Source organism: Wasmannia auropunctata, unplaced genomic scaffold (assembly GCF_000956235.1).
Source record: "Wasmannia auropunctata unplaced genomic scaffold, wasmannia.A_1.0 LD335986.1, whole genome shotgun sequence".
Classification (NCBI taxonomy): domain Eukaryota; kingdom Metazoa; phylum Arthropoda; class Insecta; order Hymenoptera; family Formicidae; genus Wasmannia; species Wasmannia auropunctata.
Genome location: NW_012026904.1, coordinates 361,180 through 415,383, shown reverse-complemented (window position 1 = coordinate 415,383; position 54,204 = coordinate 361,180). Strand labels below are relative to the sequence as shown.

At 39.3% G+C, this 54,204-nt stretch overlaps 4 protein-coding genes across 9 annotated transcripts; 2 read left to right on the top strand and 2 right to left on the bottom strand.

The window, feature by feature from the left end:
* Nucleotides 1-9,716: 9,716 nt before the first annotated feature.
* LOC105454333 (actin-related protein 5) lies at nt 9,717-12,701 on the top strand. Its single transcript, XM_011696896.1, has 7 exons — nt 9,717-10,219; nt 10,289-10,603; nt 10,678-10,958; nt 11,062-11,280; nt 11,364-11,662; nt 11,749-11,929; nt 12,012-12,701. Exons 1-7 carry the CDS (start codon nt 10,111-10,113, stop codon nt 12,633-12,635), a joined length of 2,028 nt encoding a protein of 675 aa, XP_011695198.1. The 5' UTR covers nt 9,717-10,110; the 3' UTR covers nt 12,636-12,701.
* Nucleotides 12,702-12,961: 260 nt separating this feature from the next.
* LOC105454332 (zinc finger protein 2 homolog) lies at nt 12,962-27,598 on the bottom strand. 2 transcript variants are annotated; one of them, XR_974981.1, is made up of 3 exons: nt 27,424-27,598; nt 25,694-26,950; nt 12,962-18,270 (listed from the first exon to the last, which is right to left on the bottom strand). XR_974981.1 is itself a non-coding variant. In XM_011696895.1 (2 exons), the coding sequence occupies exon 2, from the start codon at nt 26,822-26,824 to the stop codon at nt 25,754-25,756; it is 1,071 nt and encodes a 356-aa protein (XP_011695197.1). In that variant the 5' UTR covers nt 26,825-26,950; nt 27,424-27,598; the 3' UTR covers nt 23,520-25,753. The 2 variants fall into 2 exon arrangements, 1 of the variants encoding a protein (XP_011695197.1); XM_011696895.1 differs by lacking the exon at nt 12,962-18,270 and having other exon boundaries at nt 23,520-26,950.
* Nucleotides 27,599-28,229: 631 nt separating this feature from the next.
* Nucleotides 28,230-31,633, top strand: LOC105454330 (zinc finger protein 346-like). 3 transcript variants are annotated; one of them, XM_011696888.1, is made up of 6 exons: nt 28,230-28,465; nt 28,882-29,079; nt 29,174-29,312; nt 29,417-29,446; nt 30,509-30,657; nt 30,851-31,633. In XM_011696888.1, the coding sequence occupies exons 2-6, from the start codon at nt 28,891-28,893 to the stop codon at nt 31,010-31,012; spliced, it is 669 nt and encodes a 222-aa protein (XP_011695190.1). In that variant the 5' UTR covers nt 28,230-28,465; nt 28,882-28,890; the 3' UTR covers nt 31,013-31,633. The 3 variants fall into 3 exon arrangements, with proteins under 3 accessions (XP_011695190.1, XP_011695191.1, XP_011695192.1); XM_011696889.1 differs by lacking the exon at nt 28,230-28,465 and adding an exon at nt 28,523-28,682; XM_011696890.1 differs by lacking the exon at nt 28,230-28,465 and adding an exon at nt 28,689-28,811.
* Nucleotides 31,391-36,413, bottom strand: LOC105454331 (dynein regulatory complex protein 1-like). 3 transcript variants are annotated; one of them, XM_011696892.1, is made up of 11 exons: nt 34,922-36,413; nt 34,532-34,640; nt 34,025-34,375; nt 33,538-33,935; nt 33,207-33,423; nt 33,018-33,144; nt 32,724-32,938; nt 32,526-32,668; nt 32,093-32,322; nt 31,594-31,982; nt 31,391-31,515 (listed from the first exon to the last, which is right to left on the bottom strand). In XM_011696892.1, the coding sequence occupies exons 1-11, from the start codon at nt 35,044-35,046 to the stop codon at nt 31,486-31,488; spliced, it is 2,334 nt and encodes a 777-aa protein (XP_011695194.1). In that variant the 5' UTR covers nt 35,047-36,413; the 3' UTR covers nt 31,391-31,485. The 3 variants fall into 3 exon arrangements, with proteins under 3 accessions (XP_011695194.1, XP_011695193.1, XP_011695196.1); XM_011696891.1 differs by lacking the exon at nt 31,391-31,515 and having other exon boundaries at nt 31,536-31,982; XM_011696894.1 differs by lacking the exon at nt 31,391-31,515 and having other exon boundaries at nt 31,536-31,982; nt 35,415-35,499.
* Between the last annotated feature and the right edge of the window lie 17,791 nt (nt 36,414-54,204).

Below are 54,204 nucleotides of genomic sequence, written 5' to 3'. Positions count from 1 at the left end.
CTCCCTTCTCCCCTCCATCTCCCTGTTTTTCCTCGGCGATGCGTCGCACCGTCTGATTCCCAGTTTTATTTTCTCTTTCGCCAGCCCCAGAGGTACCCTCGCCCGTTTCCACGAAAGGCCGTCCAGGATTTCCCGGATACAGAGTTCGCGGTGCACTTTATTATCACGTTAGACGGGAATAAATTAAGCAAACGATGCGCGCGCGCCTGCGATCCTGGCGTCCGTACAAGATATTTTGCTTGTTTTTGCGACGCCGTACATAAATCGTGCGAATATGCTAAATCGAGGCTTTCTCGAGGCGAAAGTAATGATAAAATAGTCGGCGGGCTAAAAATATAGATAGCGCAATATTGTAAAATAGGAACTACAAAAGGAACTATTAGATTGCAAACACAGTAGTGGAAGTATCGAATTATCCTCATATCTCCTATTTTCGCAGGGATTACACTCGATCTTCGTCCACCTTAATCCACGCTTTCCTTTACGTTTCCAATTGCCACACGCTATTCGCGTCTGCGACGGCGAAACAACGAAAACAAAATGTGTCCTGACGTGACAAAGCTTAAAGAGATAGACGGACAATCAATTCTCAATATCTACGGTATTTTCAACGTAACGTGATGTAACGTTGAAAATTAACGTCGATATGTTACGCTCGTTAGGAATTCGGAATGGGGAGATCTTAAGAAGATGAGTTTCATTAAAGAAATGCTGCATTAAGAAATTGCTCTAACCGCAGAATTCTAAACCCAGTGTTGGAAGACGTAGGGTGAGTATCTCATTTAGGATAATTAATACTTCTTACACAATGAGGCGGAACGACCTTCCATTATCACGTAATGATAAAGCATCACAATTTTTCAAACAAAATAGTATCTTTGTTTTATATATATATATATACATATGTGTCATTTACGAAGCATTTAATACTATTGATAATAATCATAATCAAACAACAGTCGAGGATAAAAACAGTGATTTTTTTTTTTAAGTAGACTTTTAATAATAATTTAACAAATTAGAGATAACATACTAAATTACATATACAACTTTAAACTTGTATATGATACATAATAATTTTAATAATAATTTTTTATCTCTAATGTATGTTAAATAAGTAATTTATTAAATAACGATTGATATTTTTTAAATAAGAAAGTCCATTGTTTTAATATACTTAATTATTAATTGATAAGATTCGATATATCTATAAAGTTATTATTATTGTTGTTATATATGTAGGTATATGTCTGTAAGATAAAACATACCACGTGATACATTATACCTTTATCTAGGTAAACAAAGGAGCATCAATATTGATCTACGGAAAATAACTTTAGACCGTGTCTTTTACTATATTCGATATTCTAGACATATGACAAATTGAGGGCGGCAAAGCGGCGAGTATGTGTAATGGAGATGAGACAAGGCGAGACATTCTGATATTACGATGACAGCGTAACGCTTCAACACTTTGAGTTGTATGAGCGATGAGTGATGTTCACAAGCTTTGCATTAAAGTGCCTTCGATCGCACCATGCATGGTTTGATAAATGATGTACCACGCTTTCTTAATCAGTATGCTTAGAAAACTGACTCCCCTAATATTTTAGAAAATATATCAATCGTCACCCAACACAATAGAAATAAAATGGAAAATATAAATCACTATGTATCGATTGTAAAATAACAATTGATATGATTTAAAATTTTATTAGCTTAAGTATTTTTTATTCGTCAATTTAAAATATATTATGTTTTCCAAGATTACTAAGAGAAGTCTATAAAATAAATTTAATTAATTATGTTCTATTAATATCAAATCAATGCTATGCATGCCTTTGATTGTTATCTCTTATTTTTTCAATCCTTTATCTCTATTTTATTTCTATTCACAAAATACCTATTCGCAAACAGAGTGCTCAAACTGTCATTATGGCATGAAATTGCGTCAAAAATGCACGACCACTTGTCTTGAAAAAGTCGGTACTCTTTCCCAGGTGATGCTTTTTATTTATCGTAGCTAAAATGCACTGCGACAAATTGCATTCAGTCTGCGACTTCAGAATGCAACGAGAGAAACGGTACTTTATCCTAATGCCGGGGCTACTTCGTTATTTCCGTTTACGGTCGCGCTCTTCCAGGTGGTCAACCAAATTCGATTTTCTCGTTGCCTTCGACATTTTAGCCGGCCGTACTATTCGTTCCCATTTCTCGCGCTTTACCACCGACCTACCGCCATTGTACAATTACGAACACCGCGTTGAAAAAGGGGGGAAAAAAAAGAGAGGAAATACAATACCGAGCCGCATTTAAAAGGGGCGACAAAGAGCATTTCAATTAAATTTTATTTCAATTGTTTGACGTTGCACGTTACGTCATGCGCGTTCACGAGGACATTTGCTCATACGTCATTTTTCTCGAAATCGTACAACTTGATGTGCGCGAATACATTCTGGTATGCATTTAATCTATTATCTCTCGCTCGTTCATACATAATTGAAAAAAACGCAGCGACGCTTGCGTGTTCTCTCTACGCCGTACAGGTTCGCTATTTCAATGCGAGCATTATTGTTTATTTATATACCTCATGCACAATAGCTGGCAGCTCGAACCACAATGGCATAATTATTTCCTATTATGGAAATCATATTTGTATTATTATTAGACATTACTAATTCAAGGCATAAAAATAGCGACCAATATGTATATTAATAATTATACACGGAAGATATATTAATAATACATAATGTATTCCCGTCGAACAGAATGAAACGCTAAAAGAACATTACGGAATAATCGCAATAGCAATAATATACCTCCAAATAAAGAAAGGAGCCGTTAGCAAGTTAAGCCTTTCCGACTACACGCAAAAGTCATAAAACTTTTCGATATTAACTCTTCCTCTTATTAACTCGGTCCTGTTATTATCAAATTGCACAGTGTACGATTGTAACACGTACAGATGTGAACAACCGATAGATTGCCACCGGCGTGACCGGAGGAAAAACAACGAAGGAAATACGCGACGGGGGGGAAACAAAGAGCAACGCCGTTGAGAATACACCGAGGCACGTGTTACATCTCGCCCGCGACCACATGATCGTTTCCCGATTCTCCTTGAACATCGCGGTAACCCGGGTCGGGGCGCAACGCCGACAACTTCCGCGAGCAGAAAGGCATTTTCCCGGGAAGCCATTTTATTATTTAATGGAAGCACTCTAAAGTCGAGAGCTTTTATATAATCGACAACTTGGGCGGTAGCAGATCGAATCTTCTCTCGATCGAAAATTGCATACGCGACTTGCGAGGAAACGAGCGCGAATTAATAAATTCCACGTGAGATTTGCTTGAACTCCACTTTTCTATGCGATATTCAACATAGATCTTCGAATTTTAGAACATAACGAGTTACGCGGGCAGCACAAATATACTATATACATTTTATAAATTCTGAACGTATAACTGCGTTCTACCGAAATCAAAGCTCTATTATCGTTATTTAAGTCCTATGTAGCGCGCGAGTTGGAATGGCATTATATTCTAGGCAAAACGATTAAAAACGTGACATCGTAACTGTATGCATTCCACCGAAATCAAAGCTTTATTATCGTTATTTCTTCGTAGTGTGCGCGCGAGTTAAAATAGCATTTTATTCTAAGCATAATGAAACGACGCTCACGCCGGAAACAAATGATACCGCGCGCGCTACGGCATTTCACTTCAAAGGATTTAAATGGGAACAACGAAAACGGTGAATTCTTAATGTTGCTTACAACAGAAATTAATACCTCGGCGTAATTCCGCTTGCACTTAATGAATCATGTTGAAAAGCCACGAGCAGGTACGCGCTTTGTAGAATCGCGGCGCAGTATGGAGAACGCGGCACAAAAGACGAATAAGTCAAGGAGGATAGTCGCGGTAAAATATTTATTACTCGCGCGCATAGGCGGTTCATGCTGCAAGAAGTTGTTCAAAGTTCCTCTCGCGAGCGAGCTACTCATGCAAGATACAATCCCGCATGATAATACCGAAAGAAAATAGGAAGGGAACAGCGGTGGGGTGACGCGTCGCATTCGACCGTGGATGATGTGCGTCCCTTTCCTATCGCGCACCGCTTTCGTTGTTGTTTCAGCTTCGTAACTTTGGAATTACTTATACATACAATCTGCAATCTTCGCGACAGATCTGTCGCTGCATTCGGAACGGAAGTCCATTTCGCGCGGCCGAGAGAGAGAGAAAGAGAGAGAGAACCCAGTGAAACGGGACTTACGAGATAAAACGTGAGTTACAACTTTTTAACGCGTAGGCGTCTCCCGTAAAATTCAGTTACGACACCGTGGCTCCGTGTCTAAGTTTCGCGAACACGACGAGTGCGACGACCGTTCCTTTTTTTACATCTTTCTTTATAATTGTTGTATATTTCAATGTCGTTTTATATTACTTCTTTGCAATTTTTAGAAACAATTGCTCTAAATATTTGAAATAATATTTTATTATATATTTCTTGTCGTACGGCCAATATATGTACAAGTTTTCAGTGTTTCACAATCAATGTAAGATATTTCGATAGCGTATCAACTTCAATCCACTTATGCTAACTGTTAAATAGCAACACTTATATGCAATCAATGTTTTTTTTTTTCATATTTCGGCTCAAATTAATTTTCAAAATATATTTTTAAAAAAATGTTACGAAAAGGTTTGTTTTTTCTGAACTCGGGAAAAGTAAAATAGACAATTTTTTATAGTTATTATAATTTTTAAAATGAAAAATTCAATAGTGTTAGTAAAAATTATATCACATAACTGGAATATATAAACAATTAAATTTAAATAGAGAAAACGCGTGACGTGTCGCAATCATTCGCGAGACGTTATCGTAATGGTACGTTACATACATCAATAGTACACAGCGTGATACATCATGTTTTGACATTAAAAAATAAAATATTTCATAAAAGTACTATATTAACGAAAATATTAATGGAAAGTTTTTTTTGCGCTTGAATAAACCCGCGGTGGTCCGTTGGGTGGGAAAAGCTCACTCGGAACGTGTTCGTGCACGAAAACTTTCCGTTGCGGCTGATATTTTCGTTATTAAATATTGCATTTTTATAATAAAATATTCTGTATTTTTAATATAAAAACATATATCGTACTGTGTACCATCGACACATGTAGCGACCTGTCTCGCGGATAACCGCGATCCCTCACTCGTTTTTCCGATTTAAACTTAATTTTTTATGTATCAAAAATTATGTGACATAATTTTAACAGCACTATTAGATTTTTTCGCCTCAAAAATTATAAGAAATGTATTTTATTTTATCCGAGCACAGCAAAAACAGATCTCGCAATGCCCTTTTTTTTCAGAATATATATTTCGCAGCTATTCATGGGATACCCTGTATACATATGACGACGCGCAATGCAAAATGCGCTCTCCCCTCCGTTATTGTTTAATTGCCACCGTCATTTATCACCGCGCATTTAACCGAATAAAAAGTTGAAAGGGCTCGCGCGAAATCCCGAATTTGGCGCAATTTTCGGATCGTTAGCCAAGCGAGAGGTCGAAATAAAATACTGTTCTCGCTGTTCAGCCGGCGGAAATGCGTCGGGAATAATTAAGCGTCCATCAAAACCGCGGTCGCGTGCGCCGAATGCCGGCGTGGTGCGGCGCGACGCGGCGAATCCTTACAAATAAATACATAATTACGCGGGCAAGCGTGATAAATGGATTTACTCACCGGTCCGTGTCGACGCATCGACGATCCGGCTGCAGCGCCGGCCCGGCCGCTCTCTCGCTCCATCGGTGTCAAACGCCGCGGCCTCCGAGGTTGCGTATACCCAGTATCAATTTCATCCAGACCGTTCGCCCGCGTACTGCTGCAATGCACGAATGTCCGGAAAAACGCGCGGGTTAATCACGGGTCACCCGACACTCTACTCGACACCCTACGCGCGCCACTCGCGCGTAAACTCGCGCGCTTCGAACCGACGCGACGCCGCGCCGAGGGCGCGCGGCAGCGACAAATGACGTCCGTCCGGCGAATCGAGACCGAGCCGAACCGAACCGTGGCGCGAATCGACGCGAAACGTACGTTTCGCGACGCACTCGAGTGCCCGTAACGCCGCAAGCGCTCGAATTACTTCACGCGCACTTCGCTGCGATGGCCACCCTTCCATTGCCGAATCGAACATTGACACGCGCTATCGGTCACGCGCGCGATGCATCTCGAACGACGCGAAGCGCGCGCGCCGTGAGAAGCCGAGCCGACGTATACGGCGCGGCGAGGCGAGCCGCGCGTACGCGTTCCGCGAGCACGAAATTCACCCTCGGCGATCAACGGACGGGATCGTTCAGCGGCACGCGCTCGTTCGAGCAAGTCCGACACTTTTCCCCCCTCGTTTACTTTAATTCACGCGCTCATTCTCTCGATCACTCTCGCCTTTCGCCGGATGTATACAGCACGAGAGACACGGACCCGGACGCGACGCGCCGCGCCGCGGCGCGTTACTGGGTTACTTACGGCGGCGCGACGGTCGCATCTGCGCATGCGCGTCGGTACATTCAAAATCAAGTTTGCTGTATGACCGACTTATGTTACAATGACTGTACTATTATATATTTGCGCGGTAATGAAATCAATTATAAAAGAGAATATCTCTCGCTCGCGAGAGTCGCGAGAGATATTCGTGCGAGAGTTATAAGCGTTCAAGAGAGAGATATTCAATCTCGATCCCAATCCTCGCGGGAACTGTTCCGAATATGATCCACTTCGATGGGGGGATAACTCTCGGACAAGAGGGCTCGTTAAAACGAGATTATACCCGATGCATATACGTACCACTTATATCGTTATTTATCCATTATGTATATATAAGGGATTTCGCTTCTTTCGACATTCCCATATCCGCCGCGACTCCTTTCCTCTCCTCTCTCACCCTTTCGCTACACTGCAGCCTCCGCGGACGACCCCCTTTATTTTGTCGTTCTCTTTCAGCTCCCCGCCGCCACGCAGTCGCGAAGTTAGACGAAACTCGTTATCGGATAGAACGGGCGATTACCGCCTCGTCTCGAGTTGGCGCTCGACTTTTAACGCGATTATACGTCGCTGAAAGGCTAAATTGCACGGCGCAACGAGAGTTAACGCCCGCGAAAACTGCAAGTTCGAGCGAGATGCGCCCCGGGGAGGAGCGGCGAAAAATAACCGACGGAGCGACGCGAATCGCGAAAGGAATGGGGGTTGTCGCGGCGGGTTTCCTTATATAGCGCATATGATATATATACCGCAAAGAATTTTGCGGCAAACGAAAATTACAGCAGAGCGGATCGGAGCTGTGCGCGTTAAAATAAAAAGATCTTTTCACGGTCCAAAAGATTGTTTCTCAGACACATAGCATTTCGTATATATAACACTCTTCATATCAATGGCGGGGGTCACAGATATTCTCTTTGAGTCTTAAGACATTCATAAAGACAAAGTGGGAGAGAAGCCGGCGGCGGTAAATAAGGAACATACATAGTGAGGCCAATACGAAGCAAACGTTCCGAAAAATCCTTCGTGTTTCATAAAATAACTGTTCTCGCGCGGCGATCCGCGCGCGCTTTGCACGCTTGCTCCGCAAATAGACCGAAGAAAAGCTAAAGGCAGAAACGAGGGTGGTAAACGGAAGCCGCGGTAGGTATAGAGCCAATCGCTCACCTGCTCAACCAATCGCACACCTGTACTCGCCTTCCACGAAGCTAAACCAATCGCCCCTCCTCTCCTCCGCCGTTCTGTACGTCTCGTTGTTTGGTCAGTTTACGAGCTCCCGCGCTTCCACGGATATCGATTACCGATCGCCTCGGCCGGCTATCACTTCCTCCTAATACTGAAAAATGGACCAAAGCCTTTGCGCGCGAGAGATCGCCTCTCGCGAAGGAGAGCGGCGAGCGCGAAGCGTGTGCGGCTATATCGCCGTGGAATTCTCTCGTACGCGCGCTCGACGAGATCCGATGGAGGACTCCGGCGAAGAATGCTCAAAGTTTCCGCCCGCTTCCGGTCCACCGGCTTTCGCTGATGGCTGCAATTAGACCTCTGGCCATCCTTTTGTGTAGCACACGCACGCTTGCGCGCACATACACACGCACACACACAACGTGCCGCACCGAGAGAAGATCGACCGCCGTTGGAAGAGAGTAGACCATGAGCGAGAATATCCTCTCTAATTGAAAGCGACCTTAAATTTTGGAAAAGTTAATGAATTAGAAGAACGACTGTGCGGAACGGACGCGCGTACGCTCCTCTCCGTTTTTCTCGCCGTTGAAAGCTTTCAGCTTAACATCGCGTCCCTGAGTAATGTAACGGATGGAATTTCTATATTAATTACGCTCGAATGTGTTACCGGCGGTAATCGATCATTGTTAAAATTTTAATTGCTCCGTATTAAAATTTCTCGAGAAATTTATTCGATCCATACGATACGGAAATAATTATTTTTAATTAGAATGTAAATTATAAATTAATTTTAATAAAGCTCTGATAACGAAATCAAATTCATGCCTCGAAGATTATGGCTATTATTATTCAATTCTATATATATGATATCTAAGGCAATATAATTATATATAGTCATAATATAATTATATATAGTCATATATTATACATACATTTATTTATTTCTCGAGAATTTAATAAATTCTTATCTTTTTACTTGTTAATTTATTAAATTTCTGGATTTCTCGCTAAGCTCGGATAAATTAAAGTGTACACATGCCATCAGAATATATAGAGAGAAATTATACTAAGAGACAATGTAAATTACAATAATTTCAAGATTATAGCGTTTGTAATTACACATGTATTTCACTGACGAAGCCTTTATATCACGGCGCCTACAAATTCCCTCTCTTTACGTTTCGTCCTCCCCTTCCGAATCGTTAGAACAGATACCCTATTCCTATGCAGGCGGTTCATTGTGAGGAACATATTGTCTTATCGAGCACAGAGCAGTTACAAAGTCCTATGCCTCATGGTAGAGCTATTCCGCTGGAAGCAATTCCGCTTAAGATACCACGTAACAAAGGTCTGTTTATACTCGAAATATCGCGACAAATTTTCGTCGAACGATTCCCGGATCGCTTTGTATCGGGCGTAAGGCCGAGGAAAGCGAGAAAATTCTCGCGATAGAACAGCGGCCGCGTGTATAGAATTCTGTTGTAAATCCATTGTAAAAGTTACATGACGGCTTTTTGCGTGCACGTATCGCGCAATACCGCGGACGATTTCCTGCCGTGATTTCCTGTTATAATATTGACTACGGGCAAAACGCGATCTCAATATCACTCTATTCCCCCCGCGATCCAGTCGCTCTCTCGGAAATCTCGGAATTATATATATATTATTCCGTGATAAATAATGCGTCTTCCTGCACGCCGCATATGACTGTCCCCACTTCCGACGTAATAATACCGCACGAGGTCACGCACATATATTATAGAAATCATTGTTGCCTTCGACAAACAACGATATTCGAACAATATGCCCGTATCGGAATTACGCAAAAGAATTACAATATTTACATTACATAATTATAATATAATAAATTTTTCTATTTTTTTTTCTTAAAATTAATAATTCTTTTCAAATTTATCTTCTATTTTCGATTCAAATACTTCGATTGATCGTATTTAATCGATCATAAAATTGACCAATCAAACAAAGATAGTTTTGTTAGTTCTTTCCTAGACTTCTAAATTGGCGACTGTGCGAATCGAAAACGCGTTGCTTGAAAACCCCAAAAAATTTTTGCACTTAAAACGAGACAAATATAGATATTCGTGTGTTGAGGAGAGAGTAAGCAAAAACTCTCAGTGCAAAAGGTGCATGACGAGAACAGGTGTATAGATAGGTTAGGTTATCCTGTCGCAACTGTTTATGTTTACCGGGAGGTTAACTTCTACTCCGTTCTACTCCGTATTTTAGAGGCAACGAAAGTTCACGAATTCTCAGATTCCGAAGCACAGCATCATCGCTATTGACTTCGAATTTCTTTCGCATATTATTTCTTTTATATTGCTAACAGTAATTTAACTGTTTACAAGGTGTATCTTAAGTCGATAGAATGGAAATAGAACTGATCGAATTAAAAGATATAAAGGCCATACCGGACATAATACACGTTTATCCGGAACGAGTAAAGTCCGAGTGTACTCCACTCGTCATTGACAACGGTAATTTGTAATATATTCTAATTATATCGCATGTTCCACAGTGTATCTAACGGTGTTGCCCGACAACAGGGTCCTACAATTGCAGAGTTGGTTGGGCTACCGAAAAGGAACCGCAATTGATATTCAAGAATCTCATAGCGAAACCAAGGAAGGAACGCGGCAAGAAAGATGGGGAGCCTCAAGTGGGAAACGACATAGCAAACATCGAGGCTGTCCGATTTCAACTGAAGACCCAATTCGACCGGAATGTAGTGACGCACTTTGAGGCTCAAGAGCAGATATTTGATTATACATTCACACACATGGGTATAGACACAGAGGGCAGCGTGAATCATCCAATTATATTGACAGAGGCATTCCTCAATCCCAACTATTCTCGTAACTGTAAGTAAATAATAACTTTTATTGCTGTTGCCTTTTCAATTCTCTTGATTAACTTCTCAATCCGTATATTTCAGTGATGGCAGAATTACTATTTGAATGTTATAACGTACCGTCAATAGCGTATGGAATCGATTGCTTATTTTCGTATCAGCACAATAACTGCCCACCTGACGGTCTGATAGTTAGCATAGGCTATCACACGACTCACATAATACCAATATTGGATGGGAATGCGGATGCCACGAACGCAAGAAGGATCAATGTTGGTGGATATCACATCACATCGTACATGCATAAACTCCTTCAATTAAAATATCCAGTGCACGTCAACGCAATAACGCTTAGTCGGGCGGAGGTAAAATATCATATATTATAGAATAAAATTATAAAGTGAAATCTATATATTTCATACTTTGTATTTTTTAACAATCACTAAATGTCTGCCTCGTACTTTCCAGGAATTGATACATGAGCATTCGACGATTGCTTTAAGCTATCAAGAAGACTTATCCAAATGGGCAGATGTAGATTATTATGACACACATGTTTTACGAGTGCAGTTACCATATGTTGCGCCTGCCACTACTCCCGGTCTAACGCTCGAGCAACAGAAAGAAAGAAAGCGGGAATTAGCACGGCGACTGATGGAAATCAATGCAAGAAAGAGAGAAGAAAGAGTAGGTATTTTCTAGTTTTATTCAGTTATTACTGATCGTGATATCATTACTTGATGTTTAATTATGCGTCTCTGTATTTGCAGTTAGCAGAAGATGAAGAGCAACTTAATCAATTGTTAGCAGTCCAAGATCTTCTAGAAGAAGGTGAAATCGACGAATTCGATCAGGCATTGAAATCTTATTCTCTTGCAAACGAGGCTGATTTAATAAAAATGATTAATAATCTACAAGCAAAAGTAGAAAGAACCAGACAGAAAATCGTTGCTGCTAACTCTCAAGAGGAAAATATTGTGATGGAGGAAAAACCTAAAATTAAATCAAACCTCCAACCTAAAGATCAGCAAGATTTTGATGAATGGATTGCTGGAGTTAGGAAAAAAAGGTAGTTTTTCAATATAATATATTGATAATATCCATTGCGTATGTGTATTTATCTATAATAGATTATTCAATCTTTATTTCTTGTAGGCAAGAAATATTAGACAAACGCATGGCAAAGAGACAACGAAGGCAAGACATGGCGAAACGAAGAACAGCCGCCGCACAGGAGAGGATGCGTATAATTAGTCAGTTAGCGAAAAAAGAAAAGCGCGATGACGATTTTGGTATGCGAGACGAAGACTGGGACGTGTACAAAGTCATAAATAGGGTATATATTTTCCTTTTTATGCCGAATTATATAAAGTAATATAATCTTTTGTTACAAAATGTTTTTTTTTTTTTAATTATAGGAAGGTGGCGATTCAGATTCAGAATTAGAACAGGAGAAATTATTGGAATTAGAAGATGTTTTACGTCATCACGATCCAGAATTTGATAGTGCAGGATCTAGCGTTCCTATGGTTCCTGGGGAAACCCATCAGCTTCATGTAGGCGTGGAACGTTTACGGGCACCAGAATTGGTGTTTCAACCATCTATGATTGGTTCTGTAGAAGCCGGGATTGCCGAGGCAATCGAATTTGTTTTAAAACAATATGCTCCCGAAGAACAAACGCGTCTCGTGAGTAATGTATTTCTTACCGGTGGATCAACAACTTTCCCGGGATTATTGGAAAGATTAAAACGCGAACTACGCGAAATCAGACCTTTCGGATCGAACTTTCAAGTGAATATCGCAAAGAATACCAGCTTGGATGCCTGGTACGGTGCAAGAGATTTCGGTTTAAATGGTAATCTCCCTGAATACTTAGTCAGTCGCAAGGAATACGAGGAGAAAGGTGGAGAGTATTTCAAAGAACACTTGACAAGTAATACCTACACCCGATCACCCGATCCCTTGCCGATGATACAAGTGCCTGTAACATCTGAGCAAGTAATCGTGGAGGATGCCATAGTTGATGTCGAAATTGAATAAAAGTATTTAATTCGTATATTTATTTAATAATACAAATTTTTAATTAAATATAATTAAATAAAGAAGTATGTATGTATATACATGAAAAATTCTAAATTAATTTACCTTGAATTAAATAAAAATATTTAATCCAAGGTAATTCGAATATTAATAATATAAATTTTTTATTAAATATAGTTAAATAAAAAAGCATGTATACATGAAAAATTTTTAAGTTCACTTACCTTGTGTCGAGCAGATTTTGCAAATAAAGCTTGTATATTATGGAATGCAGTTTGGATTTTTATTATTAAATGGATATTGATAAAAGATATGACCAACACTTGTTCATGGATACCTACTTTATTACACAAGTATTTCTGTTTGTTCATTTTATTACGAACAAACTACATTGTAGTCTGTTGGCTGATCACAATATACAGTTCCCAAACATCGCATTTCGCCATTCAAACACAATTACGCGGGATACGTTTTATACGTGTTTTACTTTTCTTATTTTTTTTCGAGGACAATCGACATCGGCTTCTGGGCGTATTTCGTGTAGCCTAAAAAATTATGAAAGTGATCCCTCACCTTAGCGATAAGATTGATTTTACAGCAACCTCAGATTACAAATCTCCGATCTCGGTTCGCGAGAGCTTAAGCTAACATCACAATATAATAATACACTGAAATCATCGAGGCCCCATAGGCAGTTACAACTAACACTACTAATTCTTGCGCAACGTATATCAATCAAGGAACCCATACCGCGATGTAACGCTTCAATTTTCGCGATTGCTCGAGAACCTAAACTGACGTAGAATAAAGAAAGAAAAAATTCACATCGTGCGCGATGACATCACAAACTCGTAGATCACAAAGAGCACAGCATTTGTTCATAGTACATATTTGATCAAGCTTAAAAAAAAAGTTCTGTGTTTTATTGCGTATAATATTGCGTACTCACAGTCTGCATGAAATACAATTGCAAACGTGAGATACACATTGTTATAAAGTATAATGTATAGAGCATGTTCTTTTTATAGATTCTTCTGCATAAAATACATATTTCACTTTTACATAGACAACATGCTGAAATAAATTGGGATACATATAAATACTTTCTATTAAAACAACACAACGTAAATCTAGTATTAAAAGCGTACAGTGTTCCGAATATTTGCAAACGAAAATTAAATAAAGCTCATTACAAAATTAACATAATCCTTAAAATGACCTCGCTGTAAGATAATAAAGTTAGAAATTAAATTCGTGTATTCACATAACATTTGATGATCTATTTTGCTTTATGCCACGTTTATCACACGTAATCATGTAATGAGCTTACGTCAAATTTCACAGACGTGTATTTCGTTCGCAAGATTCACCAATGAGTTATATGTACCTCGATACAGCGCAAAAAAAAAACAACTTAATTTAAATATCCTTTATATCTATCACAGTTTGAGGTCGCTGCAAATCAATGTCTCTCGCCTGTAACGACGTACTATAATATCTTATGAAAATTTTCATTCAGAGAATGGAAGGATAGGTGTGGAGGACACTTGGGTAGTTTTGTTTACAATAAGATTGAGGTAGAATCCAATCTGCAAATAAATACAACTTTTGATCCGCATATGCTATAAGTGAGGGGCTACTTCCGTCAACAATAATTGTAACATTAATTAAAAGTATACGTAGCATTAAAATCGACGCCGCGACAACGATGATAGTGACGATGATAATTATGACGATGATGACCATGATAACAGTAATCATAATGATGATAATAGTAATAATAATAATGATAATAATATAAGGATGAAAAGTAATAATTCACAATAACTAGTACAACAACGGTTAATGTTTGTTCTGCAATATAATGGCTGTATGCATTTATATATATATATACATATATATTTATGTATATGTATTCATATGGTGGGGCAAAGATTGACAGCTATGTACAATACATGCTTGCCTTAGTTGTACCATTTTTATATTATACGCACCTATACCCTCCGCATTAATTATGTGACAATAATAATTAATATTTCGATAATGATAATAATCAAAATAATTACAATAATAATAATCGTAATTATATTAGTATCGTTTGCTCGTAAAATATCCTATATATAACATGTACCTGTAATAATAACTAGGTATATGCAGTATGTACGTAAGGAGGATGTGTTCGGATAGGATATGTCGATAAAAACTATAGTATACCAAGCGTCAACTTTTTATTATCTCTGCTATCGTTTGTCTTGTTTCTTCGGTTGTTTTTTTTTTTAATCGTTTTTCGCAAAATGACTATTACAAAAGTGCACGTTACTCGCGATTCTTACATTTTATTTTACGTACATACATAAATCGGCGTAGATCTATCTACTTCTTCATTGTCGTTTATTATATTAGTTCGGTAGCGTTTATTATTTCTTTCAGTTTATATATATATATATATACTTTATTCTCCCTTAACGGAGCGCTACGATAATCCCCTTGTTTTATATCATACATACATACGTACGTACATACATACACACTTTGCGGGTGTACATAATACGTGACATGATACTTTCTACGCATCGCCGGTACATATAGGTATATCTTATCGTCGTATATCGTATCATAATTTTGTTCCTCCTGTGATTTTTAAAACGCGATATTGCTGACACGGGTACCGTCAAATACCCGCGGCTAACAGCAATCCTTTCGCTTCCCTTTGCCCACCCGTTACTCGCCAAGGATTCGACGACACGCAATTCCGGACTTGCTTTCGTTCGTCTTTTAATATCAAGGCTTTTAGGCACCGTTCAAAAACTCGAGTTGAGAGAATTATTATAGCGACAGAGAAGAACTTACGCTTGTACTTACGGCCTGGTGACTCTTAGCACCCCCGATAGACCAGATTTAACATGTATTAACCCTTCACAGCTCGTAAGAAAGAAACAGCATGACCGGTACAATGAGATATATTTAGCGAGAAAACAATTGTTCGATGAAAGTGATTACGATAAATGACATTAATATTATCGTGTATAAAAATTCGAAAACTATCCCCGAATTTACAAATTAATCATATCTCGGTCGTTTCCAAACTTAAAACATACGCAACAAGACTAGTATCATATGTAAATTATATGATCAACGAAATCTTACTTTAAAACGTGATCGTAGAACGTCTTGAACTACATATAATAGAACTTTCCATAAATATCGTGGACTTCCTTACATCGTGATTCACCTCTGTGCATTATTGTTGCAAAAGTGTGACGGTTAAAAGCTGTAAAGAGTGAATGCAAAGCGCACTCCCGCCGTCGTTGCAAAAAAATATCGTTGGACGAGGAAGACCGTTGTCATATGTATATACATGTGCAGATTTCGTGCATGTGAAATGTGTGTTCTCAAATCTCTCGTCGGGTTGCTACAAAAATATATCTCAAATAAAGAAAAAGCGACGGACACCGTTTAACAGCGAGTGTATGTCCCTTTCGCCGTTTGTCCCGTCTATATCTCCTACGAATCGATTATTTCTACACGGTTCAGAAACGCTACGTGACATTTATCTCTCAACGTGGTTGTTCAATCCCGACGTGTGCCCCCGTATTACATCCTTTCCCCCTCAAGTGATCCGCTTGACGCACACGCCGGTACTCTTTTGTACATCTCTTTTACATCGTATTAAATCTAGCTTGGGAAGCGTGGCTCAAGCGAACCGCTCAAGTTCAAAACGATCGTCGCCTCGAATGCCGGAAAGAGCAACGCGCGCATATCGCTCCGGCAATAATTTCTACCTTCGGGAATAAAAAGAAAACGGAGCGCCCATTTTGTCGCGACCGCCGCCGCCGCCGCCGTCGCCGCCGAGGAATATCTCTTATTGCTGTAATTCAAAGTGCGTTAATATTCTTCCCTTCACGCAGAAATATCCCTGCCAGATCCTCCTCTTCCGATCCTCCCTTCCCACCCCTCACTCGCTCGCGGAAAGATTGCTTTGAGAATCATTGCCCTGATAATAAAGTTGTTCTGCTACGTATATTCATGTATATGTGTGTATATGTGTGTGTCGCGCGTCTCCGTTCCAAACTAAAGCCAGTACTAGAAGTGCGTGTCCCTTTTTCTTTTTTTTTTTTAATATATATATATGTATATATATTCCACTGTGGACTCTGTGACACCTACAAAAATTCCTACACTACTTTATTACGCAGGCCTCTATAAGACTTACGGTAGCACAGTAAACCCCTATAAAAATAAGAGCTATCCTACGTAAACGTATTACAAAAATAAATGGCATTGTACTCTGCTAAAGAAGCAAAATGGTACAGGCGCAATGTCGAGCGACGCGAGCATTGTCAATTTAACTTCTCCCCCCTTTCTTCACTTCATCAAGTTCCCCGTCTTCGGTTTTAGGTGTCTTTCTCCTTCGTTTTCGTCGGACCCCGAGACCGATCGCTGAATTCGAAAGCTCGAATTCTTTCCTTCTTTTTTTTTTTTTGCTTTTATCATCTACCGCCCTCTCCTCCACGAGACCTTCCTCGGATCGAAACCCCCTACTGAAAGTCAGGTTTAATTACATCACGTGCTGCTCGTGCCAGGCGACGCGAGGGTATAAAACGTTACGAGCCAGGGCTGTGCTTACCGGGGCTATCACAAGTACGGAGTCGATCGCACGGCACGATAGAGCACTTGGTGAAGGTAGTCGGGCCAGGAACCGGCTTTAAAGTATCGGGAATGAAACGTGGTGCCCTCCGATAAAACATTGCCATTTCTCTTATTGTTCATTGGAACGTTAGGAGAAAAGCGCGCTCTCCTATCTGATCTGATCCCTTTCACGCGTAAACTGAAACGATCAAATTGGTCCTTTCTCTGACATTTTCTCCGATTTAATAAGAGATGAAACGCGAAAAAAGAATGTCGCGAAGGAGACCCGTTTCTCTCATTTTCCAACGAATAATACATTTCAGAAAGTGACAATATTTTCAAGGACAACTCTGTATGTACGTTTAAGGGGAGGTTTGGTAAGGGTGCCACCACCAATAGTTCCACATTTCGGTTTAAAGAATACATCAGGAAGATACGTGCAACTACCCGCTAAACTGTGTATACGAGTATTAGGATATTAGAGTACATGATACATCCGAGATGATAGCTAATCAACGTAACGAAGACAAATGATCTAACACTGACAAATATAGAGCGTTCCAAGATTTTTCGTATATAATAATCGATCGATTATATATATAGTTGATATATTGTCGTATGCGTCGCTGCAAAAGAAGTCAAACAGTTTCAAAATAAATGTAATAATTCTTCTAAAATTCATTTCTTTATAATTACATGCTTTCTATATTTCATTTCTTTCTTCCTTCTCCTGCATGCCTAAACATACATATTGTTTTATTTCAAATACGGAAAAAAACGTACATATCTTTAATGAAGTAAAGAACTTTTATAATAATGATCGACAAAGTATATAATATAAATATACAAATATTCGATTATTATACAAGTATTCGAATATAATTGTACAATCACGATATTCATAGAAATCATTCGTAGAATCATTTCTTCTTTTAGATTGATTTATTCGTGATTTTATGCATATTTCCTTTTTTTATTACAATACTGCCGATTTTTTGTTCTCCATCTAGAAAAATACGATTAAAATAATTCATTTCTCGACATAAAAAAATTTTTTATACTTTTTATTATATTATAGAGTATTATAGTAATAATACCTTAAAAAGTCCAACAAAATTCAATTTTATGTGAAATATAATAAAAAAAAAAACATCTCAACTTTATATATAAAGTTATACAGAAAAATAATACATTAAAAAATATCCAACGAACGTAAATCTTTACATGTAAAAAGTCTTTGTTCACATACACATATACATACATATATGTATATGTGTGTATGTACATACATTCCATTCTTCATTTCATGATTAAAAATGTAGATTATTTAAAATTATTTAAAATATAGAAACATATCGTTGTGTAAGTTACGTATACAGCATATATTTTCTAATGGCATATACTATTAGAAAATATACGACTTGAGAAAAGCAGCAACGTTTAAAATTGTTTTCTGTTATTCTAAATACGAATTGTATAAGCTTTTGCAAATTTCATAAATAACTTAACGTCAGAAAGCGTCTTTTTATCTCCATGACTGTATGGCATCCTAGAATCCACAAACTGATATTTATTTAATTTAATGCAGAATCATTTTTGTTGCTTAACATATTGCGATCACTGTACTAACTACATTAGTTATTAATATCGCCGATCTATCACTATCGTATTCAAGCGCAAGAGAGCAGCGTCACTGAGAAATGAGCGTGAATTTATCTATCTACAGGAAGAGCTTAATAAAGTTTTCAACTAATTTTTCACGATAGCGAGAAGTTAAAATAAAATAGATAACTATGTCGATGCTTGCCCTACATTATCTTTAATACCTGGCAGGATCCTCGAAACTTCATCACATGAATTTATCTAGCGATCAAATTAAAATAAATTATCTTTTATATATATTTGATTAAAATAATTTTTCTCTTAGTATTTTCTTCAATAAGAATTAAACATGATAACAATGGAAGAATTTAATGAGAGTAAAGTCGTTAAAGATAACTCATTTATATCTCTTCCAATATAAAACACAGCTATCGACTTTATAAAATGGCAAGGATAATATAAAAATGATTAATTAATCATCATTAATAGTATAATTTGAGAAGAGTGCGGAAGAATTTCATGAATCTATGCTTTTATGCTTTGCTTAAAACAAATCCGATAGGATTATAGGATATATTTTATATGCACAAGCTTATAAATTAATACATGATTCGACAAATACAAATGTTTTATATAAATTATTATATAGTTTATAAAACATAGTAATATTAATAGATCTTTCTGAGAGTTAATTTTTCTACAAGTTGCTCAAATAATAAAAATATGGAAAACTATCTAATACTGTGATTGATTGCAAATAAACACATTTATATTTCGAAAAGATAAACTATACGTAACAATCTCAAAACATTGGTTTATTTATAAATCTAGATAATCATTCATTTCTTTATCGCCCGTTTAATATTATCTGTAACAACCGTATTTCTTCCGCACTGCAAGGTGATAAAAGAGATATAAACAGATAGTATAACAATTATATTGCAGAATATTCTGGAAGTTAAGCAGCACTAAATTTAACTGTAAAATCACAGGATATGGTTACCTAATGTTAGATAAAGATTTATGAGTACAAATTTTTATTGTTCGTATTTTTCGGAGGTAAATTAAATATCAACTTTGCGTTCCCAATTCCAAACAAATTTCTTTAATGGAGTAATGCAACATAAATTAATATCATATATAATAATCACAGACATAAATCTGAACAACCAATTTTTAATGGTAAGTTTATTGTATATGATTTTTTTTACGGAAACTCATAAAATGAATCATCATAAAAACACATTGTAAAATAACTTATTAATTGACGCATTTTGCATACAATGTTAAGAATATGCAATAAATAAAATTTTCGTAAATATTCATAAATGAGTAGATACTATCTATACAATGTTTTACAAATTTATATTACATTTCTTCATGTATTACAATTTCTCAAGACGAATATTGTTGTTATTCAGATCAAACTTGTTTGAGAAATATTTTTCATGCAACTATTTACTAATGTTTTACCAAGAATCGAAAACTCAGAATATAATCGCTGCCTCTCATTGCATCGCTCTTGCAATTACATTCCATAAAGAACAAAAAAAATAGTAATTTTGTAATCAATTATCGATTTTTGCGTAAAATTTCGTTAAAAAAACCTATAACACTCGCGTAAAAAAGTACCGTATTACGTTACGGAAATTGTTACATTACGTAAATATCTAACGCATTCAGTGGAAACAGCATTTGTGCAGAAGCTATCTAAATAGCAATCAAATTGATCGTTAGATCCAGCAGATTATATCTCGAGTATCACAAGCTACAACAGTTTCTTCAGCTAAACATGCTTATTATTGCATGCTCATTTAATGATGAAAATTAACATACGATTACTATTCAAATAAAACCGCATGACTTGAATATATATAAAAATCACTCGCTCTCGATCTCTCGTGTTCGTATGAAATCGCCAATGCTCGCAAAGAAACAGCGTAGAATTCATACGCGATAACTTGCTGAACTGTTTTACGTAGAAGCTTTTACGCTCGTCTCCTAGCGCAATACGTCTTTTGATTCCATTATTGATTACACTATGTACAAGGTTGCTTTTAGAAAATTCGGAATTATACGTTCACGAGTCGTCTCTTTCCCTTTCGTGCGATTCGCGGCAGCGCATCACATTCTCGCGCCCTCGATAATATGATAAAAATATGACCGACATCAGGACGGCCGATATTCTAATGTCAAAATTTTCGTATCAAATGATAAAATCAATCTTAAATCAAATCGACAGTTGACGTAAAATCGATAATGATTTCTGGCGTTATGATGTGAAGTGGAAAGAGAGTGAATCAATATTAAGAAATGAGATGTGTCTCTGTTGCGACGATAATCGACTTTCGAAATACCGGAAATAATCCAAGACGTCATGAGGAATATCAGTCGTGGAACAAAAATAAAAGCCAATGAGTATCTATCTTGTCACTGAGTGGGAGAGAAGTAGAACAAAGTTGATATTACATTCTTGAACTTTTAATATCAATCATCTACGAATTCGGTCAAGCATACTGCGGTAAAAATCTCTATTATAAATCCTCGTTTATTGCAACTTATCCACTTTTTAGGATTTTTTATTTAAAAAATGAAAAAAAAAATAATCATTTGAAATACTTACATAGAATAAAAAGATTTTTTACGCTTACCCAAACAAAAAAAAATTAATAAAATCATTTAAATTGCCCGATAGTTAACAGATGATAGATGACTAAAAGAAAAAATTTGTACACATGATGACGCACACCAATTAAGAAAGGCAGGAAAACCGAAATAAACAAATCAAGAAACGTGCAATCTCGCATTCTACGTAGAAGTGTTCGCTCATCGCGCGTTCTGTATAAGTATATAGCACTTGTAGACGTATTCCGCGCTTTAGAAACGCCGCAGAACGTCCTCTCCCTTTTTTTCTTTTTTTTCATTTTTATCATTTTTCATATATACATATGTATTGGTCCGACGGGAACTCGAAAGAGGGACTCGTCTTCCCTCCCCCCCTCTTCTTACGAAAATACATATCTTTTTTTGATATACATGTCGCGAATAGAACTCGAAGATACGTCCGCGAAAAAGCGGTCGGTGTGTGAGATCGTTATTACCGATTCGAAAGTTACGATAAATCAGTGCTGGGCAATCCTAAAAAATATACGCATACAGCTTACATGTACGCGATATACTGTCTGAAATAGCTCCTAAATTCTACGTATTGGATAACACAGTTAAAATCTCACTACATTTTCAGGACGCTGATTTTACTGGCTAACGATCGTTCCTGATTGAAATTAATGAAATTTACCGGTCACGTTCACCGGAAAGAGATGCAATTGCGACATTCGCATTTCTAGACATCGAGCATCGTTGCCGTTAGCGAGTTTTTTAAATCACGAAATGGTCGCCCGTATAAAATTCCGAAAATAATAATAGCATTTTGTGCAATTCCCGTCTTAACGTTTAGCAACGTAAATAAATTGAAGCTTTTTTTTGATCGAACGAATGCACCCCGTACGTTATCCTTCCTTTGCGTAATCACCATATTTAAATAGTGGGTTACTGTCAAATAAATCAGCTTAAAACGCATAGATAAGATAAGAATATGGATAAGATAAGAACAACCCACCAAAAGAGCAAAGGAAGCATCTATTTCAAACAGTACGATCGTTATGTAAAAATGTATAAAACGTAAACGCCCGCGCACGCACTTGTATAAAACTCTCTTTAAACACTCGCGTAATTGCGAGTCATCTCCAAACGACAACTTATGATACCTATCTATGTGCCCTTGCCCAACACTGCGAAGGTATGCGTCTAAGATGAAAAAAAGGGAAAAGAAAAAAAAAAGAAAGAGATCGTGAGTGAATAATTAACCGATCGACCGGAACTGCGATTTTTAAATATTCCTAAGGCTATCTAAAATTTCACTTTTACTTACATATTTATAATAAACTACAAAATATATATATGTATATATATATATATATGTATATATAGATATATCACTATAATTAGGAGCTGCGCGGTCATATGCACGGAGGCTTTAATCACAGCTTTGTAGTACACTTAATATCTCGTAGAGCTGCCCAATGACTAGCCGACAAAAAAAAAAGATCAATTGCTTTCTCTCATTGCAACCTCGTTCCTTAATGTGAACCAGAAATCGCGCACGTTCACGATTTCTCTCACGCGTAATTAACTCAATAAATCGCTTATTTAATTTTAATCAATGCGGTCGCTTGATTAATTAACTATGTTAATTAACGAAACAATGGATTACGTTAACAAATTTACTCGCGCGATCACTCAACTCATTTCATCCACGAACGTACATTTTTTACGCGGCTCTTCTTCATCGATGAAAGACTCTATCGCATCCATCCTCTCTTCAGCGCGTTTACATGCGATTCCGGTGAAAAACGAAAATCAGAAAGACGAGAGAGAGAGAAAGAAAAAGAGAGAGAGAGAGAGAGAGAGAGAGAGAGTAAAATGGAGAGAAAAAAAAAGATAAAAAGCAAGAAAGAGAATAAACGTTTCTCGTATCCCGTAGTTCGTTACGATAAAGATCAGTCTTGCCCAGGTGACCTCGCATCCACTTTAAATCGAAAGCCTCAGGCATACGCGCGCAGAATCATTTTGATCATTTTACAATGTGAAAATTAGATCGCTGAAAGAGAGAGAAAAGAGAAAAAAAGAGAGAACCACTAAGGGGAGTTCGAGGCACGCTAGCGCAAATATATATAGTTTCTTTCGATTTGTGTACCTTCGTAGCTCTACAACGTGGTTTCACGTGACTTAACGCGCAATCGTTGGTGAATTGCATTTACACGTGGTCACAATTATTCTCAGATTTCGATTACTCGAAAGCGATGATCGCGTTTAAGATGTGCACTTTTTGAGATTTACTCCCAGTTGTACATACGCGCGGTTGTCATGGTTCCCCCCGCGCTTGCACTAAAAGCTCGTGGCGTGTAAGAGAAAGAGAGAGAAAGAGAGAACAGGAGTTAATAATAAACTAATGGCTAAGAGCGTTCGCGCGAAGAATCAACAGCCTATTGCGCCTTTTACATGGTAGAACTCTCTGTGTGTGTGTGTGTGTGTGTGTGTGTGTGTGTGTGTCGCGTGTGTCTGTGTGTGTTTTTATGACCTGCATCTCCTACTCTTCCACTTTATAATACATTCGTACGTCGTATATGTATATACAATATATATATATATATATATATTTGTGTACACTTCGAGATATGTGGAAAGTAAGTACAACTATGGAACTGATTGAAAGCTATGCTCTACCCTCTAAACGAAGAACAATTTTCCTTTTATCACAAACGCGCACCTCGTCACATACGAACGTATCCGTCGGCGAAGGGATGAACGTTTCACGATTCTACCAGAGAAAGCGACAGAAAGGAATTCTCGTAGCGTTTCAAGCTAAAGAGAAACCATGACGACTATGTGACAGACCGTAGTCGTATGCACTACATGTATAGTTACCGAAATAAACGCGCGCTCTCGTATGTGTGAATGTTATCCTTAGCGATAATGTGATCGTAGTAATTTCTTTTGTTTTTTTAGTAATATAGTAGTACATAGTAGCAGTAGAGTAATAGTGGTAGTAATAGCCGTAATAGTAGTGATAGATAATATATAATTGGGGAAATGTCGGTGGTGGTGATAGAAGTGATAGTTAGAATAATAGTAGCAGTGATAATAGTAGGATTAGCCGTAGTAGAGTGTTACTGTTGTTGCTGTTTGTAAAATTAATAATTAGGGTGTCTACCAAACACACTTTCGGTAGAGACCAAACGTTGCTAAAATTTTTTGATCGCCTCGTGACATTGCTTTTTTTCATTTTCCTCGTTTTGATATTCATCAAAATAGTAAACCAATAGTTTAAACATTGTAGATAATAATTACTATCTATATCACAGATTCAAGTGACTAAATTCCTTTAAAAATATAATATAAATATGTGTTATGTGTCGTAATGATTCGCATAATATATATGCACACACATACGTATATATGTATATGTGTGTGTATACATACTCGCAGATACGTGATCAAAACCAGGCGAAACAAGAGTGCTGAAATCGCGGAGACTCGTTAGAAACGTTAGACGCTTCGGTTTCAGCTAGCATCGCGTACGAATGGTGATCGAATCATTAGAACGACCTGCGCCGGCACGATTTTATCGTCCAACGATTAAAGAACCGCTTCAAGCGGGTGCTATTCAATCCCATGTTAAAAAGATGTTGTGTGAATATAAAATCCATTAGATATAAAGACACAAAGTATTAGCGAACATTTATCGAACAGTAATCACTTCGCGATTGATCGTACCCCTTCTGGACCGAGACCGTATCTCTAAACTGTGACGAGCGAGCATCCGTTGTTACGAATCGGAAGTGGATGCTCGATAGGCACTTTGATCAACCGACGCGATTAAATAGCACCAGTTTCACTGGTATTTTTCGTTCGTGTTGGAAGTGTTGTCGATCGATGCTAGATGAAAACTCGCGTTTTTAATTGTTACGCTGCATATATTCCGAATACGAAGTCGCGGGACTCGTATTCGAGTACTGGGCGTACAGATAGAGCGCGGGGTGAAGCCCTGGCGGAGGGATGCCGCGGTGCAGCTGATGCGAATGATGTTGCGACTCCGATGTTGGGTCTAGAGGGGACGACAAGTGCGGATAGAGTTGGGAGTTGGGGCTTTCCAAGGGTTCGGAAGAGCCCGTCGTTTGGTAGACACTCTGCGGTGTGCTCGTGTGCTCGGTGTGAGATATAGGTGAGTTAAGTGTGAACGGCGAGGACGCCGAGGTGGGACATACTACTTGCTGTGGTGATTGGTGTTGCGGCAGGGACTGGGTAGCGCTGCTGCTGTCTAAACACTAGTTGGTGGTCTGCGGATGCAGCAACGGTAGTGGAAGCTGTAGATTGTTCTGCTTGGCTAAACTGGCGATCTCCGCGGCGATGCCCGCGCCCTTAGCTCCCGCGAGACCGTCCAATGACGACGGCCCCTCGCTGTAGCGCAGATCACAGACCGGACTCTCGAAGCCGGTGCCCGGCGTACCGGCACCGCTGCTCTGCGGCGTCGGTGGATTGTGATTCGAGCTGCTCTGATTCATGTCGCGGTGCACCCGATTCTGATGCCTTATCAAATAACTGTCGCGTACAAATGTACGTCCACAGATATTGCACTCGTAAGTGGTACTGGCGGTATGTGTACGGATGTGAATCGCAAATTGACTTTTGGACGTGAACGTGAGAGAACATCGCTCGCAGACCAGAGGCTTCTCGGCCACGTGGCTCCAACGGTGCGCCGTGACGTAGCTCTTTACGGCGAAGCGTTTGTGGCAAATGTCGCACGCGTACGGTCGTTCGCCCGTGTGCACTCGTTTGTGAGTATTGAGACTGCTCTTTTGAGTAAACCTTTTCAGACACAGCTCACATTGAAATGGCCGCTCGCCCGTGTGCGTCCTCATGTGCACTTCCAGATAAGGTTTGCGGCAAAAACTCGCCTCGCATACTGTACAATGGTAGGGCTTGTTCCCCGAGTGAAGTTTCATATGCACATAATAGGACGAAGCGGAGGACAGAACCTTGCCGCAAACCTTGCAAGGTTGAGGTTTGGACCGTGAACCCTCCTTAGCGACCGGCTGTTGGCCCGCGGACTGACGACTCGGTGACTCCTGTTGCATGCCCTGACTCTGCTGCTGCTGCTGCTGATTCTGTTGCGTCTGTTGCTGACTCTGCGGCTGGCCCTGCTGTTGCTGATTTTGCTGCTGACTCAGCTGCAACGTCTGCTGCTGGGGCTGCAGCTGACCCTCCTGCTGAGAAAGATCCTCTCTATCGTCAGATAGATTCATCACCATGGAGTTGGATCCGTCCGAGCGACTGGAAGCAACCGAGTAGAATCCCATAGGCTCACTCTTGATCTGCTGATCGAACATGGACGTCATAATGTCAGCCTGCTGCGGTTCAGCAAGCTGCTGAGGCTGTTGGTCCTGCTGCTGCACTGCTTGCTGATGGGGGAGCAGAGTCAGGTTGCGCTTGACAAACTGCTCATATCCTGCGTACCAATCCACCTGCGTGCCAGAACAAAGATCTAGAGCGGTGCGCCCCAGGGAAAGGAGATAGGGCGGGGGGCGCGCGGGGGTGAGGGGGAGGAGGGGGATGTCACCCGCGCGAGCGGATTACTCGCGGACGGCTGCGACGCGCGTACGGCCGCGTCAGGTTAGACCGGGGTCCGCTTTGACATTTATCTTTGACAAGTGACAGAAGGTAGCCAGACGATCAGCTGATTGCATAACTTTTAACCGCGGGGCGCGTCGCGCACGGTGCGGACGCCACCGCCGGAGGGACCGTCGGAGCCTGCGGTGACGAGTGACGCGAGCCGCTCTATTTTTAAAAGGGCGACCGATGGAGAAACGGCGGAAATATAATCGCCGACAGCGAGACCGGATTCCTCCCGCGAGTGGAGGGGAGGATTCGTGTCTGTTGTACGCGCGTCTCCTCGGTCGGAAAACCGACTAGACGCGCTCGCCGCTACGGTACGAACCTTTGCTAATGTAGTGGTCCAGGTCTAGGGTCGAAAAACGTCGCGCCTCATCGAGCGCACCGCCTCCCTGCGTCGCGCGGCTTCACGGGCAATCGCGAAACATTTGTACGGTCAAATTGTTTTTCTCCGACACAAAATATAAGATGGCTGCTACTATATTTCGCGACGGGCACCTACACGCGCTCACGCACACGCACACGCGCACACCGCCGTCGAGCGGTACATACGCGAGCCGAGCCGCTTGATTGGCCGCTCGCCTTAGGCCGTGCCCGTCGCCGCCGTCCCCGACTCGCTCGCCGATGATTGGACGCGAGTCGCGCCGCCGTGCGCGATTCTCACAGAGCCGAGCGATACGAAGACGGCGGCGCCGCGCACAGACCGATAAGATAACCGAAGAAACCGCAAACTCTCTCTCCGAGTTCGATAACGTTCTAGATGCGAGAACGTGAATGCGAAAAAAACACGATAAGCCAATAATGAATGCGCGTGAACTGCCACGATCGACGCAACGATCAACGTTTGACCATTGTCATTCGACGACACGAAAGGACTGATATCCGCAATTCCTGTTCGAAACGACCGTTCAAAGTAATAGGGAACAAATAATGTTGTCATAACAAGAGCTCGATACCCTTCGCGTGACAGTTGAAAATTCGTAAAATTCACAACAAGGAATACCAACGGCGTGGCCAATGGCGTTCGTCCTGCGAAGGAACGGGAGCTCGTCATTGGTCGTGCGATCGATCGGGCCGCAAATCTGTTCCTCGTTGGCTGCACTGTCTGCACTTTTCAGTCCCCCAGGACGAAATGGACGTGCGATCGAGCGTTGGAGGGAGAAAGAGAGGAGGGACGAGTAACGCGGCAGGTGCAGCTCCGGTTAGATGATCGTACGGGGCCGCACGTTGATGTCGTTCGCTCCGTCCGGAACGGTTTGAAAAAGCGCTATATTTACACGGCGATTCACGGAGCGGACCAAAAAAAATTGTATTCCCACAACAGCGGCCTACACCGATCCGCTTATACGGCAAGCAGAACTGTAACGGTAAATATTACGTGCCATCACAATTATCCTTGATACTCCGACGAAAACGGCCGCGTTTGTACTCCGATTTAATATCGTACAATTGTATCGTGTCGCAAAACGACGTGCTGTCTCGCAATTCGCACAAGTCGACGACAGCGCGCGCGCGCGCGCGCTTGTGTGTGCCGGAAGGAATTTTACACTGAGATAAGGCCTCTCGCACGACGAAATCGACACGGTATATTAGAGTTGACGATTCTCCTCCATTAGTACTAACACACACGCAAAAGTATTCGCTCCTGATAGATGATTCTGCTCCAGAAAGGCGACTCACCCGACTCATTATTGTTTTCGAGCCCATTCCAATGTCCGTCGTATAATCGTCTCGCTCGAAGGGGCCTCACGCGATTAACTTAACTCATGTTAATGTGTTCCAGACTAGAAAAATGGCTGTACCGTCAGAGAACGTCATGAATACAAGTCTCGACGATCCCGTAACAAAGGCAGTGGTCGATAATATAATGGGCAATTTGCCGACGAAAAAGCCTCTCGTTCGATGCGAAGATTGTGACCTTTCTTTCACGAGCCAGGCGGTATTAGATACCCACTTACAAGGTGCACGTCATGCTAAACAGGTTGGTATAATAAGTAGAGATGTACATAAGCTGTCGGGTTCGCAGTGTTTATTATTCAATATATACGTTGTGTTTGGTGTATACACTGTTACAGGTAAGATCTAAGAATATAATGGCAACTCTTGAGGAAACAAAGATTTCATTTACCAAGGATGAAGAGACAAACGGACTCAAATGCAATGTATGTAACGTGTGCCTCAACTCCATTCAGCAGTTACAAACGCATCTCAATGGTAATGAATAAAATAAAATATATACTTGCGATATATATCATAAATTCAGCGTAAAGCTAAAATTAAGGTAATTACGAAAAATGACATGAAACATGTATTTGCAGGAAGCCGTCATAAAAAGAAATTAATGAGAGGTAATAATAAATCCTATATGGTAAGAAAAACACTGCCATATGGTCTTAAAACTAATCGCTTCATGTACCTGGATAAACTAGAGAAAAATACAGTTGTATTAGTTTATAGCTTAGTATTGTTCGCATTCGCATGCTTGACGCTACTGCTCACTTTTGCTTTTCACTTCTTTCTATGATTAATTAACTATGTGGAATTAACTTGCTTGCCATTCGCATAATTTTTTATTGTTGCAAAAGTTCAGTGCTAGTAAGCGCTTAGTCATAATTTGTTGTTATTCAGCGTTATTATTTATTATTATTTATTTAATATTAAATTATTTTTGAAAGATAGGTAATATTATATTTGTTTGCTTATTAACATGTTATCGTGAAAAGCAGTTTGGTCACGACTTGTTTGCATATGTTACATTTAATAAACTAAGTTTGTTTGACTGTACCTCTTAATTCCTTCTCATGTACAAATTTTACATATGTATTACTTTTTTATTTAATATTGCTGTATTATAAAAATATATTTTGTTATTTTTTTTATGACTGCTTTATATACTATGAAAAATATTTCATGAAAAATAAAGAACAACAAACAATGCGAATTATTAAATTTTCGTACAATGGTGTTATATATATTTATGTGTATGTGTGTTTCTTTTCTAAATTTATAATTTAATTTTTCAAAAGAAAGTGAAGGGCAACCGTTTCATAATATAAAATACTTCACAGAAATTCTGAATTTTAAAAAAACAATCGTAATAGGCATATTAATAAAAATCGTGTGTAAAAACATCTATATTTGATAAGAACCTCGTATGGGTATTAATATTCCCTTATATATTGCTATAAAAAGTTTGTAAATTAATGGATTATTTTCGCATGGAAAAATACGCTTTATTTTTACATATTACAGAGATATTCTTAGTAATTATATAATTCTTAATATTATAAGCTCATTAATGACCAATCTTTTTATAGCATGAATGTAGTGTTCAAGCTGATTTATTATCACAAACTACCGCTTCTGCGGCTGTGATATATAGATAGTGTTGATCGCACATTGATGCTTAGGTGAATGGGATGGCAAAACGACCATTGTCACCCAAGGTCCTTCATTGAAATCGACTGGTAGTGCGCAACAATCTGTTCCCGTAAAAAGAGGTTTACTTTCCTGCGATATATGTAACAAGTTCTTCAACTCTACGTCTCAATACAGTGTGGTACAATAATTTTATACATATTTGTGCACATCTAATTTTATCTCACGATTGTCACTTTTTTTCTTTGTTTTGACAATACCTCCATAAATTTGTTTTTACATTTACCTTATGTAATGTGCATTATATATAAATATCGAGAACGTACCACAATGTATAAGTTTAGAATTTAATATCGCCCGTTTATATATTGCAGCATATGAATTCGGAGAAACATGCTGACAAAGTGAAGAGATTTAAGGATCCAAATAAAGGATTTCTCCCGTATCGGAAAAAAATAAAACGAAATATCACTCCCAAGGAACAAATACCATCTTTGTCAAACAGCTTTGTATCTAGTTTTACATACCAGCCATAAGTTACATAGTTTGCACATCTTACATTGAGTTATATATTACGAGATCGGTTTTAGCATGCTATTAATTAATAAATTATTATGATTATACAAATAAATAACGTAAATATGTAAATATACATATTTGTAATTTGAATTTTCGTAAATTATTGAAACGTTTAAAAGAAAGGAAAAATAGCAAGAATCTTTTCAAATCCTAACCAATATATGAAAACAATCGAGGTTGATTATTCCTTTTTATTATTAATTTTCTTAATATTATGTTGAATAATTCAAGAATTTATAGAATCCATCATTGTTTAAATCGTCACATAAGAATCACAAAATTATACATAGCGATATGATGTATATTTACATTTTACATTTTGCTCTGATTAAAAATTATATATGAATTTAATGAGTTCAATCAACTACAAAATTGAAATTAAATGTATTCACAAGTTCTATTCTAAGTCGCTTCATGAATAGATTGTGCATCATTTTTGCGAGAGTCCATCACATTCACACTAAAAAAGAATGCAAGGTGTTAATATTTCAAATATTTTTTAATATACCGTATATCTTACATTATTTTCTGGCATTACTTGGATTATGTATGTTTTCAATAAACGGCGTAATTCTGCATTCTGCGTTCGTAAAGATTCCACTTCAATATTCAAGCAATGTCGTTCTTTTAATATTTCGTGATACTTCTTAAGCCCGATTAATAAACCATCCCAAAGTCGTTCCTTCTTGGCTGGGAAAATTTCATTGTATCGCTCCCAAAAATCGGTTATATCCTGAATTGTCATATTTCGGGATACGACCGTCTTTTTCGCTGTTAATTTTTCTTGAAATGTCTCTGGCATTTCTTTCCATTTAACAAAATGGTATCTTTCTACGAATTCTCGTAACGCTCTGGTGACAAATGTAGCTTCAATTTCAAGCAAGTGTCCCTTGTCACACATTAAGCGTCGTTGCATTTGATCATCGTCTGTACGAAATTAATAGAATTAATATTAATTTTGCTATTTTATTAATATAAAACCTTCTCTGGCTCTTAATTTCCATTAATTAAATTCAGAAGTAAAAATATACGCATACCCTTAACGATATCGCTAATAGATGCATGAGAAGTTGAAGTACATTCCGCGATAGGAAGTAACGTTTCAGTTGAAGAACTTCGAGACGAAACACCTATAATGCTCACTTCGTCGCTAGGAGTAGATAATTTTTCATCACAAATTGCTTCTTTCACGACGGCAATTAATTTAGCTTCGTCTTCCGTGAATTCCTCAGCAGCCCCACAAACGTCTGTTTGTTCAACGCTAGTACTTCAAATAATATTGCTTCAAATAATATTGCGACATATGTATATATTGACGATATTGACTAATATTCAAAATATTATTTATACTATTAAAATAAATAAAAATTTTTTTAAAATTATATAATATATTTAAAATTATATATTCTTTTATGTCAATGAAAACAATTAGAGATTAAATACGCTGTTTAATTGTAACCATCTACCTACTCTGTTTTCAACGAAGGAGATTCATCATCAGTAGATTCGCTTATGACTTTGCTCATATCCTCGCTACACGTGGAACAATATGCATACGGCAGAAAGAAATTCAAGAGTAAGCCAAGCTCCTTCTCGGACTTGATGTTTAACGCCTAATAATATGCAACAATATTACAACGTAATAAGGTACCTCATACACATGTTTACCTGAAACACATTATCCAGTCGTATGATCAGCTGATCGTTCGCGGTGTAAGGTAAAAGCAACTCGAGCAGTCTGTCTTCGATCAAGTAATCGCAACGATCGGCAATCTGCTTTACGATACGATTCAGCAATCGTCTTTCTAAATTCATTTCCTCGATGGTGCTCGCCGGCTTGTAAGATTCACATATTAGCTTTTTCTCATTAATCAATCTGTTTTCTTAACGAATACAAATATGTCCTTGTTAGGTAAATTTCATGCGCAATCGATTTTTTTTTTATGTTTAATCAATCTTTACCTTCCTCTATAGCACACATCACACTGCGATAAGACGGCAGATCTTCCTTTTTTAGCAGGGTTTCTTTCGGCGGACTCCACTCTATGCCCAATGTTTGTTCGTATATGACTTTGTCAGCATTTAAAATCTAAAACGCGTTTCGTGTTTTTAACATCAATATTTTCAATGGAAAAAACTATTTTAGCGTACCTTATCGAGCAGCTCATTCGCGTTTTTTGCATTCATATCCCAAATTTGTATATACTTCTTATCATTAATTCTCGTAAAGTGATTCGACTTTTCTATTAAATCCAAAATATTCTTGTGCGCCTTTATGACTTGGTCGGTGAGCTTCTGTATCTCAAGTCTCGTGTTCTCTTCTAACTCCGCATAATTTTTTTTCAGACCATTGATAATATCTTGAAGTCTGAAAAGAACGTCAGTTCATCGGTTAATCATGATCAATTTACCGATCCCTAGGAACGCGAAGCCTCGTTGTATTCGATTGTACGGAACAATTCGACTTGCATTCAATACCGACTTATTAATTCTTCTCTTTTGCTGATTTTTCACTATAGCGTTCTCGTCCTCTCGTCGCTTAAGCACGGCGTAACTGTAGTCCAGTTTCTCGATGTTCATGAAACACAGCGCTCTCGTGCTCTGCACCTCCTGTTGGAGCTTCTGAATCTCAAGCTCGAAACTGATTTTCTGCGCCCGGAACTCTTCCTGATGCTCAATCATCACTCTCTTCATCTCTTCCTCGTACTCGCGCATTATTTCCTTCCGCCTGTCCAATCCCACGAGACTGTCCTCCCGCAGCTTTTTGTACAGCGCTTCCCATTTCTCCGAAAGGTTATCCTGCAGCACTTTACGCTCCGACTCCATTACGTCATTAATAAGCGACAACTCGTGACGGTAAGCTTTGGTCATGATGTTCATCTAAAATAAAATATGCGAGAGCCATTTATCGCATCCAGTCGTATCATATTAATACTATCGCCAAAAGCATGTATATATGTATATCTAACTTGATTATCCATCCTGTTGATCAACAAGTCTATGTCCTCGCTCTGACTTTTCTGGTCATTAACGAACTTGAGATCGGCGTTCTCCAACTCTTGCCGCAACTCCGCGATGACGACGTCTTTCCTCTCCATGAATTCCAGACACTTGGCATTTTGGGCCTCCATTTCCGCGTGTATGTCTAACGGATCCTTGGACGCGAGGATGTTTGACCACTTCTCGTTGATCTCCCGGTATCTTTTCATGCATTCCTCTTCGTCCTCCTCGAGCTGCCTCAGCAACGTTCTCCTGATTTCTTGCGCCTCCCTCCGTCGCTGTAGCTCCCTGGCGTCGTTCGCCACCTTCACGGAGGTCACCTACACGCAAATTTTCATCAAGTGATTATCAGTCCGATTTATCTTTTCGTCATTATTAATAATATATCGCGAAAATGTACGACGATGAATAACCCACAGGCAACCATCCAAATAATTATCGATGCGAATCGAAATAAATATTTGTTTTATACCAACCACTTCGGCGCCTTCCGTCGACAAGTTTTCCAACAATTCAGAACTAGCAAGTATTTGCTTCTCGGTGAGCGTCTTCTCGACAATCCCTTCATCTTCAATATCTGTTTTTCTGTAAAAGGAGTGGCCGCAATATATTAGACGGAAAAAAAGTTCGATCCTTTAATCGCTACAAAGGCGGCAACAGACGAAATTGCGAAAATACGAATACAGTTGCGCGATATGTCATCCGCGCTCATTCGCGCGCTTTGCGCGGATCGTTTTATTTTTTTAAGGAACATTTTCAAAGAATATTTTAAGGAGAAATTGGGGAAATACATCCGAAATTTGCGAATCTTTCCAGATTTTACTTTTAATCAGTCTCGAGCTGGTGGAGGAGAAACGAATTCTTACTTAGCTAGCGTTTCTAGGCGCCGCTGAATGCGGATGCGACGCGCTAATTTTCGCTCGTTCGGATCCGACGACGTGACGGACGGCTCCTCCGCGTCTTCCGCGAACTCGGCATATCTGTCATTCATTATTTGTCCTCTGCGCTCGCGAGCGTGCGACGTACGTTGCAAATAAATCGGAAAAAGGCAAAATTCAGAAGAATTCGATTTGGAATGTGACGCGCGTTCAAAGTGACAGCGGATATTTACGCCGAAGCAGCAAAATGTCCCAACGTGTGCGAATGTTCCTTCTTTTTCTATAATATCTAAACGCCGCCGGGACACCTCGGCGTTTGTTTGCTCAATATTCGGTCGCCAAGTTGAAGTCGATATATATACGGACGCAACTTGCACGCGTCATGAAGCGTTATATGACAGGTGAAAAAATAGAAACATTTCTTTTTTTCTTTTCGTTTTTCCTCTTTCTCTTTTGCATTCCCGTCATTTGAAATAATTACGTTTTCGAATCGCCGTTGGTAGGGGTGCCCTTCGTCGCATGCTGATATTTGATAATATGCGGTGTGTTTTTAAACGATACTACAGTTAGGTTAGGATACTACAGTTAGTAGCCGCTATTGGTAACTAGTAGCAGTATCGCCCATCGGTAATCGGTGCATCACGCCAAGAGATGTCACTACGCATCAAATACGGCGAGTTTTCGAAGTATAATACAGCAGTACAGGCACAGGCACTAGACAAGTAGTGGACAGTAGGCAGTCATCGCAGATACGACTGATGCGTACATTTATTTAGATTTGACTAACCTGTAGACCTGATCTCAATCCACTGCTGATACTCGCGATATCTAAACATTATATACACGTTTCTTGTAAGCGATAGCACGGTGAGGAAAAGCTAAAATTGTAAGGTAAAGCATAATTTAAAAATAATAAGAATAGGAATAGAAACGAAAGATCCGTATACGTGTTTCATGAACCAGAATAGCGCGAAGCTAAAGATTTTTTATTTATGTCTCTTAATTGAAAAAAGAATTGGTGTAATACATCTGCAGGGACTGATATTTGACAGTCGTTTGGATTTAACGAACCTGCATGCATTATAAAAATCTGAGCTCAAGTGGGCATTTCTACATCAAAACACATACACATATTTTTTTAGCGGTAATACAATAAACATTTCAGGAAAAGCAAAATATGGTCTGATCCAAGAATAATAAGAATAAAAGCAGGACTCATATATTTCATTTAGTTGTAGCAGAGTAATGAAGGCTAAAGCTCAAGTTTTTATTTTATCCCTTAAAAAAAGACTTTCTATGCATCCGCTGAATAAGCACGGCCGAGAACCACGTCGCCATTAGGCTGCGCGAAAAGCCTGCTGGAAAAACTTTAGCAAAGCCGCAAAAAAACGGAACTTCCAAAAACGCGACGGTACGACGTTAAACGAGCGGGCGGGCGAATGAATCGCGAGTTCGTATCGCGTATTTATCTCCGCGCCGGGTTTACGTAACGTGTCGATTGCGATTAGCTCGGTTAGCTCAAAACCCCCCGAAGGGGGCAACACGCGCATATGTATACAATATATATATATATATATATATATACATATATATATATGTACTACATATACACATAAGATGTATATTTATCTGTCTAAAGCGCGATATTAAAGTTGAACGATCAGGACGCGCCGTTATCGCGTCCGTCGTTATCGTCTGGCCCGATAGGAACGAAAGCCGACGCTAATGCACCCGATTTATCTCGTCTCTCGTGCGTTACACGCTCGTCGTGTCGTAACCCCTTCGGGGCAGCGCGAGGAGCGCGCGGAGGGATGATCGCGTCAATGACGAGCGAAGAAATAGCTTTATCCAATGCGATAAGTGCTATCATCAATCGTCTCGCAGAAGGCCCGAGATAATTGTAGCGAAACCGCTAAGCCGCGCTTTCTCTCTCTCTCTCTCGGTCAATCGCACTCCGTGGTTCTTTGTGCACGCGCGCTGAATTAAGACGTACGCCTACGCACATACGGTATTAAGAGCATCGCGATCCGCACGTGCAATGTAATGCCGCGCAACTCGCGACAATGTGCCCGTTTGTATCGTTATAATGCCGCATGTCCCAGGTGTCCCCGTTTCTTACGATCCAATTTGGATTCGTTCGATTATCGATACACGAGGTTAGCAATTCCAACTTCCATTACGCTAGGTGGACGCGAGGCGGATTGTCACAGCGATAACGGATTATCGCGATAAAGTTGTATTGTTATTACGTAACGGAACAGTGACACGTGCGACCGCGCGCGGGCGCGTGCGAAATACGTTAAAGGAATTAAGTTTTATTACGTAAAACGAGTATATATTTTTGACATACATAGGGATACATAGGAGAAATAAAATTAATCGCACACATTGTATTGTAAAACATGCAAATATATTTACTCGACAACACATTCTTTGCGATAAACAAGATAATTATGATTATCGATAATTACGAAATCGTGATGATTGCGCGTGAATACGTGAGTTATTTATCTTTAAATTGATTAAAGATTGTTTTGTTAGAGATTGCTCGGTCATTGCGGATTCAATAGCAGCGAAAAGAGAAATTTTAATTATCGAATACGTAATAAAGCTCCAAATATCCAATGTAAATGTCTAAAAGCGAAGTATCAACATAAAAACTACATGTATCGTTAAATTATGTTTATAATTATGCGCTTATCACATTGTCCAGATATATACGTATTCATTCGCTATAGAGAGAAACGTGCGTTTCTTTGTTCCAGAAGAAAAAAAAGGAAAATACGAAAATGTAACACTTGAGTGATATTCCATACGAACGTAGATTTCACTGCGCTAAGCAAATACTGCGTCGAAACGGCCGAAGCGGATATGGAGCTAACTATAAGCCTCGTTATATTTTCGGTGCGATACCACTCGTTGGGGCATTCGGGATAACGAAACGCGTCGATGCCAGAAATTTGGTATGCAAAGTAAGATGAGGGGAGTTAGGGTCGTTTTTCGCGCATCCGTACGTCGGAGAGATCCGCAGAATTATGGCAATTTGAATAATAATACAACTATATATTGGCGAGTCAAAGAAGTTCACGGGGAATTCGTCCGACCACAAATTGGCCGAAACAAAGCGACGCGACGTTCTCGGATAACGAAAACCTTCGGCATGCCTGTTTTTTCGGATGAGGTAGGCTTCTAGAAATCGCTTTCTCCAGAATCTTGATATCCGGAATCATGATTCGATCCGATCGACGCGAATTTCTACGAATCCTGAAAGTCTCAAATACACAAAAAAAGGTGCGAAACATCGGAATTAATATTTCTCTCATTCGTTAAAATTTATGTAAGACGGTATATTAATATATCCTAACCGTTCGTTATTTTACAATCGATTGCTGCGACTTGGTCGAGTTCAATTTTCGTCGTTGCACGAATTATTTTCAATTTTGTCCCCCCGATCGGACCCCGAGTTAAACGTGAGAATTGTTTTTCGGAGCGAGTCGAACTCCCGTAATCGACTTGTGTACCGGCGAAATAATCAGCCGGGGAAAGAAATTCACCAGCACAAGACACACGACCGTGAAAATTGGTCGGCAGGCAACGTACGTTGTCACGCGACGACGACGCTCCCCCAATGACGAGAACGTTCGTGTGTCCGTTTTCGGACGTGGCAAGCGACGGCACGCGGTCGCGGACGGAAATCGCTTTCTCTCTAGTCAAGCAACATCCCGACGCAGTCACACGGACGGACGTTACTGTCGTTGCTCGCGGACTCGACGTCGCGTAACGTGCGACATGCAAGCCCGTGCGAGTCCGAAGGAGCGGCAACGATCGCATGGACGTAACAAAACGGTCCGGTTCGTACGCGGACGACACGAGTCCACGGCGAGAATAAGATGGCGGCGGCGGTGGCAGGCACGCAGCTAGCGCATTGTTCACCCCCAACGGACTGCCACTGTTACTCTTTTGTGTCCCAAGACATCCGTTTCGACGAAAAACGGCATCCCCAGGCGAAATTCCACGCCTTGCTTTAAACCCTGGATGCTTCAGTTCTACGACTAGATTTATACTTCTCTCTGCAATTTTATATTTTGATTTGTATTTTTATTCGTTTATTTTCTAGGTATATTGAGGCATTTATTTATTTAATAATACATAATACGTTTTAATAATCGCATTCAAAATTGTAAAATAGACGGTATGCTTTTATAGATGAAATTACTTCGAACAATAACAAAACATTCTACGAAGATTTAATGAAGAAGAATTCCTTTGTCTTTGTAGATTTTTTGGAAAATCGCATTGTATGACAGACATATAAATCTCCGAATGTATATTTGGCGCTCGGTTGGATACAAAACAGTTTCAAGTCGGCTTTGTCTTGTTAAGAGAACTAAAGAATTGGACGTCTCAAAGAAAAATGAAATCGGTACGTGTTACAGTCACAACCGAAGCATTTCGTTTCGGAAATTGTTTAGATAACGGAAAATAACAGAAAATTTCGTAGTAAAAAACCACATTTTTAAGGGGTCCTTGTTTCCTCGCTCGTCCGGCTCGTCACACGCCGAATCTACGAATCGTTTACGGGAAAAACGCTTATCCACCCGCACGGCTCATTAATGCGCGCTATCAAGCTCCGACACGTTTGTTTGATCGTTACTTCCTTGATTAGAGGGAACGTCACGAAGTTAAGCACTTTTATTTTCGTAATAATCCGATTGTCCGTCTTTATTCTCGGTAGAAAGTACCGATGCCCCGGGTAATTGTCTGCCCCTAAACCGGCCCTGAAGCAAGAGAAAAAGACAGAGAAAGAGAATGAGAACGCGGATGCGCGCGCTCGCGAGAGAGAGAGAGAGAGAAAGTGAGAGACGGACGAAAGGCGAGGAGAGAAGGAACGAAGATGGCAGATAGGATTTGACTCGACGGCGATGGTAGTGGAGGTGTGGTGGTGGTGGCGGTGGTGATGCAGAAGGAAGAGAACGAATGACTTATGCGGAGTAGGAAGGGCAGGAGGGAAAAGAGAACGGGGCGAAGGGAGGGAGCGAGAGAGATAGAAGGAACACGATGATCCGGCGTGGCGAGCGAGGGGGAAAGGGGGAACTACGGGACGAAAGGGACAAGCGCGGCTCGGGGGTTCGGGTTAGCTCGTTCGACCCGTTATCCCTTCTCCGCCTGTGTGAGTCCCGAGTTCTCCCTACCTGTCCTTGCTTCGATTCGAACGAGTCTCCCCTCCTCTCCCCGTCCCCCTTACTTGTCATCCAAAGCGCGCGCGCGCGCGCACGTCGCTCGCACACCCTCCCGTTGTTTCCCCCACTCCTTCTCCCCCTCCCCACTCGTCGCGCGCGACCTCACCGCCTGGCGGGCGACGATCGCGATCGCGAAGCCGCCTCTCTCGAGGTAGACTCGTTCCGCTCCCCTATCTCCGTTCCCCCACCAGGCGGCAGGACGGCGGTGCTAGTCAGCGAGCCTCGCTGCGCTCCCGCCACGGTGACGTCACTCCGAGTAGTGTAGTGCAGTGAGAAGGAGCCAAAGTCAGCTCCGTCTGCGTTACATGGCCCGAGTGTGAAGTTAAGAAAGCGAAGTGAGTTTACGAGGCGTAAACCCCTACACGGTGGAAAAAAAAAAACGAACGCCGAGGTAATTATCGAGTGAGTTCGTTTCGATGTGTTGTCCGGCCGGACGTCTCGGCATTGCCGCGCGCATGCACGCGTATACGTTCGCGCGACGACAACGAGAGTTTTACGCCGCGCGCGCAATCGAGAATCGCGCGCCGAGATAACTTGGTGGTGTTATTCCGCGCGATCGCGTTGCGCCTTCGACGTTGCGGGGCGTCTCGCTCGCGATCTCCGCAGTTCTCTCTGAGGCGAGTCGAGAGTGGTGGTGATACACGGAATATCCCGGAATATATATACATCTATAAATATAATAAACGTGATATACCCGGGCCGCGAAAGTATACACGTCGGTGATGTGAAAGAGAGAAAGGAGAAAAGAAAAGCAATTGTCTCTTGAAGTGAATACATTTTGCGCGCGGGGAGCGACGCGTTACGTGTTATATGCTCTCAACGCGTGGCCGCACGTATTCGTGCATACGTGTACCTAACGCACGCGCGTACCGAGCCGTGTGTATGTGTACGGTACGTGGATACCGTCGTGTCTCGCGCGAGTAAAAAGGCGCGAGTAGTAAGGAGAGGAAGAGGAAACGTCGCGTTCGAATTGATTCGCGTTATCAGCAGTGGGTCACGCACACGCACACACGCACGCACACACGCACGCCGCGCGGCGCGCGACCGAGGCTCGCTTGGGCGAACGACGAGGGAATATCCGCGTCGCTTTTTCGCGCGCGCGGGCGCGCGTCCGTGGTGACGCTGTGCCGTGTCGCGTAACGTGTCGTGTCGTGTCGTGCTGTGCCGTGTCGTGCCGTTCCGTTCCGTGCCGTGCTGGTGCCGTGCTGGTGCCCGTGTTCTGCCGTGCTGTGCCCGTGCCGTGCCGTGCCGTGTCGTGTCGTGTGCTGTGCTGTGCGCCGCTCCAAACGGAAACGGAGCGGAGCACACGAAACGCGCGTCGTTAGCGCGCCGACGACACGACGAACGCGTGTGCGCCCCCGGGGAATTATGCCGCGCCGGGATGGATCGGATCCCGCGCCCGGTGTCGCCGGGAAGTGCTCGTGGCTAAGTGACGTGTGATCGAAGGAGCCCAGGCCGCAAAGTATCCCCATACGCGATACGAGTGATATACGATGTGGTGTTCTCCGGCGACGGTACTACTGATCCTCGCAGTCATAATCGTCAGTGGCGTCCGCTTTAATCAAGGCTCCTGCTACTCCTTCTCCTCCTCGACCTTTTCCTTCGCGTCCTCGACGTCGGAGCGCGTCGCGGCGCACAAGCCTGATCGCGAGAGCCACGTCGCCTTCGTCGCCGCTGTCGTCGTCGTTGTCGCCGTGGCCGTTGCCGTTGCCGTTGCCGTCGTCCTCCCGGCGATAGCCGCAGCCGCTGTCGTCGCCGTTGCCGTGTCCACGCACGCACGTGCGATCGTACCTACGACGTGCCGCGTCCTCGACGACAGCATCCGTCGTGTCTGCTGGGCTCACCTCTTGCCGGCTAGTGACTAGTGATTAACCGGTCTTGTTTCGCCGAAGTGAGAAATCAAATTGGGGTGTGCCGATTTGGGGGAGGAAGGGACGCGTGTACGAATTGATCTTCTCCGTCGGTGGAGATAAAGCGAAGACAGGAGCGCGGAGGAGGCAGGTTCAGTTCCTAAAAAGAAAAGAGAGAGAAAGAGTGTGAAAGAAAGAGGAGGGTGGAAGAGTCGGCCTGTTTTATTCAATCGGAAAATAATTCGAGTTTTTTTTCTGTGTGTTGGTGAAGTGTCTGGGTGAATTATTCTCTGCCTTGGTCGAGGTTGTGTGTCGTTGTACAGTACCTCCAAACGATACCACAACATCCGATCCCAAATGAAGAGTTCGGAGCAAAATGGTTAGAGAGACACGTCACCTGTGGGTTGGAAATCTGCCGGAAAACATCCGAGAGGATCGTATCAGGGAGCATTTCAAACGGTGAGTCTTTCTTTTTTCCCCTTTTCTTTTTTTTCTTTTTTAAATCCCTTGCATATACACACGTATGTATAGCGCACGAAATCGCTTGAACCTCTTGCGATCAACGGGACGTATATGTTCCAGCTTTAAGTCCATCACTCCCCCCCCCCTCCCCCCGTAAACCGCGTCCCGTGGAATCGCAGATCTTAGTCTTGTACACGTCCCGGCGCATCAATCTTTGCTCTGCGTTTTGCCGTGTTGATTTAGATTATTTAGAATATCACGAAAGTTTAAGTCTTTAACACGAACAGACACATGTGTAAGAATTATCGGCCACGAACTTGAAAGATTATCTATAGAGTTCTTTTTCTTACAATTTTTAATGGAAGAAAGAATGTCCCGTAGTTTGCAGTCTCAAATTTAACCATAGATTTTCTGAAAAAAAAAAAAAAAAGGTCGAAATCGAACTTTTCTTAGCAAAAGATGCTCCAGGAATTAATAATGTTTAAAATTGAACGTTTGAAAGGGGAAGCCTTTTCGTGAAATAATCTCCAAGAAGGCACAGATTATAAAATGCATAAAATAATACGTATTTTTTTCTTCATATATATCTTATAATATATTTTTCAATTAAAACAGGCAAATAATAAAATTTTAATACTTAAAGCTTATTTTTATAGATACACAGTTGGAAAATTTGTGTTAAATTTAACACAAATTTTTATATGTCCCATACTTTTATATGTCCACTTAAATTTTTGTGTTATTTTAACATAAGATAAATATGTTAGAAAGTAACAAATGTTATATAAAAAATTAAATAAAAAATAACAAAAAATGTAACATTGACAATTTGTAAGTAAACTGTGAAAGCATATTTTTTCAATAAAATTAACATTTATGATATGTTAAAATAACATATATTTTATTCATTTATGTTAGAATTTATGTTTTAAAACACATTATTTTTATTTGTTTTACTTACTCGAAATTAAAATTTGTTATAAATTGTGTTATTTTGACTAAGAAATGTTGAATATCACATTGTGTTAAATTAAACACTCGACTATGTTAAAAATATTAACACAAAGTTTTTGGATATGTGTGAAGTTGGCATCCCCATGTTTCGAAATCGTAGTTCTGATTAGAGCTCTGGATTATTCAGATAAAAAGGAAGTTCTTGACAGTTTTTAAAAATAGTTCTGTTTATTATAATAACAAAAACACCTTTTAAAAAATGGGGGTGTTAACTTTACACTCAACATTAGCACCGAATTTTGAATAATTTATTTCATGTCTTTTGTCGAGTAGTACTAGAGTTCCTGATAAAATTTTTTTTAATTTATATAAAAAAAAAATTTATAGTGTGTGTGTAAAGCTGGTATATCATTTCATTCATGGAAACTCATTAAATATTAAAAATTCTAGGTGTAATTTTAATAGTTCTATAGTTCTAGATAGGTTAAACAAATAGTTCTGGTTATTAAAGCTCGCTAAAAAAGTCAAAGTATAAATGGAGACGCGAGATTCACGCAGCAGTTTGCACTTTAGCTTTTTTTGGCTTTAATGGCCAGAAATATTTGTATAACCTATCTAGAATTATAGAACTATTGAAAATACATCCAGAACTCTTAATATTTAATGAGTTTTCATCACGAAATGATATGCCAACTTCACACACACTGTAAATTTTCTTTATTTTTTAAAATAAAAATTAAAAAAAAGTTTGTAGAGAAAAGGACTTTATTAATTTTAAATGTATCACGCTTTGATGTACCCGGAGAGAGCAATTCTTAGAGGAGACAATTCTGGAAAAGAATTTTTTGTGAACTCGAGACGGGAATGACTGGAGGAGGGATTCTGTTTTTGTCATTTTTTGTCTCAAAATTTTGGGTAAATTTTATGTATATATCGTCTATGTTTACATATGTATTGTATACAAAAACCTATGACATATGCGGGAGAAATCCGCGAAGACAGTCACGAAAAATGTGAGATGTAAAAAAACTCATCCCAAAATTTTGAGACAAAAAATGATCAAAACAGAATCCCTCCTCCGGTCATTCCCGTCTCGAGTTCACAAAAAATTCTTTTCCAGAATTGTCTCCTCTAAGAATTGCTCTCTCCGGACACGTCGACGTGACACATTTAAAATTAATAAAGTCCCTCTCTCTACAAATTCTCTTTTAGAAAATTCCTTTCTTTCCCAAGGTACTTTTCTCCGCGAGATCTTTGAAACGATCTCTACGTGTGGTTTAATCTTAAATATTTCACAAAATTTAAAATATTTCAAGGTCTATGGAAATGATAAAATCCTCGAGTCTACGTTTAAATCCTTCGGTCTATTTTCTTTCAGTCTATCATCTCTCTTTCTTTTCCTCCGTTCTACCTCTCTACGTACATTTTCCCCAACAACAAAAATTTTCTCTTTTTGGGTGTGGTTCCTTTATTGTTCCTTGGATATTTCAAACGTACCTACTTTCTAAGTTTTCAACAGCGTAGAAAATGTAGAAAATATCATTACTAATGCCAATATTGTTAAAGGCAAGATAAATGTCTTCTTAAAACTTGAAAAAATTTGACTAATGTTGTCAGGAAACATTAAACACATTTTAAATGCTTTATAGCAAGCTGGAGTGATGAATGAATGAAATTCAGTGAAATCTTCGACAATGCCGTTCCTTGAATAGTTCGATCTTATTCTAGAAATTTCTTTAAAAATCAAAGTAATATATAGTGTATGTAATATTGAAAATTGATATCTTAATATTTTTGCTTTAAAAAAATGACTTTAAATTTAATTAAGAATTTAATTAAGAATTTAGCGTTAAAATTAAAATCATTAGAGAAGTATGTCGATTTTATCGAAAAAATAGAAAGAATTCTATGTGAAATTTGCAATTTATGCTATTAATTTTCAGTTATAAGTTAAGAGCGATAAAATAGCGTTTTAAATAAAATATTTAAAAAAATATATTCTAGAAATCTAAATCTTTAATTAATTTTACAAAATATTAAATGAAATATTAAAAAAAGAACAAACTATTATAAGTAGTAACAATTTACATTTAAAATCATATTTTTAGCAATGCTAATAAAATAACCTGAATACGGAAAATCTTTATTACATTTACATATTGTATTTTTAATTTTGAAATTACTACATAAATCGTAAATAGTGTTCGTAATTATATATTTTTAATAACTAAATTCTATTATTGAGATTATTAATCCTTTCGTTAAAAAAATTTTCGATTGCAAAATGCACGCGGTCATTGTAAAACCGATACTGTGTAGCGAGAGATTTCTTGCTAGCATATGTTCTTTATAGGAATTATCAAAACGCAGAATTGTTTTGGAAGAAAGAAAACATTTTATTTGATTAACATAAAACGTAATAATTTACTTGCTAAGCAATCGTTGAAATTAATGTCAACTCCTTATAGGCGAATAACATAGAATAATTGAAATTAATTCGGAATTTACACGCACAAATAGCAATGAAAAAGTTGAGATATTACAAGTAAACTGATATTTTGTATATCTATATAAAATCTATATAAAATGATAACTTTTTACATGAACAGCGTTTGATGCGATGGGGGACTATTGGAGTAGAATCACTTAAAAAAATCCAATTAAAATTAATAATAAATGAAATATTTAATGTAAATTACTATAAATAAATATAATTTAATTATAAATAAAATAAGAAATACATCAAAGATCGAAAACTCGATTTGGAATCTTATATAGATGTATGTACGTCTATTATACTAATAAATTTAATAATTAATTTAATAATTATTTAAAATTAAATAAATTAAATTGACATTAATTCATAATAGAATTATCAATTGAATAGCAAATTGAGTTAATCAGTGGACCATAAAAAATAAAAACTAGTAAAATCCGAAAAATCTAATAAAACCTTAAAAGAACCACTCGATTGGTATTTAAAAAAAACCTGAGTTTTTTAAAACCCTACATATTCTAAAAAATCTTATTTTATTACAAGTACATTTGTAAAATGTAATGTAATTCTAGCATAAACTTATGCCTTACTTTGATTTTTAAAGAAATTTCTAGTAAAAAAAAACGAATTTATATTTGTTAGAAACAGTCCACTCAAATTCTGATTACAAACTTTGATGTGTGAAGTTGGCATTTCCAAGTTTCGAAATTGGAGCTCTGATCAGAGTTCTGGATTAGTCAGATGAAAAGGAAGAGTGCTTGATAGTTTTTAGAAATAGTTCTGTCCAACGTATAAATATGTGTTATACATATATGTAAGAGGAAAGTTGCACGGTCGTCGCATCATTTACAGGCTTGTTTTTGTTTTCGCGCAAACCGTCGGCGTTATCGCTTCGATAAACCGAGTTTCAGGAAACGCATAAGGTGTTCCAATGTTTTCGGTATGGTCCGTATCGTAGTACGCGAGGACATGCCGAAGGAAGAGAGAGAGAAAGAGAAAGAGAGGACAGAGAGAGAAAGAAGGAAAGAGAGAGAGAGAAACGGCGTCAGCATGTATGCATATACATGTACGTGTACTTATACGATCGCATGCACACGAAGATACGTTATACCGAAGGCCTTGGCTTCGTCTCTCTTCTCTTCGCGTAGCGTGAGCGCGTCGTCATTTGTTTTTTCCCCGAAGTAATAATAGCTGAGGACAGCCATTTTGAGAGCTCGCAGCAGCACGAAGTTATTGTTCGACAGTGACGCTCAATGCGCGGCTCCGCGAGCGAGTCGTCCAAATGTTTCTGTCTCTGAATCGTTCCAGTGATGAAATACATATAAACCGGTTATTAATCTTGGAATTTAATCATATTGACGCGCAATTACGATAAATGCAAAGCGAATATCTAATATATAATTTATACCTTTATGAATGAATGAATTTTCACTTCAAGCTATGAAAATTTAAAGACAAAAGCGAGGAGATAGAACGAGTCAGACGGATGCTTTGTAAATTAAAATGTTTAGATATTATATCTTAGGAGATCGTACATATTTTTTGGCTCTCATATTTGTATATGATCTTTCAGTGTCGTTCAAATCGGTGATTTGAGATATAAAAAAAATTTCACGTATAATGTAACGTCTAAAACTTTAATGAAAAAAGTTTCCACATGTACTCCTTTAGTGTCTCTGCAAAATTCAAATTCACCAGCTGCTTCAGCGAATATATTTACAAGCACATTTCAGGGGATTATTTTTTTAAATTACATTTCTAACGTAATTTCGTAGATTTATGTAACGATTGATTGATATGAGATTTACAGAAATATTAATGTAACATTATTCGTTGAAAGAAATACATTTTTTTTGCATAAAAAAGTGAATATATAATCAATAAACGTATAAAATATTAACGTAATAATGTAAAACATTTGATTAGCATTTGTTAGATTTTGCTAAAATGCGAAATGACATTTAAGCTTATTTACTTACAGATAACGAAAATTTCAAATATTGGATATTTTTACATAATTTTACATTACATAAAGATAATTATATTTTAATTATATCATAAAGTTTGTAATATTGTGTATTTTGAAAAATATAAAAAATATTTGAGATATTTTTCAAATAATTTCTGATACTTAATTTTTATACTGTTTTTATTTACATTTCCTTATTGCGTTTTTTTCGCATAATATTTACAGTAAAATGATTTCAAAATAGTAAAGCAAATTGTGCATGTAATATAAAAACAATTATCAAAGTGCATCGGCATAAGCATGGAAGTAACGGTGACGTACGCCAGGGGCTCTCAATCGGCGGATACGAAATACTTTATACAACACAATAGCGGCTTTTCAATTACATTTTACTTTTGCATATGCATATAGAATGCTGTTTTCAATATTCAATGCACGTACACGATCGTATTATGCGATTATTTTATTTTATATTTGAGAATGTTATCTATATATAAAATTCATATAATTGCAAGTTGAGTGAATAATCTATTTATTACATTTCTAATGTTTTATACTTTTATAATATTTAAGCTTAGAATATTTATTCAAATATTTTTTGAACTTGAGTAAAATACTTTTTCGTGTTTCACTCAATTATAAAAATATAATTATATAATTAAACAATTCTTCGCGATAAAAATTAGTTACATATTTATTTATAATTGCTGAGAGAGAGAAAGAGAGAGAAATTTGTAAGATTTTAAAATTATATTAATAATAAATAAAAATGCCACGTTATCGTATCGGAAAATTATCCGTCTATCATGATTAATTAGAAAACGGATTCCTAAAAATTGCGAGGAAAACTAGTTTTTGAGTCACCCAAGTATTTCATGTTATTAAAGTGAAAACTGGAATATGTACATGTATCTGTGCTAATATTGAATCACAAATTTATCTGCTTATGATTTATTGGCTAATGAAGTTTAATTTGATGTAATAAGCACCGTGTTATTTCGCAACTAGTTTGCCTTTGCCAACTTGAAAAAAATTCTAATTTTCATTGAGAGATATCACGACCAAAATGACGTGAAGTAGTCGATAGGAAATGTACATTTTGGCGAGTAGAATAACAACACTGGTCGGAAAAACCGATGGATGTTCGGGATCGAGCCGCCCGCGTGTTCTCTTCGATGTTTTCAGTACGGACATTAGCCCCTCCTCTCTCTCTCTCTCTCTCTCTCTCTCTCTCTCTCTCTCTCTCACATATGTCTGACTATAAATTTCTTCCCTCGAAACGCACGCGGCGGTAAACGCTTGCATTGCCAGCGGCGCTACACGCTTCGTGTGCCAGCTGGCGAATGCTGTTCGCTTGTGGCAGCGGCGTAGCACGGCGCAGTTCGACTTTAGACCGAAAAGAAGAAACTTGAGCGACAGGCAGATTGTTCAGTCGCAGTCAAAACAATCAACTTGACAGCAAATGACGAAGCGAAGTCAACAAACATACGCCAAACGCGCGTTACATTAAAGAAATCGGGATGCTAGCGACAATCTGACACAGTCGATCGAGGAGTTTGCCTCACCTCGAATTTAACTCATTGCTCGAGTTTCTTCGTTTCTCTGCGTGGTCGTTCCAACGTCGCAGCCTCGAGAACGTTCGTCTCCTTAAAATGGCGGATGGCACAGCGTGCTGCTGACCTCCGCCGAGTATCGAGCGCCGACGACGTATGCACAGGTGAAAGACGATATATCCTTATCTTCCTTTAAAATCGTCGCACACCGAGGGAAGAATGCTGACCTCGTAATCGTCCACCGGTCACTCCCCGTTGCGTTGCTCCGCCGCGTCGCGCCGCGCGACTTCGGCTTCGGCCTCATGAATGAAGTCGAGCCGTTTGTTTCTATTACGCGTACATATTTGCAAATGGCTGTCCAGTGCGCGGCGTGTCGCTGTTGTATTGAAGATCGCTTGGAAGGACGTTCGGTCGAAGACACGCGCGAGAGAGAGAGGTGCCGGCCTATTGACGGCGCGGTCGAGGTATTGACTCTTTCGCACTCGGATTTCGCGCTTGGCTAAGATTGTAGACAACTACGTCAGAATTTAAATTAAGTTCCGGGTAGAGAATTATGCGGAAGGAATATGCCATATTGCGATATAGTCAGGATTTTATGACGAATACCAGAAATTAATGAGTAACGCATTCTGTTCAATTATATACGAGTTTCTTCACAATTTGATCTTTTTTTTGTAAATTTCTTAATTTTAACATTAGAATATATACAATTATATACGTATTGGTGATGTATTGGCTTATAATTTAATTTTCTTTATTTTGATCTCATGGAGTTAATCGTTTCGCTTCTGAGAGGTTCGTGTAAGTAACGCAAATGTCTTATGATCCCAAATACGTGAATTTGTACGCATATCAAGCGAATTCGGGACACGTGCTCCTTGTCTAAATATTCGCGCATAGTGAACTGGTTGGTTATTCGAGAAACGGCAATGCTACCTCAAAGCAGCTGGAGGTGATATTTCGTAATTTGACACATTAATGTTTGACAAATGACAGTAATAATATTATCATGATAAATAATAATTACTAATATAATAATGTTTCTCGAACAGCCATGATGCGCAAATATTTAGACAGGAAGTCCACACGATGTGCGTATATATTGTGTATTGTAATATGTATGTATATATGTACATATACACGATTTCATATGTACAGGTATTTTTCACCCGCATAAAAGTTGTAATTAATTTCTGTGAAGAAATTAACATATTTTCAGAATTGAAGAAGCTCGCATGTGTTTTAAAAACACTATTCTAACGTTACCATATTAGTTTACTGAAACTTAAGTCTGTTTCACGCATAAATTTCTGCCCTTCGTGTCTTTGTTTCTCTCTTCACAGCATGAGTATACATTTGTTTCAAATATGGAAACTATGTGAAAAAGGGGATAGACTTAATGATTACCCACATGAAATTAATGAAATTACGCGGTTCAATTCTTAAATTTTAGGTATTTAAGCCAGTTTGCAAATTTTAAATAAATCCTAACATCTTCTTAAATGAATCTTTTCAATGTAAGTATGTAATGATCTTGAGATGTAACGTGGCTTGCCAATATTGATCCTACTTCGCAATATCGAGCAATATCGCAGTATCGACAAGCAATACCGGTCTGCACGACGTATACAAATAGAATGATGTTCTCAGATAGGACATCCTTAAGCGTGTGTTTCGTCACTCGCCTATAGCAAGACGTCTATATAGCAAGACTTATCTTACCTTATCTCGAAGATTTCTTTTTATAGATACGCCGAAAAAACTCGAGAGAGAGAGAGAGAGATAGAGAGAGCGAGATGCGTCCGTCGACTCCAATACGTATAAACGCTGCGCGCTGGAACGCCGCATTCACAATCCACGTACGTGCGCATCCAGCGCAGTTGCGAGTACACGGGGGCCCGCTTAGATTATATTTACAATTTGCATACGTGAGGGCATATATTGACGGGAGTTTCGTGGATGTATACGTGCGAACATGGGCGCGCGCGCGCGCACGCGTACACGTATGTATGTGCGCGCGGGTTGCCGGCGTATTTTGGTATATTGATCGCGCGTGGTCGGCCATCCCCCTTTCCCACCTCACCCCCTCCTCCGTGCCGCGCGCTCTTCGCCCCATCTCTCCGCCCCGCCTCGCGTACCCTACCGCGCCCCTGCACCCCGACTCCACCCTCGAGGCACCCGTCGTCGTGCACGGAGTCCTCGTGTTTCCCCCTCGAGACGTCACCCATCCCGAAAAACTTGGGACTCTCTCTCTGTACGCGGCGCAACCGCCGCCGGTCACACGTATTCTCACGTGTGCGACCGGACTGTCGCCGACGATATATGCGACATGTCACGAGCGTGTATTTTTCTTCCGCGAGTGTTACGCCGAGTTACGCCGCTCTCCCCTTTCGTTACCTCGAATTGGATTTCTTCGACGAGAACCCGACGCCTTAATTTCTTGCTCGACTTGAACTCGCGACGCGGAAATTATTCTGACATACGTTAGGACATAAAAATTTTATGTATCCGACGCTTCTAAGAACGCCTCGCATGTACTATGTATTTGCAAAAAAAGAACGTTTCTGTCCTTATGCTCACATACGTAAATAATTTTTGTAAATAATAATTTGAAATTTTTTCCCCCCATCGATATATCGATAACTTCTCTTTTTCGTGGTGCTCTCGCGCTTGTGATTCGTCGTGTGCTTAGAGTGTCGCTGAAATGACGCTCTGATTGGATTAAATGAAACTTTCCGAGGGAAGGACGCGTGTATTCGGATAATGCTAAACTTTTCTAAGTATATGAAACTTTCTTAGTCAAGTGTGTCGCCAAGATTCTTTAACCTTGCGAGCTGTGTCGATGTAGCGTAAACGCTAGTCAGGGTCGAAGAACGGCCGGGTAATCAGAACTTTGCTCCCCCGATGCATTGCGCCGATGGGGTGAGGTTAATTGCATAGCAAACGCCGCCGACTCGGAAAGGAGGGCTGAATGCGGGAATGACGGAAAGAGGAAAATCTTTTTTGTACATTACGCCGTTAGGCATTACCATTGGCATAAACCGCGCATTCCCTTTATGTAACGATATATTCTGACGCCGATTCTACATCGCTTCGCGTAATTAAAATCATCGTAAAATTCTAATAAAAAATAGACGATGAAGGTACTGCATTTATGATCAACCGCGTTTATGATCAAATAAATAAGTCTTGACAATGATACACTCGATTAATTACTTGCTTTGTGTAATATCTGAAATTAAATAGCATGTAATATGCAATGATTGTCAATATATCAGTATGGTATTTATCAGTATTTATACAAATATTTATACAACGAGATAGCACGTGTTAATTGTTCTGCAACGATGACTGTGATTAAAGAGATGTACCGATTCGTCTGGTGGAAGGAATAAATGAGTTTACATGGGTACCGATACCTCTAGCATAATAAAATGTTATTTTCACACATTCTTACACACAGAATAGTAAATGGATAAAAATAATATAAAACTGTGTTATGATATTTTGTATTCTATATCTTTTTATTTCTATTATATTGTTTTTACGCAATCTTTACATGTGTAACTCATATTTAATCATAATTTGTTTACTTTATATACGAGGAGTGAAAGAAAAATGAGGTATATCAATTTTTTTTCATAATCCAAATTTAAATTTGAGAGAAAACACAAATTTTATTTATGTCTCTTTTAAGTGTGTATTTAGAAATACGAAAGAAAATGTTAAATATTATGTGTTTCTTGAAGACACCACATTGCAAAACAAAAATTATAATTACTCTTAATTCAATATCGAAAAAGATAACTTAGAAGTCACGCGAATTTAATTTTTATATCAAGCAAGGAAAACGGAATAGGACGGGATCTTCGTATACGTAAAAAAATTTCTTCAGTGGTCTCGTCGTTTACATCATTTCCTTTTTCCGGAGAACAGCGATACTCGATATTTTCTACTCTACCTGCGCTAGCACGGCGAGCGGCGAACTCTATTCGAGCACCTGCGCGCACACGTAGGCGATACCGCCAAATTTCTTAATCCATCGACCCTGTTACGGTGTCTGGCGAACGACCGGCATTGCGTTTCAGGCCGCAACACAACGCTCGCTCGCCGCTGCCTGCTTCGTGTCCCGCGCGGTGCGACACGACGCGTCGTGTGTCTCTCGCGAAAGGCGACGTTGCCGTGTCTAGTTTCACGCGTACGTGACAGCGGCGCGGCAACGTCGCATCTCGTCTTTGCCCTCTCCCGCATAGCGAACAACTTCAGTTTGGAGTTGCAAGGGAAGATGGTGAACTGTACATGAGCCACGTGGTCGAAAACTTAAAAAAAAGTGTCTATCTTCAGGCATATAAGAAATTATTTAAAAAAATAATATAAGAAGGGTATCTAAGAAGAGAAGGAAAACTGATAGTGACATTATATTAGATCCTAAAATATTATAACAGATAAATATTTATGTCTGTTTTTAATTTATAGTATAGTCACTTCATTGTATTAGATAATCATTTGGGCAGATAGAATATTTTAATTAATTGCACAAAAATAGTTGTCTTTATGGCAATATAATCAAATTTTAATAGTGCGTTTTATCGGTTTTTTCAGTCAACAGTCAGTTATCCAACCTCTATCAAGCTAGCAGAACCAAATGAGCAGAATCAAACCGGACCTATCCAATTTTTAGTACTCAATTTGTACTAATTTGTACCTCCAATAAAAATTTTGTACCTCGTGCCGTTTTGAAGAAAA

Bases quoted from the DNA above. Each gene is read 5' to 3' on its own strand.
- LOC105454333 (XM_011696896.1), top strand. From the start codon at position 10,111: ATGGAAATAGAACTGATCGAATTAAAAGATATAAAGGCCATACCGGAC. The intron at 10,220-10,288 runs GTAATTTGTAAT...GCCCGACAACAG, and splicing joins TCCACTCGTCATTGACAACG to GGTCCTACAATTGCAGAGTT. The intron at 10,604-10,677 runs GTAAGTAAATAA...CGTATATTTCAG, and splicing joins TCCCAACTATTCTCGTAACT to TGATGGCAGAATTACTATTT.
- LOC105454332 (XM_011696895.1), bottom strand. From the start codon at position 26,824: ATGACGTCCATGTTCGATCAGCAGATCAAGAGTGAGCCTATGGGATTC.
- LOC105454330 (XM_011696888.1), top strand. From the start codon at position 28,891: ATGGCTGTACCGTCAGAGAACGTCATGAATACAAGTCTCGACGATCCC. The intron at 29,080-29,173 runs GTTGGTATAATA...ACACTGTTACAG, and splicing joins GTGCACGTCATGCTAAACAG to GTAAGATCTAAGAATATAAT. The intron at 29,313-29,416 runs GTAATGAATAAA...ATGTATTTGCAG, and splicing joins GTTACAAACGCATCTCAATG to GAAGCCGTCATAAAAAGAAA.
- LOC105454331 (XM_011696891.1), bottom strand. From the start codon at position 35,046: ATGAATGACAGATATGCCGAGTTCGCGGAAGACGCGGAGGAGCCGTCC. The intron at 33,424-33,537 runs GTCGGTATTGAA...CGTTCTTTTCAG, and splicing joins CAAAAGAGAAGAATTAATAA to ACTTCAAGATATTATCAATG. The intron at 31,983-32,092 runs GTATGCGTATAT...AATTTCGTACAG, and splicing joins TATTAGCGATATCGTTAAGG to ACGATGATCAAATGCAACGA.